Raw genomic sequence first — 72,089 nt, 5'->3', positions numbered from 1 at the left:
ACTAAATGTTTAAATTGTATGGAGAATCTATGAAGAGATATTATAGGTGTCCCTTGGTAAAGTTGTCGAAGACTAAGAGTTGTTCAAAATGATTTAGAGCAATTATTTCATGAAAAAATGGATTTTAATCACATTGTATTTGGTTCATTGGTGTTTGTAAGTTCCATGTCCTTTGCCCTTTGGTAAGCCCACATTTATTATAAATACTCCTACTATGACCGTTATGATATAAGAAGGTATTGTCGGTGGGTTTAAGTGACAATTTACTGAAACTTAAAGAGGGTTAAATTTGAAAAATCACAAATCAATAATGCAAGGAAAATTAGTATTAGAAGATAGGTAGTGTGATATAGAGAAGAAGTATAGGGACAATTGGTAAATTGTATTTCTTTTAGTGATTTTTACATAATATTTTTTAGCCATACATCACAATTTATGTTTTAGATGATTGTACTGTATATATGTATAATTATATATGGCTAAAAAATATTGTATACCATAACCACCTTTCTTTTAGAGGTTGCACTACTTAAAAAGAAAGTTTAAGATATAGAAAAAGAAACAAGAAGAGAGATTTGAAGTTCTTCATTCATTGTCACCATCCATTATGGGCTTTGAAATGCTTCTTCCAATGGCTCAAGGTCCATAAAGAAAGAAAAGTGAACTAATTCACCATCATATTCAACTTCACCATTATAATTTACCTAACAGTAGGGTGATGTTAGAATGATAAATATATTTTATACATGTGTCTCAAATTTAAATTCTTATTTCTCATAAAACACTTTAGAAAATGACTAAAATTTAGCAATGAAGAGCATAAAGGATATCTATCCATGGGTAATGGGTTTGATATTAGGCTTTGCAACTTGCAAGTCTAGTACATTTGGTATTGGGCTCAACACGCTTGTTCTATGTCTACCTGTCATTGTATGACTTTTATGGGCTTATGAAACTTAAATCAGGTCTTGTTATTTAATATTCTTTTACAATAAATAAAATTCTATAATATAGAGTAGATTGAATGGATAAGTGGGAATATTTAATTTTTCTACCCTCAACTCCTCAAGCACAAATTCCTTTATTTGGACTTCTATTTTTCAGCATTGCCGGGTTTTAATTTAATTTTTTTTGGTAAATTACATAAATATTCTGTTACCTACATGAGCCTTTTCTTGTGAGCTTTAACATAATAAGATAATATTAACAATTTGATGTCATGGCATGTCGTATACACACAAATGATGGGTGTTACTTCTATGACTTGATTCACATAGACCCGAAATGTCTGATATATAAAGTAAAAAAATTATAAATTACACTACAATCTATATAAGCTTTGGCAAGGCCAATGTCATGTTGACCCGATATATCCAATACATAGACCCGATATGTGCCAATGTCATGTTGACCCGATATGTCCAATACATAGACCCGATATGTCCAATATAAAGGCGGTGTCAATCACGGCCATGATTGGTCAAAGATTCTAGTTAAAGGGAAAAATGAGTTCTATTATAGAAAAAAATAGATTTTCAAAATACGGCTTAATAAGAAAAATAAAATAAAATAAGATACAATGTTATAATTGAGTGGATTTTATAACCAGGGGCAACTTAATCTTTTACTTTTTTTTTTTAAATTAGGGTTTAGGGTCCTCACTTCTAAAGGGCCCCATATTATCCAAAGTTAACCCAATATTAATATATCTCAAATCTCAATTAGTTCATTACTAATTTCCCAATAGGGCAAGTCACAGTGAGTGATCTTGATTCTTGAAGACGAAATGCATGCGGCACATCGGTGCGATCATGAAAACTGAAACGACACATTTATCTTCTGTTCTTTTATCTTGATTCTCAATTGTTCAAATCCTCAATGCCAAACAGCATGCATTTCACTTCTTTGCTAGTTTTCCATTATCCAAAGGGCCTTATATTTTTGGTTCGTTTAGTGCCCCCAAACTTATTGAGTCACCCATGTCTACAATGTCGTTCAAGGAAAAATGTGAGTAACACCTGCGAGTTTCGACAAACATGACTCATTTGATTGTTCTCCAATGTATGAATATGGAAAAATAAGATATGCCAAACCTAATTGTAATTATTTCTATACAAACAAAGACAAGAATACATTTCATTTGGACATAAAAGACAACACAAATAATAGAATGGCTAAACGCATGAAATAGCTTTATCTTTCTCAATGTATTTTCTTTCATAAGGAAAATTTGTAACAAATCTACTATTCATGAAATCAAAACAATCATTATTGATTCATTTCACAAATAGATAGAATGTGAATTGGAAGTAGCGGGGAAGCTACTCAGTCCAACGTTATTTACCATGAGCACGCACATAAGGAGACTTAGGAGGTGTTTGGCTTAGCTTTTTACAACCTAAAAGTCCTTTTTGGAAAAGTTACAAAAAATCAAGATTTCCTAACTTTTCCAAAAAGTTCATTTTCCTTGTATAAAAACTCAAAAAGTAGCTTTTAAAACTAATTTTGCCAAACATTTTTTTTGCTTTTTTACTTTTCCAAAAAGGACTTTTTGGCTGTGAAAAGCTAAGCTAAACACCCCTTTATTTCTCTAATCAAATATGCTTCCTATTTAAATATATAACAATTCCGTCAAGTTTATTGGTTTTGCTCTATCAAAAGAAAATTAATATTACAAGCCTAAAAGTATACATCGAAGCACTTGTGTTAATCACCAGAAACCTGAAATATGCATATTTTTTATTCATACTTGAACCGTCAAGAATATAAAATAGATACGTGTATATTGTAGCCTCTCCGAGAAAAAACTCATGTTACTATATTCAAAACTCCAATGTAGTTGTACGATCCCTTGTGAGTTTTTAAATATTGATCGACATAAAACAACATAGCTCAAGTGAAGGACAAATCAAATTACTAGAGGCATCAAACTACTAATGTGTTTTGTGAAAAAATAAAGGCATCTCAAAGTTGCTAAAAAGGATGAAAGAGAGAGGTGGTTGTTCATTGTAGAAAAAAGTAGTTTGAATTATCAAAAGAAAACCCAAGTCTCTCTAAAGGCTACATTATTTGGTCGATATGTCTATAAAAGCTTTATTATGAAGTGTTACTTTATTAACTGATGTTCTTATAGGCTCATGAACGAGTTACTAAAGAGAACACACGTCAGTTAATAAAGTAGCATATCATAATGACAAAATTTTGCCTATATTATCATGTTCTTGTGCACTTATAGGCTCATGATCGAGTTAAAGAGACTTCGTGTAAAAGACAATAAGTTTGGCTACAAGGGTTCGTTTTTGGCTCACGACAAGCCAAAAGGAAGATTGAAATGAGGAGCATGACCTCCTATGGTCCTTGAGGGCCATTACCTAAAAACGCTTTCTAAGTAGAGTTTAGACATTTTTATGATTTTCTATAATTTTGGGTTTGTATATGTAAAGTAGTCTTAAATGTTCCAAGACTAAAATATATCGGTATTGTTGTACTTTGTAGTAGTGTAGTATAGTTTTATATCTTTACAAAACCATTTGAATGCATGTTTCCAGCAATGTCAACTGTATTGTACTGTAATTGTATCTGTGTAAAACCTTTTGTAGGTTTCCTAAAATGTAACTTTATTGTAATGTAGTTTTAAATAAATAAAACATTTGAAGACGTGTATGTATTTGTAAACCAAACGTATTATTAATACCAAATTGTGAGTTATTATAATCATATTTAGCGATTGTTGGCCTGTTACGACGTTCTTTAGGTTTCAGAATGTTACGAAATTTGTTACTCCAGACCTGCCGCTCTAGCTGTTGCAAGCAACTTAGGTACGGGATTATCAGTCCCGTATAGATCTATAAACAATTGTCACGCTCTCCCTCCAGGAGACTCTAGTTATAATACAAGACTTTTGATGGTACTTAGGTAAGTACATGAAGACGTGTCTCACAAAGCTATATTAATTGTTTACGTATAGTGTAGTGAAAATCTCTTGTTCTTGTATTTGTATGTATTCCCCTTTTATAATGTATACATAATATGAATATAATTATTTAAAATAAACAATTATATATTTGTCCCCAACAGGGTAAAATGGTGTGAATGTTCCATAAACTATACATATTATAGTTTATATAAAATGTTTCGTTGCATAGTGAATCCTGTGTATAAACATTATCATTTTTACTATGATAATATAATGAAATGAAATAATAATTATATACTTTTATATAATTATACCATTTTGCTCAACCTGTTACAAAAGGGTAAAAGTTTTATTGAAATCAAATGTATATCCGTATGTATATTTATATTTTGTAAAAATATAAACGTAATGGTTTGTATATTAACACAATATATCTTGTGTTTTACTTGTATCCCCCCCCCCCCCCTCCCAAAAAATAAGCATAAAAAAATCGTGAAAACGTAGGGGTATGAGCTCACATCGGGTGTGTTTTTGACTGGGTAATGAGATGATAACAATGATCTTTGGGTTATAACATGTGTGTATAGTCGTAATTCCTAATAATATTTAACATGTAATATATATGTATATTAGATAAACTAACCATTTAAATGTTAAATATTACTAATTTGTGTAAGATTTACTTATAAGGTATGAAGGAGCTCTTGGGAAATGGTTTGAATGTGTTCTTGGGAAGTTTAAAGATACACTGGAATGGCACTTGAAGATATGAAGATTTAAAAGAGTTATTATGATATTTGAGAGTAAAATGTGAAGGATTTCGAAGTTGAATTTGAGAAATAAAGTAGTGATTTCGGTTGAATATATAAATATAGGATAAAATGCGATTTGAAATGTGCATAGGGGAGTGTATTTTTTTCCTCTTGAATTGTGTGCCACCGTTTAAAAGTGGTGTTTTCGGCCTATCCTAACTGAAATCACAAGATTTTGGTCCAATAGTTCCAACCGAGAACTATAGTGTTTTTGGTGCAAAGGAGATTTCGGTCCAAGAGTTCTCGTTCTTGCATGGTTCTCGGTCTAGGTGGAGTTTTCAGTAGGGGTTTGCGGTGCGAAGGTTTTCGGTGGGCAGATCTCGGTCGAGATGAGTTTTCGGCCAAGGAGATTCGGGTCCAATTTCTTTCACAAATGTGATTTCGATCTAAGTGGTTTTTGATACTAAAAACCGAAAACACAAAAAATGGGGTATAATTTATCATTAAATCCTAACCTTTTTGATTTTTGTTATGACAATTGACTTTTATTTACATGCTTTAACTTTTGTTTGACTTCCTTTGACTTTCTTTGACTTTTATTGACTTGAAATAACTAGTTGTTACATTATCCCCCCATTAGAGGGGATTTCGTCCCGAAATTATTTAAATTGGTACTCATGAACTAGGGAAAAGATGTGGGTACTTTTGTTTCATCTGATCTTCCTGTTCCCAAGTGAATTCAGGTCCCTGCTTGGCATTCCAGCGAACCTTCACTATTGGTATATGACTTCGTTTCGCTCTTTTGATCTCCCTGTCCATGATTTCCACACGTTCCTCTACGAAGTGTAGACTCTTGTTTATCTCGATTTCATCGAGTGGGATTACAAGAGTTTCATCGGACAAACACTTCCTTAGATTTGATACATGAAAAGTTGGATGTATGTTACTGAGTTCCTGCAGTAGTTTGAGTTTGTAAGCCACCAGACCGATTCTAGCAAGAATTTCGAATGGTTCGATGTACCTTGGATTTAGTTTTCCATGTTTTCCAAAACGTATCATTCTTTTCCAGGGTGATACCTTTAACAGGACGTGGTCACCAACCTGAAACTCCAAGGGCTTTCGTCGTTTGTCCGCATAACTCTTTTGTCTGTCCCTAGATGCTTTCAATCGTTCCTGAATTTGGACGATCTTCTCTGTAATTTCTCGTATGATCTCGGGACCGGTGAGAATGCTGTCAAGAACTTGTTTCTTTGCTAGTTGGATATCACCCACTTCAAACCAGTACAGAGGGAATCTGCACTTACAGCCATAGAGGGCTTCAAATGGAGCAACATTGATGCTAGCGTGATAGTTATTATTGTACATGAATTCAACGATTGACAAATGGGTATCCCAAGCTTTACCAAAATCTATCATACAAGCTATCAACATGTATTTCAACGTCTGAATGGTCCTCTCACGTTTTCCATCAGTCTGGGGATGGTACGCTGTACTCAAGTCGAGTTTAGTTCCCAAGGATTTTTGCAGTGATTGCCAAAACCACGAGGTAAATCTACTATCTCTATCGGAAATAATGGATATTGGTACACCATTCAATCGTACTATCTCTTTAATGTATGTCCTAGTTAACTTCTCCATCTTGTCGGTTTCTTTTATTGGCAGGAAATGTGCAGATTTGGTTAATCTGTCAACGATTACCCAAATGGTTTCATGACTACTCGTTGTCTTGGGTAACTTGGTTATGAAATCCATAGTTATCCGCTCCCACTTCCATTCGGGTATTTCTGGTTATTGTAATAAACCCGAAGGCTTCTGGTATTCTACCTTGACCTTGGTGCAAGTCAGGCACTTGCCCACATAGGTAGCGATTTCTGCTTTCATGCTTGGCCACCAATAAAGTCTCTTGAGGTCTAGATACATTTTGTCCGAACCGGGATGGACAGAGTACCTAGTTTTGTGAGCTTTTTTCATGACAACGTCTCTGAATCTGCCAAATCTCGGTATCCAAATTCTATTTATGAGATAGCGAGCTCCGTAATCCTTGACGTCAAGGTTTTTATCCATTCCCCTTAAGGCTTCACCTGCCACATTCTCGAGTTTCAAGGCTTCCAGCTGAGCCTATTTGATCTGCATGGACAAGTGTGATTGGATGGTCATAGTTAATGAATTTACTCGGCGGCCTGAGTATTCCTTTCGACTAAGTGTATCTTCTACTACATTGGCTTTGCCTGGATGATAGTGAATTTCTCATTCATAATCATCTAGTAGTTCTACCCATTGTCGCTGCCTCATGTTAAGTTCTTTTTGATCGAAGATGTGCTGGAGGCTTTTATGATCCGTGAAGATTGTCCACTTCATACCATATAGGTTGTGCCTCCAGATCTTTAAAGCAAATATTACTGCTCCTAGATCGAGTTCGTGTGAAATATAATTGACTTCTTGATTCTTGAGTTGTCTCGAGGCATAGGATATGACATTTCCTCATTGCATAAGTACACAGCCTAGCCCTTGCTTGGACGCATCGCAGTAGACTACAAAATCTTTTGTCCCTTCTGGGAGGGACAAGATCGGGGCCCTACATAAGGCTCGCTTTAGTGTCCGGAAAGCAGTCTCTTGCTTATCTTCCCAGTTGAAGGTTATACCCTTCTGGGTTAAGGTGGTGAGTATCTTTGTGATCTTTGAGAAATTTTGAATGAATCTCCTGTAGTATCCGGCGAGGCCTAAGAATTGATGAATTTCAGCCCAGTTTTCGATTGCCTTGATTTTGGAGGGGTCCCCATGAATCCCTTCCTTGCTAACCACATGGCCTAAAATTCCACCTTTCAAATCCAGAATTCGCATTTCAAGAATTTCGCATACAACTTCTCCGCCCTTAAAGTTTCTAAGATTTGTCGTAAGTGTTGGTTGTGTTCTTCCTTACTTTGGGAGTAGATTAGAATGTCATTGATGAAAACTATTACGAAATTGTCTAAGTAAGTTCGATACACATGGTTCATTAGGTCCATGAACACCGCGGGTGCATTTGTCAATCCGAAGGGCATTACTACAAATTCATAGTGACCGTAGCGAGTTCTGAATGCGGTCTTAGGAATATCTTCCCTTGGACTCATAGCTGAAGGTATCCTGATCTTAGGTCAAGCTTTGAGAAGAAACTTGCTCCTTGTAATTGGTCGAAGAGGTCATCGATTTGATGTAATGGGCATCGATTTTTGATGGTGAGTTTATTTAGTTCCCGATAATCTATGCATATGCGGAACGATCCATCCTTCTTCATGAATAGGACTGGTGCTCCCTAAGGAGAGAAGCTCGGTCTGATGAATCATTTACTTAGTAGTTCATTCAGTTGACTGGATAGTTCTTGCATTTCGGTCGGTGCTAAACGGTATGGGGGATTTAGTTACGGGGGTAGCTCCGGGAATCAAGTCGATTCTGAACTCGATTTGGCGTTCGGGAGGTACTCCTGGAAGATCTTCGGGAAATACGTCGGGGAAGTTACAGACTTCAGGAATATCCTTGATGTTTTTGCCTCTTGTTTCTTATCTACCACGTGAGCTAAGAAGGCGTAGTATTCTTTGCAAAGATACTTTTGAGCCTTGACGCAAGAAATGATTTGAAGGTTCGTGTGGGTTTATCACCATAAATAATGAGGGTTTCTCTACTTGACAGATTAAGGTGAATGGATTTTCGTAACATAGGATATCGGCATGGCGAGGACTTAACCAATCCATGCTAATGATGATCTCGAAACTTTTTATTGTGATGGGCATCAGGTCGAATTGGAAATAGTAGTTGTTTAGAGTGAGGATACATCCTATGTATATATCGTTAGTGCTCTCTGGCTTTCCGTTTGCCATTTCTACGGTGAAGGTGTCTTTTAGCGATTGGGGATTTTGTTTGAGTAAGTGGTTAAGTTTGTGGCTCACGAAACTTTTCTCTGCACCACTATCGAAAATTATGCATGCATATGAATGATCGAAGAGGAACGTACCGGTCACCACAATAGGGTCATTCACTGCCTCCTCCTGCCCCATCATTAAAACTCTTCTCATGCCTCCGCTATTCCTCGCTTTCGGGCAATCCCTTTTGACATGTCCAATTTTTCCGCATCCATAGCAAGCCTGATTCATTCTAGAATTTGTGGTTTGGGCGGTTGGTTGTGCCGGTGTCCTACAGAAATGGGCACTATGCTCCTTCTTTTTGCAATTTTTACAATACATTTCCCGACAGGCTCCGTTGTCATGAAAGTTACACTGATTACACTTCGGGAGGGTTCTAAACATATGGATTGGTGGGTGCTAGAGCGATAGGAACAGTAGCAGCATGTACTGCCACAATTTGTTGTTTCTTTATGAGCTCTTGTGTTGGCTACTCCTTTCTCTTCTTCCATAATTTCTTCTTGTTATCACTTCCTTTTGTTTGCTCGAGAGTAGCTGTCATAAAGCCTTGGCGGACTCCATGATCCACCAGTGTTTGTGCCAGAAGCTTGGCACTGTCAAAAGTAAGTGGGTTTGCAACTATCACGTTTCCTTGGATCTGGGGAGATAGTCCCCAGATGTACCGTTCCACTTTCTTACTTTTCGGGGTAACCATCCCGGGACATAGCACTGCTAGATCACCAAATCTGGCAGTGTAAGCTGTAATATCATAGTCCATCATCGTCATGTTCCAGAGCTCTTGCTCTAGCTTCTGCATCTCGCCCCTGATGCAGTATTCCGCTAGCATCAAGACCTTTAAGTCTTCCTAGCTCATGGCATTGGCTACTGGGAGACTCAACGATTTGACATAGCCATTCCACTAGGTAAGTCCCTGTCAGAGAAAGTGCAAGCTGCAAATTTGACTTTGCTTGCTTTGGGACATGCACAGATTTTGAACACTGATTATGTCTTTTCGAACCAGCGTGTTAGAGAAATGACACCTCTGGTGCCATCAAAAGACTTAGGTTTGCAATTTGTAAAGTCATTGTAGGAACATTCCCTCGGATTCCCTGACTAGCGTTATTGGTGCCACCTCCTGACCCATTGGCGCCATTTGTGCTGATTTGCGCCATCGTGGCTGCCACAACGGTTGTTACAGTAGCTTGGAAGATAGTAGTATCCATCTACTGAGGTGGTGGTGGTGGCGGAGTTGGTGATCTGTTGTTGACACGTCTGATAGATTTGCGTGATGGCATCTTTCTACCATAATGTTTAAGAGTGGAATAATGATAAGTCTTTGATAATGGCTATGAATCGAGTATTACCAAAACAGAGTGTCTTAACTATTTAGCTATATTGACTGCTCAAGAATAGCAGTAATAAGACACATGAAGGGTCTAGTTGTATAGTTCTATAGTGTCATAAAATACTCCTATATTATTTTTAACTTTATGTTCTATTTTAGTGTTTCTTGGTATGTAGTGTTGGTAAGTTTTAGACTCGTTATTCACCACGACTATTCCCAAACACATGTTGGTTGTATCTGAAATAAATATAGTTGATCAAGCTATATTTATCCCACACATGATTACATAACTGTCTAGGCTTAACCACAGTGTCCAACTTATCTAAATACTTTTATGTAGTTCTTACTATGATACTGTTTATGGTATGTATGCATGTATGTATACTTTTACAAAAATACTTGTATTTTTAAAAGTATACTTTTAGTCAGAGCGTTTCAGCCCCATTGTATTTATAGTTGTATATCCTATGTGGTTTGATATACTTAGTTCACTATAAACAATGCTTTGATACCAATCTGCCATACCCCAAACCGAGTAAACGGCGGAAATGTCCGGGGGCAGATGACGTCATGTACGGTATCACAACACTTGTATAATAGAGATCAAAGCAAACACAACCATTGTATTGATAATTTAATGTTTACATTGTATTTGAATCATTGTTTGACTCCAAAAGCATACAACAAAATATAAGACGTAACAAATACTTGTTGGATTAGGTGTCTAAACCCATAGCTATAGTTGGTATGTACTTGACCCGATAGTAGCATGGTCCTTTTGGGTTGCCTTCACCATAACAACTTGACTGGATGAATAATGGATAAAAAGGTTAATTGTGATTTATTAATATATTATAAGAATAATATATTAATTGAGAAATCATATTATTTGATTAGTATTGACCAGGAATTAATTTTGAATTAACTTGGTGGTCAAAAGAGACAAATTAATTTAAGGGGACTGATATTGTAATTATAAGATAATTGCAAAGTTGGGCTTATGGATCCCTAAGGAATGGATGGACGAATTCTAAGGGAGTCCACATAGATTTCATCCATAGGGCCCTTCTAGAAGGATCTTGTGGGCTGCTTGAGGATTAAGCAACTAGATTAGGGTTTTACCTGAAACCCTAGTAGCTTAGCTATATAAGGAACCCCTTGGATCCCTAAAATCGGCCACTAGAACCCTAGAAGGAATACCAACCAATTTTAAACCTCCTAAACCTCTCTCATATTCTTCCATCTTGCTACTTGGTATTAGTGATCCATTTGAGGTGTAACAATTGAGGCACTAAGCTCTTGAAGGATAAGATCTACAAACTACAAGCTAAAGGTATTCTTCTAACTTTGTTTTGTGTTACCAATTTCTAAAATTGTATCCTAGTTAGGGTTTATGCTTTAGATTACTTGATTTGCATGTATAACTTGAGAAAAACATAGATCTGAAGCATTAGGGTCGCATGTACACCATAGGAATGTTGTAGTGCTCAAAACCCATCAGTGGTATCAGAGCTTAGACTGTTTTTCTATTGTATTTGATGCTATGTTCAATTGTTCAAAGCTGAATAAAATCGATTTATGGCCCCTGAAAAGATGAACTCGACGAGTCCATATTGGGACTCGACGAGTCCAAAGCCCGACTCACGAGTTGACTCGTCTGACTGCAGGATTTTACCATAAATTAGATTTGGATAATTACCATAAACCATTTTTCTGTGAAAATCCGATTTTTACATTATGGTAATGGATATCCTAATCTAATTGGAAGATAATGATTAAAATTTAAGCTACTTACTAGATTATATGATAAACTAATTATTTGTAAATTTTGAATTGTGATTATCTTGCAAAATAAAATTGATTAGCTCAAATTTAGATAATGGTAAAATTATATAATTATTTTAATTATTTTAAATTTGATCTAGAAAGTTTTGAAAAGTTTTATAAATTGCCCTCAAGTTTTGGAATTTAAAATTTGATTAAAAAGTTTTAATTTTGAAATATTAAATTCTAAACCCTAGTGTTTTAAAAGTTTAAAATACAAACCTTATACTTATATAATATTAAAAGCTTAATACATATATATATATATATATATATATATATATATATATATATATATATATATATAAAGATTAGTCAGTCTTACCATTAGTAGGCCTCATTCACGAAACCAATCTATAAGGGGGTATTGTAACATCTGGATTCCTAGGTATTATATTTTATTCTCTTATTTTTGTAAGTTGTGAGGAGACTCAGCGAGTTGGTGTCTAAACTCGCCGAGTATGGTCGCGGATTCGTATGCGAGTTCACAGCTGGACTCGGCGAGTCCACATTGTTTAATGAAACCCTAATTTCCAGGGTTTGGGACCTATTTAAAGGCCCTTAGGGCCGTCATTTGCGGCCACCAACCCCCAGAGAGAAACCCTAAGAGATCTAGAGCGTTTGTGAGGAAGGAGAGGCTATTCTTGATCCTTTTGTGGATGTTTTCGCAAGAAGGAAGTGACCAAGGCAAGAGGAGGCTGAAGGAGGTGCGATTTTGGTGGTTTTTGAGTTCATAGAGATTGTATTGAGGTAATTCTCTCAGACCTTCTTCAGTTTTGGTGTTGATTCTTAGTGTTGGGGACATCAAGACCACTTTGATTGAGACTTTTGATGAGAGGTACGTAGCGCTGACTGAGGCTGTTGCTGCTGTTGCTGCTGCCAGACCTCAGGGAGGTGACTCGTTGTTGTTCCAGGAGTTCAGCAACACGAAGCCAGCAGAGTTCAACGGGACGCAGGACCCGATTGCCGCTATGAGATGGATCTCTGATATCGAGGGATGTTTCTATATGTGTTCTTGTCCAGAGAACTTGAGGGTTCGGTTCGCCTTGAACCAGCTCCGCCTGGGAGCGAAGGATTGGTGGAAGTTTGTGACGGCAAACTTCACTTTGGCTGAGATTTCCGAGGTGACCTGGGAGAGGGTCGCCGCTATGTTCAGAGAGGAGTATGTTCCCCCGGTGGAGAGGGAACGGTTGATTCAGGAGTTCTTGACCCTCAAGCAGGGTACTGATTCTGTGGCAGTGATCATCAGGAAGTTTCATGAGAGGGCGATGTTTTGCCCTGAGCAGATGTCTTCTGAGCAGGCTCGTATGAGCCGTTATCTGAGTGTTATGAGGAGAGATATTCGGGAGTTCTTGGCGAACTCGACTTACCGGAAATTTGCTGAGCTCCAGGAAAATGCCCGGAAGAGGTTGATTGAGTTGGAGACTCAGGCTAGGGAGAGAGGGCGGATCGACGACCGGCTCAGTCTCAGCCGGCAGCCAAGCGGGCTAGACCCGCTGATTCGAGATCTGGGGGCGCGAAGGGCCGCACTTGTGGGAAGTGCGGCAAGAGTCACGAGGGGTCGTGCAGGGCTGGGGTATGCTACAAGTGTGGGAAGGAGGGGCATATCGCGAGGGATTGCCCCAAGGGATTTTCGGTTTGCTTTCATTGCAACCAGACCGGACATCGGAAGGCCGAGTGCCCTTTGCTTCTTTAGGGGTCAGTGCAGGGATGTGTGCCTGCTGCTAGGGCTACCGAGGTTTAGTCAGTGAAGGCTGAGGCCCCGAAGGCTCATGGTAGAGCATTTCAGTTGACTGTGGAGGAGGTCCGCATGGCGCCCGATGTTGTGGCTGGTATGTATTCTCTTTTCATCTTTTATTTGAGTTGAGTTTTTATACTTATATGATGATATGCGTAGGTACTTTTCTTGTGAGTTCTGTGCCTGCTCTGGTTTTATTTGACACGGGTGCGAGTCGGTCGTTCGTTTCTGTAGCTTTTAGTCAGCACATTAGTATCTGTCGAGAGGCGTTGGATCGACCTCTGCGAGTTTCCATAGCTGATCAGCGAGCAGAGTATGCTTCAGATGTGATTCGAGGATGTGTCCTTGAGATCTTCTGTGTGGATTTTCCGATAGATCTGGTTCCGATCGCAATGGGGGACGTGTGTGTTATAGTGGGTATGGATTGGTTGAGCCGATATGGAGCTGTGATAGACTGCGAGCGTCAATTGGTGACGATTCGAGACCCTAGTGGGGGAGTTCTTACGGTGTACGGCAAGGGTACACGTATGGGGTCAGCATTTTGCTCGGCCACCAGAGCGAGACAAAGTCTACAGCAGGGCTGTAGGGGATTTGTGGCATATGTGATGGATGCGAAGGTTGATTCAGAGAGACCAAAGTCAGTTGATGAGGTCCCGATAGTGCGTGAGTTTCCGGATGTGTTTCCAGAGGAGTTTCCAGGTGTGCCTCCGGAGAGGCAGGTAGAGTTCGGTATTGAGTTAGTTCCGGGAGCTACGCCTATCGCCATGGCACCTTATCGCCTTGCGCCTCCGAAGATGCAGGAGTTATCCTCGCAGCTCCAGGAGCTGCTGGGGAAGGGGTTTATCAGGCCGAGCAGTTTGCCATGGGGGGCGCCTATTCTTTTTGTCAAGAAGAAGGATGGTTCGCACCGGATGTGCATTGATTATCGTCAGTTGAATAAGCTAACGGTGAGGAACCGTTACCCATTGCCGAGGATTGATGATTTGTTCGATCAGTTGCAGGGAGCATCTTGGTTCTCCAAGATCAATTTGAGGTATGGGTATCAGCAGGTGAGGGTGCGGGAGGAGGACGTCCAGAAGATAGCATTCCAGACTCGTTATGGGCATTATGTGTTCGTGGTGATGCCTTTCGGACTCACCAACGCACCGGCGGTGTTCATGGATCTCATGAACAGGGTGTGTAGACCGATGTTGGATCGCTCAGTGATCGTGTTTATCGACGACATATTGGTGTATTCGAGATCCAGAGAGCAGCATGAAGAGAATTTGAGGGAGATCCTCGGAGTTCTGAGATCGGAGAGGCTTTATGCCAAGTTCTCCAAATGTGAGTTCTGGTTACGAGAGGTTCAGTTTTTGGGGCATCTCGTTAACCAGAATGGGATATTGGTCTATCCGGCCAAGACTGAGGCGTTCATGAGGTGGGAGGTGCCGAGATCACCCACCGAGATCAGGAGTTTTCTGGGTTTGGCCGGATATTATCGGAGATTTATTAAGGATTTCTCCAAGATCGTTGTTCCACTCACCAAGTTGACCCGGAAGGGTGTTGCATTTTCTTGGGGTCCGGAGCAGCAAACCTCGTTTGAGACACTTCGCTAGAAATTATGCGAAGCCCCAGTGTTAGCCCTTCCGGAAGGGATGGAGGATTTTGTGGTATATCCGGATTTTGTGGTATATGAGGATTGTGATGCATCGATATCCGGATTGGGAGCGGTGCTTATGTAGAGGGGGCATGTGATAGCATATGCATCGAGGCAGCTTAAGCCTCATGAGTCAAGATATCCCACTCATGATTTGGAGCTGGGAGCGGTAGTGTTCGCTCTCAAGATCTGGCGACATTATCTGTATGGAGTTCGGTGTATGATATACACGGACCACAAGAGCTTGAAGCATTTGATGGATCAGCCCAACCTGAATATGTGCCAGAGGAGGTGGTTGGACGTGGTCAAGGATTATGATTGTGAGATCCTGTACCACCTGGGCAAGGCTAATGTTGTAGCCGATGCACTGAGCCATAGGGCGGAGGGCGCCCCAATACGAGGTGTTTGTTTGAGATTGACAGTGATGACCCCGATGTTGGATGCTATTCGTGGGGCCCAAGCTGAGGCTGTGAAGCCAGAAAGCTAGAAGAGAGAGCGAGTTGTCGGGCTGGTATCGAAATTAGTTACCGATAGCCGGGGGCTTATGACATTTCAGGGTCGGATATGGGTACAGTCTGTGGGCGGAACACGTACGATTTTGATGGAAGAAGCTCATCGATCGAAATTCTCGATCCATCTCGGGGCCACTAAGATGTATTTGGACCTGAAAAAGGAATATTGGTGGCCCTGTATGAAGAGGGATGTCGCATGGTTTGTAGAGAGATGCTTGACCTGTCGTTGGGTGAAGGCCGAGCACCAGCGTCCACATGGTAAGCTGCAGCCATTAGAGATTCCCGAGTGGAAATGGGAACAGATTACCATGGACTTCATCATCAAATTGCCAAGGACTGCGAGGGGTGTCGATGCGATCTGGGTGATTGTGGACAGGTTGACGAAGAGTGCTCACTTCCTGGCCATCAGCGAGAGCTCTTCCACGGAGAAGTTGGCAGAGATGTACGTGAGAGAGGTGGTATCGCGGCATGGAGTGCCGATCTCAATTGTCTCAGATCGAGATGTATGTTTCACTTCCAGATTCTGGAAGAAGTTTCATGAGGAATTGGGTATGAAACTGCATTTTAGTACCGCATACCACCCACAGACTGATGGGCAGAGTGAGCGGACGATTCAAACACTCGAGGACATGCTCCGAGCATGTGTGTTGGATTTCAGCGGGAGTTAGGACACGTATTTGCCCTTGGCGAAGTTTTCTTATAACAAAATCCATCATTGGAGCATTGGCATGCCGCCCTTTGATCTGTTGTATGGGAGGAGGTGTCGAACCCCTATTTGTTGGGGAAAAGTAGGGCAGCGTGTGATGGGTAGTACTGAGATTGTGCTTCAGACGACAGAGCAGATCCAGCATGTCAGACAGAGGTTGTTGACCGCTCAGAGTCATCAGAAGAGTTATGCGGACAGACGCCGGTCCGAGCTCGAGTTTCAGGTCGGCGACTGAAGGTCTCTCCTTGGAAAGGAGTGATCCGATTTAGGAAGAGGGGCAAGTTAGGACCCCGATATATTTTCCCTTTCAGGGTGATCGCCAGGGTAGGCAGAGTAGCCTATCGTTTGGAGTTGCCAGCAGAGTTGGGTCAGATTCATGACACTTTCCACGTGTCGCAACTGTGAAAGTGTATAGCCGACGACTCGGCAGTGGTGCCATTAGAAGATATACAGGTGGATGCGAGCCTGAATTATGTTGAGAGACGGGTGGCGATCAGGGATCAGAAGATCATGGTTTTGAGGAACAAGGAGGTGCCTCTGGTACAGGTCCAGTGGCAGCATCGGAAAGGGTCACAGTTGACTTGGGAACCGGAGCGTGAGATGCGGGAGCAGTATCCAGAGTTGTTTGCAGAGTGAGACTTCGATGGCGAAGTCTGATTCTAGTGGGGGAGAATTGTAACATCCGGATTCCCAGGTATTATATTTTATTCTCTTATTATTGTAAGTTGTGAGGAGACTCGGCGAGTTGGTCTCTAAACTCGCCGAGTATGGTCGTGGATTCGTATGCGAGTTCACAGCTGGATTCGGCAAGTTCACGAGTGGACTCGGCGAGTCCATGCTGTTTAATGAAACCCTAATTTCCAGGGTTTAGGACCTATTTAAAGGCCCTTAGGGCCGTCATTTGCGGCCACCAACCCCCAAAGAGAAACCCTAAGAGATCTAGAGCGTTTGTGAGGAAGGATAGGCCATTCTTGATCCTTTTGTGGGTGTTTTTGCAAGAAGGAAGTGACCAAGGCAAGAGGAGGCTGAAGGAGGTGCGATTTTGGTGGTTTTTGAGTTCATATAGATTGTATTCAGGTATTTCTCTCAGACCTTCTTCAGTTTTGGTGTTAATTCTTAGTGTTAGGGTTTTCTAACCGTTTTTGAGGTTGACTAAGTAGAGCATTTGGTCCCTTCTCGAGTTTGTGTCTTGGATCTGGACCCAAAGAGGTCCAGAGACCTTAATCCTTGGAGCTTTATGAGTCATTTTGGGAGCCATGAGCTTGGGATGTCATTTTTGGGGCTAAATCACCAAGTTAGACCATTTTGATGTTGTATGAGTGTCAAGGTCTGAACTTTACGTGATTATCATGCTTGGGAAGGCCAGATCTATGAATGTATGGAACAGATCTGACCTGAGTTGTATGGAGTTTGTGCATGGCTTGAACTTGCCGAGTCCGAAGAACAGACTCGGCGAGTAGTATGAAGGTTTCCCGTAAATCACTCAGTAAGTGGACTTACCGAGTTGGGGAATAGCTCAGTGAGTCAGGGAGAGTCAAGGGGGACTGAGTTCAAGTTGGAACTCACCGAGTTGTTCTTGAGACTCGGCGAGTTGAGTCGGGGTGGGCCCGTGATTCATGCCAGGTGGAACTCGTCGAGTCAGGGGAAGTACTCTACGTGCCAAGAGAGGGTCTAAGAGAGTCGGTGGACACGTGTAGACTCGCCGAGTCGCCCTAGTGCACTCGACGAGTCGGGTCAAAGTTTGACCGTTGACCTTGTTGACTTTTAGGGTTGAGTACAGTTGTATTTATCAGGGTATTTACTTTATGTGATTAGGCGGAGGCACTTACCGAGTCAGACACTTACTGAGACACCGAGGTGAGTCTTCTCACTATACGTTACCTAGAGTGGTATATTGTGTGGACCAGAGGGTCTTATGTGTTATGTATGAGATTATGTGCTATGTGTTATATGTATGTTGTATGATGTTATAGACCGGGCTGAAGGGTCCAACGATACAGACCGGGCCGGATGTCCCAACAAGCTATGATTGGACCAGAGGGTCCAATGAGCTACGGGACTGGAGGGTCCCGCTGAGAAACATCGACCGGAAGTTCGTATTATAGCCTCGAGTGGTGTATATGTTGTATGCGGTATTTTGGGGAACTCACTAAGCATTTATACTTACAGTTGTTGTGTTATGTGTTTCAGGTACTAGTGATGAGCGCGGGAAGGCGCCGACATGATTCGTACACACACACGCATTGGGGTTTATGGTTGAGATTCTGGGGAGATGTTTTGTGATGATAACATTTGATACAATATGTTTTGACATTATTTTATGAGAAAATGTATGTTTAAAAATGAAAAATTGTTTTGAAAATTTACGTTGTTACAGGTATAAGGAAACTGCCTATAAAATGGCGGTTGAATGAGTGTCAACTCTCACCCACCGCTTCTTTGATTGGTGGAGGGTCGTTAGAAAACGGGTAGGATAGGACAAGTAATTCCTCACTAATAAGTATAATGATTATTATAAAGTAACTAAATGTTTTTCATAAAATTCTGAATCTTAATTACTTTAGGCAAAACGTGAAAATGATGTTATTCCATAAAATTTCACTTTGCACCCTACCAAGACATTAGCGGAGCGTGTATGGTTAACCGGCGTACTAACTTGGACTAACAAGGGTGACAAAGGGTAGCTCGGTGTTTGTCATAGATCAATGGAGCATGTGTGGTTATCCGACACATTGATTAGGTGATACATGACATCGAGAGTACCAAACACATTTGCATGGTTATTCACACCTTGTTTGTAATCCTCGATATCCCAGTCACAAACTTGAAGGGAATAATAGAGATTTAAACATGACATTGAAAAGTTCAATGAATCTCAAAAGAATCTAGGAATTTCAGTTCATTTAAAACCTAATGTTCATTTTCGTTTTTCATGGTGGAAATTGGTAAATTTTGTTATGTGCATAATTAGTCATATATTTTGAGTTAAATCTTAATACTTTTTGGCTATTTTATTGCAAATTATGAATAAAAGGTACTTAAATATGTTTAAAATGTATTTGTAGCCTAAAAGATGAGGTCGGAAGCAAAAGGAAGTAGAAAAAGCGATAGGAAGCTCGGGAATTGAAGAAAGAAACAAAAGAAAGAAAAAAAAACCTGAAGAACTCGACGAGTTGGGTGCCTACTTGCCGAGTAGGTTCAAAGATTTGCGAACAAATAAGATTCCTTAACGCATACGGATTTTAAGTGGGGGAGACGCCGAGTCGGTCTATGGACTCGACAAGTAGCCCCTGTTTTCGGAAACTATATAAAGGGCCTTAATTCACGAATTTGGGACCTCTCTCTGGAACCCTTAAAGGTTAATTTGCGATTCAAATTGTTGCTGTAGCTCTGGAACTTGAATATCGAGTCTAAGCATTCGATTTTGGGGAGATCAAGGCAATTCAAGTGTACTCTTTACTGAATCTTTTGTTTAAACTATGTTTGCATCAATTGATTTCGTTTTTAGTTGTTTTCTGCTATAATTATGAGCTAAAAACTCATAAATTCTATTTAGGATTGATGACTTTATGAATATGGTTTGATTTTATGATTGGATTAATTTAATTTGGTAATTTTGTTTTGTTAAGCTTGTTAAAGAACCTTATGTGTTAATTAAAACTATTTTTTGTTAATTAACCAGCATACTAAGTTGCATGAACATCTCTTAATTGCTAATATCATATGATTTGTGTGAAAACATTGTTATATGCCTAGGAATAGCGAACATGAAACTAGGGTTAATTAGAAAATAGGTAAACTAATGTGTGTTCTTGTGTGACGAACCATCAACAAGAGGTTAGTTGAATTAGCAATTCGAATAGCTACTACAAGTTTTACTTAACCCGAATCAATAAACTAGAAAATCTACTAGTTTAATCACTTGATCACTGCTAAAACTGATTTGTTTTCTAAGAATTAGTAATAGAGAACATGAACCTAATCACACAAATCGGTAGCCAGTGCTAATTAATCTATCGCACTTGTCATAAAATCAACCATAGGAATAAATGAATCAAAACCTAAACATAAGTCTTTTCCATTATTGAATTTAGTGGATTTTCGTTTGCTTAGGTGTTAGTTGCTTAGTTGAGTATTAGTTAAGTATTTAAGTTTCTAGTCTTGCAAAACTAGAGAAAACCTTTCTATTACTTGTTTTATTTAGATAATATTAGCATTTATTTTAATTGTTTACCGTCACCTGTGTTCGATACCCTACTTGCTTGAACTATATTACTAATCAATAGGTACACTGCCTTTCATTTTTTTGTGTCTAAGTTAGTAGGATTAAAACTAGTGCATTTCACACACATCAATCGTGATTTATCTACCTTCAAATATTTTACAATTGGACTACGACATCCATCTTCCAAATTGTATAATATTGTGTTGCATCCTAGCCTTAATATTTCATTTGGGTGTTATATTAATGATTCTTATCTAATCTAAGCTTTGTCTCTTTTCGTTGTCAAATGTCAGGCTCGAACTCCTCCAACACCAACTCCTCGAACCCGCTTTCTCTCTTGGGTATTTGTGGAACGGTCACATTTGATGGATCCAACTTTAACGATTGGATTCGCAACATCCGCATGGCCCTAAGGTATAAGGACAAGGAAGACATTCTCGAAAAAGAACTCGTCGAGATCAATGAATCTACTGCTACTCCTGAAGAAATCACCGAGTATAGGGCACGATGCAAAGAAGCGACAAAGGTGTCATGCATCATGGTAGCCACTATGACTCCCGAGCTTCAAAAGTTCTATGAGGACTATTGGCTTTATGACATGCACCAAGATTCGATGAAAAAGTACCAACAAAGTGCACGTCAAGAGAGTTACGAGATAGTTTCCTCGTTAATCACGACCAAAATAAAGGATGGAGAGTCCATCATGACCCACTTGAAAGGAATGAAAAGATACGTGGATCGTTTGCTCAAACTAAATGTCAACTTCGATGAAGAGCTCGCCAATGATATTATCCTCCACTCTTTACCTCCTTGTTATGTGCAGTTCAAGATGACTTATAATATGAACAAGGAAGAGGTGACCATGAGCAAACTTCAAGGGTAGTTAAGAACTGCTAAAACTGGCTTGAAAGGCAAAGCTGTCGCATCAACTCCTACTGTTGCTACCCCTGTCTTGGCTATTGGGCAATGGAAAGGGAAGAAAAGGAAAGATCCTTCTAAGAGCCACAAAGTAAAGTATCATGATGTTTCTTCAAGTGGAACCAAAGGTGGTTCTGCTACTCCCCCGTCTAATCTAAAAGATGCAGAGTGCTTCCACTGTTATGAAAAGGGGCATTGGAAACGAAGCTGCGCGAAGTATCTGGAATACATCAAGTATGGGAAGATAAAGCCCACCTTCGTAGGTATTTACACTATTTAATCTAATAACTCATCACATGCTAGTTCTTGGGTCCTTGACACAGGATGTGGTTTTCACATTTGTTCTGATTTGCAAGGTCTAAGAAGTAGGGATGTGGAGCACGAGAAGATGAACTTGATCATGGGGAATAGGAAAACGTCGCATGTCACCAAGATTGAAGTTTATTCTTTATTGCTTAGTAGTGGGTTAGCTTTAGAGTTGAATAATTGTTGCTACTCGTCAGAAATGAAAATGAATATTATTTCATTTCATGGTTTGTATAAACAAGGTTTTAGATTTTCGTTTAATAATGAAATTGGTTGTATTAATGCTTTGTTTAATGGTACTTTCTATTTTGAAGCATTTCCTTGTAATGGTATATATGAAACTGTGATGGTTGTAGACAACTTAGGAAATAATGTATTGAATATTGATTCGTCCAATGGTTTGGACAAGGCATGCTTGTGACATTGTTGTCTTGGATATGTTAACAAGAAGCGCATAGCCCAACTCCAAAAGGATGGAGTGTTGGATTCATTTGACCGTAGGTCCGATGATACATGTGAGTCTTGTTTACTTGGAAAGATGACTAAGTCGTTCTTCACTAGCACTTGTGAAAGGGGTGAGGGATTATTGGATCTCATACACACCGATGTGTGTGGTACTTTTAGATCCACCACAAGGGATGCAAACCGCTTCTATGTGACTTTTATCAATGATTATAGCAGATATGGGTATATCTACTTAATCAAGCATAAGTCAGAAACTTTTGAAAAGTTCAAATATTTTAAGCAAGAAGTGGAGAATCAATTGGGCATGAAGATAAAGATGCTCTGATCCGATCGAGGTGGTGAGTATCTTAGTATCGATTTCCACGACTATCTTAAGGAATTTGGAATTGTTTCATAATTGATGCCGCCTAGGACACCACAGCTGAATTGTGTGGATGAGAGGCGCAATCGAACCTTGTTGGACATGGTTCGTTCCATGATGATTCGAGCTTTGTTACCTATATCATTATGGGGGTATGCCTTAGAGACTGCCACCCATATCCTTAACCTATTCCTAACTATGAAGGCTGGCAAAACACCTCACGAGATATGGACAGGGAAGGTTCCCTCATTGGCACATATCAAGGTTCGGGGTGGCAACGCTTTTGTAAGATGAGAGACTCACGAAAAAGCTTGAACCTTGTAGTGAGTGATGTATTTTCATCGGCTACCCGTAGAAGTCCTTTGGATATCTCTTCTATGGACCGAGTAACAATGTTGTCTTTGTTTCGAGGAAATGGGTTTTTCGAGAGAGATAGAACTCATATGCCAAAAAGGACAGTGGGCGGAAAATTGACTTTGAAGAGATTCAAGAATCAAGTGATGAAGGAACCTTAAACACTAACGCTCAACCTGAGGAGGAAACTCCTATTGAACCGATTGATAAGTCCATACCTCTTAGACGTTCTAGTAGAGTTAGTGTTCCGCCCATATGATATTGTTTCCATATAATTGTTGAGGGTGATACATTTATTAGTGATAGTACACTAATAAATATGGATGAACCTAACAACTACAAGGAAGCCATGGCGGGTCCGGAGTCTGCAAAGTGGAAAGAGGCAATGGTCATCGAGATTCAGTCCATGTATGATAATCAAGTTTGGAACTTGGTTAACAATGTACCGGGTCGTAAGATGGTCAGGTGCAAGTGGATCTTCAAGAAGAAGACCAACAAGGATGGGAAAGTGCATACATTCAAGGCACGATTGGTTGCGAAGGGATTTACTCAAACCCCTGGGGTTGACTATGATGAGAACTTCTCACCAGTGGCCAAGATCAAGTCTATACAGGTTATGCTAGCCATACCTACGTTTCATGATTATGAAATATAGCAAATGGACGTCAAAACCACTTTCCTTAATGGAAAGTTGGCTGAGGATGTTTACATGAATAAGCCAGAGGGTTTTGTGGATACAAAGTGGCCCTAATAGATTATTCAAGCTTGAGAAATCCACCTATGGATTGAAACAAGCATCTCGCAGATGGAATCTTTGTTTCGACGAGAAAGTCAAAGAGTTTGGTTTTCGAGAAGCGAGGATGAATCCTACATATATGTCAAAGCTAGTGGGAGTATAGTTAGATTCTTGGTATTGTATGTGGATGACATACTACTCATAGGAAACGACATCCCGACCTTTCAGGAGGTTAAGTCCTGGCTTAGGAAGTGTTTCACTATGAAGGACCTCGGAGAGGCTACCTATATTATATTGATAAGGATATTGAGAAATATGAGTAAGAGGCTAATAGGACTTAGTCAAAGTACTTGGATAAAGTGTTCAAACGTTTTAGCATGGAGAATTCCAAGAAAGGGGAGTTACCAACCCAAAGCAATACCAAATTGAGTAAGAATCAAAGTCCGAGTATCGATTATGAGATATAGGAAATGAGTCGAGTGCCATATGCTTCGGCCGTTGGCTTGATCATGTATGCTATGACATGTACTCGCCCTGATGTGGCTTTTGCTTTGAGCATGGTCAGCCGATATCAAGGGAACCCTATTAGAGCTCACTGGATAGCAGTAAATGAAGGGTCTAGTTAATGGTTTGGTCTAGGCTTTCATTTGTAATAGGTTCTTTTGTACAAATATGCATTTTTGGTAGCTTGTGTAATAGTTTACGGCCAAGCTAGAGTTTACGGCCGTAAGCCTGTTTACGGTCGTAAACCCAAGGCTGGCCCAGGTACACTATATATAGATGCTAGCTAGGTCGTTTTATGGTTGTTGATGCCTTAGAGTTTCGGCTGCTATTCCACAAGTTGTACTAGACGTTTTTGCTAACAAAAGCGTGTGCAAGCTTGTTCAGATTCTTGTTTCTACTCTATTCTTATTATTATCGATTGTATTTATTGTTTGATCACTGGTAAGATCCGTTTCAGGACCCTAAAATTGGTATCAGAGCAAAACCGGTGTCAAATAGGAATACAATCAAGGTTTTGACTGTTTACGATTGAAATAGGTTTCTACTGCGAAACAGTTTCAAGATTAATTCAGGAAATCATAGTTTTCTCGAACTTCTGGGAGTTCACGGCCCAAGCTTACGGCCGTAAACTGTGATTACGGCCACTTTGACTGTTCTTGAACCGTAAGCTTGGTTCTTAGACCGTAAATAGAGCATCTTCAACAACCAGAATCTTGAACTCATTGACCGTACTCATCAACCGTAAAACTTTTACGACCGTAAACTCCGACCGTAAACCAAGTTTACGGCCGTAAACCATTCCTTGACCGTGAACTGTTTATTGACGGGAAACTAAATTTATTTAATAAATAATCTAATTTCTATTTAATATTAAATGGATTCACAAAGTCAAACTCACCACCACGACCTGGATTCTGTAATGGGCACAACCACTCGAATTCCAAGACTGCTGTCCGTTGAAGGTTTCCCTAAATGGAAGTACAGGATTGAGAAATACATCAAAATGAAGGACTTCAAAATTTGGAGAAGCATCGTCAAAGATCCTGTCAGAATAACCACCACTATTGCAGGGCAAGTGGCTGACAAGAAAATTGAGAATTACACTGATAAATATTTCGAGAAGGTTGAAGAGCAAGAAAGGGCCTTGGTCACTCTAACCATGGCTCTGTCTCCGGATATAACTCAAGGTTTTAGGGAGTATACTTCTGCAAAGGCTTTGTGGGAAGCCCTAATTAAAGTATATGAAGGGAATGAAGATATGAAGGAGAGTTGCCATGACATGCTGCGTCAAAGGTTCAACATGTTCAATTACATTCCTGGTGAGACCGTGGAGGCCCAGCTTCAACGATTCACAACTCTCACCACTGAGATGAACATAGCTGGAAGACCAAAGACTTAAATCGCTGTACTCTCGCTGAAGTGATGGCAATCATCAAGGCATGTTACATTGATGACAAACAGCGGGAGATAAATCATGTGAATTCGTACTCAACTGCAAACCTTAGAATCTTATTTAACAATGCTCTTTTTTCTCTCACCTTTTCTTCTGTAGGTCAGCCCTTTGCTGCTCAGCAAGCTCAAATTCAGTCCTATTCCACTCCATCAGCTACTTCACTTCCTGCTGCATCAGCCATGCCATTCTCACAAAACCAGTCATTTGTTGCTACGCAAGCTACTTTTTCCTCTAATATGGATTCCTCATCAAACGAAAAGGAGGGTGATGAAAATCTTGCTATTTCTAAAGGGCTTGTTAACTGCTACCCACGCACTTGTAGCTGGAGATCTTCCGCCCCAATTATCTTTTGCTGATCTTGATCAAATTCATCCTGAAGACATAGAAGAAATGGATATCACATGGAAAATTGCCATGGCAGTTTTCAGGACAAAACAGTTTGCAAAGAAGACCGGGAAGAACAACTGGGGGATGAGTGCTGATAAGAAGGTAGGATTCAACAAGGGAAAGCTACGTTGTTTCAACTGCCACGAGCCAGGTCATTTTGCTCGTGAGTGCCCGAAGCCAGACAGAAGATTAAATAGTGATCGGACAATAGTTGGAGTAGGAAACAATCGGATCGGTGCACAAGTCAACCGCGAGAAGGCTATGGTTGTGCAATCATTTGACTGGGAGGATTAGATGCAGGCCCTGAACATATCAGGACCTGAAAATGATCATTTGGCTCAGGCTGGTGATGATGCTCCCGCGGAGATTGTTGCAGCTGCAGATCAAATGATGGAGCTGCAGTTTGCGTTGATGGTATCTTCTTCTCCTGAACCAAATAAAACCGAGGTAAGTCTACCCTCATGCTCTCAAGCTTGTATTGATTATGTTAAAATTCTCCATGAGGAAATTGAAACACTATGTAGAGAAGTAGAGGACCTTAGGTATGAGGGTTACCAACTTAGAAAAGGAAAAAAAAACCTCTGAAGGCCCAGTTAGAATCTAAAATAAAGGACTTTAAAAGGCTTCAGGTAGACTATAGTAATAAATGCAAAATTACGACTACATAAAGAGACAGAACGCTGAGTTATTGACTGAAATTGAAACATTAAAGGGCAAATTTGAAACTGCTGATTTTGATTTTCGAAAATTTGATGTATCAAGTGAGGTAGTTGCCAATATGATAGACCACTGCGTGCAATTTAAACATAATCAGTCAAAGGGTCAAGGGTATAATAAAGTGCGTCCTCCTTTCAATCATTCATATCGGTTTCAACCTTTGTCCAAGGAGGAGATTGCCAATGAACCATCCATGGTTTATGGCAAACCATATGGTTTTGTCTCGGGAGGATTTATTAATGTTGAAAGTACTAACATTTCTACTTCTCCTGCAGATAAATCCTTAAATCAGTCAAAGCACGAAGTTGAAGGATCTATTTCTGAAAATAAAACTGAGTCTGAACCTGAAGTTTTAGTTTTAAATAAAGACTTTAATTTTCTAATGTTGAAAGTGACAATATTTTTTGTGATGTTTCTGCACCTTCTGGTACTGATTTGAATGCTTATAAAGTGTTTGATGATGTGGTTGGAAATTCTAATGTTTTTGATGATACTAATGAAAAACCACCAGTTTCACAAGTTTCTCCATCTGATGCACCCTCACTTGTCTCACAACCTAAATCTAGTTCATGTTCATGTGAGAAAAGCAAGGGTGTTGGTATGGAAAACAAATCTGAAAAATGCAGTATAGGTTTTAACAATAACAAACAAATTTGTTTCAATTGTGGTATTGGTGTTCATATAGCTAGGAATTGTCCTAATAGAATGTTTGTACATTTTGAGTCACCAAGAGGAGAGAACGAATTCAGAGGAAGGTCTTTAACTAGAAAGTCCTCTAGAACTTGTTCTTGGAATGCTGATTGGAAGGACAATCGTGGTAGAAAACGGGCTGTTTTTCAAAAGCATAAAAAGGTCATTCATAACAAAGTCCCAAACAGTTTGCCAAAACCGAACATGGCTAAGCCAAGGTCAGTTTCGTCAAGAAGAAGCAATGGGTCTTCAACCAATTCAGGTAGAAAACCGAAGTGCTCAAGGCAAACTGATAAAAATCCTATTTCAAAACCACCCGGGACTATTAGAAAACCTAATTATTAAAGGTTGCCTAAAATAGCCTCCAATCCATCATCTGTATCATCTGAAAAATTATTAAATAATGATAAATCTGAAAAGGCATCAGGACAACCCAGGAATGTAATGACCTGGGTTCCCAAATCTAAATGAACCCGCACATTTTGCAGGGACAGTTGCGGGGGAATGTTGTCAGACCTTGGTTCGTTGATAGCGGCTGCTCCCGGCATATGACAGGAGATATAGCCCAACTTAACAACATTCAATCTTTTAATGGGGGATATATTTCCTTTACGGGTGGAGAAGGTGGAAAGATCACTCAATGAGGAACCATCACAAATGGGGTGTTAAGTTTCGAGAATGTCAACTTTGCTCCCGAATTGAAGCATAGTTTGTTGAGTGTGTCTCAAATATGCGACAAAGGATATTCTACACATTTCACTAATAACGAATGCATGATTCTCAAGCCAGGCTTTGTCATCCCATAAGAGTGGATTCTTGTAAAATCTAAAAGGGATGGGAATGCTTACATCATTAATATGAATAGCAATCTTCCAGAACAAGTTACATGCCTCTTTTCAAAGATCTTAGAACAAAGTGCAATGTTGTGGCACCGAAGACTCGGTCATGCTAACGAAAAGAACCTGAATCGTCTTGCAAAGAATGAGATGGTTCATGGTCTTCCTGTCAAAGACTTTACAACTTTTGAAAGGAGTGTGTCATGTGCCCAAGGTAAGCATCACAGAAAACCACACCTGCTAAAACAGGTTAACTCAATTAGTCAGGTGCTTCAATTGCTACATATGGATCTGTTTGGACCAGTCAATGTTCTCAATATAAACAGAAATTCATATTGTCTGGTTGTGATTGATGATTTCTCTTGTTTTACGTGGGTTTTCTTTCTATCCAACAAAGCTAGAGTTGCTGATCTAATTAAGAAATTCATTGTGTTAATTGAGAACCAAACTAACAACCGGGTGAAGGCGCTTCGTACCGACAACGGAAGAGAGTTCAAGAATTCTATTCTCGATCATTTTTGCGCATAAAAGGGTATTATGCGTCAATATAGTTCCGCTCACACTCCTCAAAAAAATGGTGTTGCTGAGAGGAGAAACAGAACTTTAAAAGATGCAGCAAGGACGATGTTGTGTGACTCCAAACTACCATTTTTCTTTTGGGCCGAGGCGATAAACACTGCTTGCTACGTTCAGAATCGTGTGTTGATCAACAAAGCTCAGATGAAGACCCCGGATAAGATTCTATATGGTCACAAGCCTTCAGTCAGTCATTTCCGTGTATTTGGCTGCCCTTGCACCCTTCTTCACCTAGAGACCAACCCGAAGTTTAATTCCAAAGCCGATGATTTTTTCTTCGTAGGGTATACTGCTCGCACTGCTTATAAGGTCTACAATAAGAAGACAAAGTAGATTGTGGAATCTTATGACGTGCGTTGGTTGGAAGAAAATGAGACAGATGCTCGAGTGGGTCCGGATTGGTTGTTTGATTACACATCGCTTTTCAAATCCATAAATGTGTCTTCAGGTAGCTCATCTGGATCTGTCTCCGGTTTGAAGAATGTTTCTGAACACGAAGACGAAGAAGTTGTCTACAGACCTCCAACGATATCCTCTTCACCGTCTGACGGGGAGCCCTCTGCTTCGCCTGAGGAGAGTTTTCAGCTATGCCTGAGGGGGAGTCATCTATACAAACTGATAGTCCAAAATCTCCAGCTTAGAATGATACTCCTGATGCTGAAACTACACCACTCACTCCTATAGAAAGAGAGTTCATGTCTAAAGATGCTTCCGCTGTCTCTTCAACCTTTATGGAACTACTCTTTCTTGAAAACATTTCAAATGAGTTTGTAGCAGAGCCGTCTGGAGCGGCTCAATCAGCAAATGAAAGGAGGTGTCAACATTCACAATCTTCTTGTCTCTCTTAATGATATCAGCCAAGAGATACCCTCAAGGATTCAACGTGATCATTAGATCGAAAACATCATTGGTCAGCTGGGCGACGATGTTAAAACCAGAAGTCAGAGTGGAGATGTCAATACTTGTCTTTACTCTTGCTTTATCTCTCAAATAGAGCCCAAGAATGTTGAAATGGCTCTGAATGAGCCCAGTTGGGTAGATGCAATGCATGAAGAACTACATCAATTTGAAAAACTTGGGGTTTGGAAGTTGGTTGAGTTGCCAAAGGGCAAAAAGTCTCTTGACACACGATGGGTCTATCGAAACAAGTAGGACGATTCAGGGGTTATTGTGCGAAATAAAGCTAGATTCATGGTTCGCGGGTTTCGACAAGTCAAGGGTCTTGATTACACTGAGGTTTATGCTCCAGTAGCTCGCTTGGAGGCCATTCGTGTCTTCCTTGCATATGCCTCTTACATGAACTTCACTGTTTACCAAATGGACGTCAAGACAGCCTTCTTGTATGGCAATGTGGAGGATGAAATCTACGTTGACTCGAAGTTTCCTAATCATGTCTACAAGTTGGACAAGGCACTGTATGGATTACATCAAGCTCCTCGAGCATGGTATGTGACTCTAACAAAGCACTTGCTCGAGCATGGATACTCTCGTGGCACTATCGATCAAACTTTGTTTATCAAGCATGTCGGTAATGATCAGATTCTGGTTCAAATCTATGTTGACGACATTATTTTTGGGTCGACCAGTCCACAGCTTTGCAAGGAATTCGAAGGTGTTATGAAAAAGAGGTTCGAGATGAGTTCGTTGGGGGAAATGACCACGTTTCTGGGGCTTTAGGTCAAACAAAATTCAACTGGAATCTGCTATATCAAGCCAAGTATGTGGAAGATATTCTTGAGAAGTTCGGGTTTCACGACGCGAAATGTGCATCGACGCCAATGGCTGAAAGACCTCTTCTGACTCCAGATACTGATGGCGATTCTGTAGATCAGACTCTCTACAGATCAATGATCGGATCGCTGATGTATCTTACTACAAGCCGTCCAGACATCATGTTTGCAGTTTGTCAATGTGCACGTTATCAGGCTAATCCTAAACTTTCACATCTTATTGTTGTCAAAAGCATTTTTCGATATATCAAAGGCAGCCCAAAATTGGGTCTTTGGTATCTGAAGAATTCTGAATTTGATTTATATGTTTTTGCTGACAGTAATTATGGAGGCTATGAGCTTGACATGAAATCTACTTTAGGAGGGTGTCAATATCTTGGTGATAGGCTAGTGTCATGGCAGTGCAAGAAGCAACACATTGTCTCAACCTTAACAGCGGAGGCGGAATACGTTGCTACATCTGCCTAGTTTTCTGGATCCAACATCAGCTGTTGGACTACGGTTTGAATTACATAGAAACCCCATCTACTGTGATAATGAGGCCGCAATTCAAATTGCCAAAAATCCTGTCCAACATTCTAAATCCAAGCACATCAATATTAAGATTCATTTCATCAGAGATTGTTATGAATGTTCACTTATCTGGCTGGAGCAGGTTCCCACTGCTAATAATGTGGCGGATCTGTTCACTAAACCTTTTAACAAAGGTCGCTTCGATGTGCTTGTGGGATTTCTAAAAATGATTCGTTTTGAGGATTAAGTTTTTCTATTTTATTTTTTTAAGTTTTCTTAATTCTCCTTAATTTTTAAATTTATTTTTGTTTTTGTAGGTAGGTTAGTTTAAATTTGCGCATCTTATTTCATTTTATTTTCTTTCTCACCATGCACAAATTTAGGGGGAGAAAAATCCAAAAACAATAAAACAATCCAAAAAACAATAAAAATCCAGAAAATAAAATTGCTGACAGCTTTGATTGTAGGTGTTGTGACGGAAAATGATATTAGCAAGTGATAACGGGCAACCTAAATCTGCGTAAAGTACCTAAATTGAATTCTCTACGCTCTGTGTTCGATGCGCTGGTAGGCACGAAAGATTTTAAATGGACTTGACTAGGAAGAGTTGGACTTATGGAATTGAAGGACTTGACAAACATTGACCTAGTTAGATCCGTTTAGCCTGACATTATGACCTTCGGATAGGTTGAGCAGGGAGATATACATGAGAATCTACCGGTCACATTAAAAGAACCCGTATCTAGAACTGTGGATTAACTTTTCCTCGATGTGCGGATTCTGTCCTTAATTCTGATTTTGATGGGGAGACTGGGGAATTCTGATAAACTAGGTCTGTAGAAGGTTATTTTCTTGCTTTCTGTCTGTTAGTCATATGTTGCCTCCTCTGCATGATCGAGAGATCTGACCTGGACTGTAACATATGCTACTCTATCTCTCCGCATCTTCTCTCTATGCAATTCTTCCTATCTGTTAGCCACATATTGTCTCCTTTGCGTGACTCATAATCCGACCTGGTACATAGTATATGCAACATTCTCTTCTCAATCCCTCTAAAAACTTCAGTTAGTCATATGTTTCATCCTTTGCGTGATTGGAAGAGATCCAACCTGGATGTACAACATATGCATTCTAAATCTATTTTCTCTCTTAATGATTGTCTGCTCACCCGGTGTAAGGAGTATTCTGGAAGTCCTTGATGGTTGGAGCATATCAGGAAGCGGGAAACACGTTCTAGTACAATTAAAAATGAACTCATACAGATTGTCTGTAGATCTCGCTGCTCAATTTAGATGGACAACAATATCCCTGGTTGTAGTTAGTTAAATGATCACAGGGAAAATTTATTTAAGATAAAGGGCTAAAAATGACATGTCATTGGTAAATTGTCCAAATTCTGTCATAAATGCTTCGTGCTTAAATGGACCACAATACTGGCGATCGATCAGACGAAGACGTGAAAATAAGGGTACCGACAAGTGGAATAGGACTGTCCAACAACTTTGATCCCAGTGTTAAAAATTTATTCTCAGTAATTAAATTTTTAAGTTGTATATTTTTAAAATTTTTAATTTTATTTTTATTTAATTAATTGTTAAAATTTAACGGTTATTTTTAATTTTAAATTTTGCAGATTATTTTATTTTATTTTTAATTTTAATCCTCAAAAAGTTTTGTTTTTTTAAATTTTTTTGAAAATATTGGACTCTATTGGACTGTGCCTTACACTGTGTGGTCAGCAGGTAAAAGGGTTATGGGTATTTAAGGAGTTTACAGCCGAAATCCTCCTCATTTCTCTGATTCCGACTGCAAACTCTTCTCCTCTCTCTCTCTCTCCACGAAAAAAATTCGTGTTTTTTTTGTGAAATTGTTCGGATAGCTTTGAAGGTATCACATTTTCGACCAAGGATATGAGTTTCTTTCAGCGATTAGATGACTTTTGAGCCTAAAATCGATGAAAAAGGGTTTGTCGGAGTTTACGGCCCAAGCTTATGGCCGTGAAGAGTTTACGGCCGTAAACTTCGTTTGCGGCCATAAGCTTACGGTTACGAGTTTACGGCCGTAAACCCACGTTGACCGCAAACTCCATTTTGACTTAAGATTTAATTTTAAAATTTTATTAATTCATATTTGGGCTCAAAGTTAAATCATTTAAAATATTACTTGCTCAATTTTCTCTCTTGTCTTACTTGGTATGTTTTAGTGCAGATAAAATGGCAGCTTTAAAATTTGCAGATATGCACAACCTGGCAATGGTTCTTGCTGATCCTCCAATGGCTCATGTGGACTTCAAAACAATGATTCATGGATTACGAGAATGCTGCTTGGCCTCTGCCATCACTATGAACACTGTTGTATATCAGAAAATCATACGTGAGTTCTAGCAGACTACCAAAATAACGAGAGATGACGATGGAGCTGTGACTATGGACGTAACTATTCAAGGATGCAAAATTGTGATCAATGAGCAGTTCATCAGAGAAACATTGATGATCAACGACCTTCCGAGCTTTTCCATGGAGATTGTTATTGAAGATGCTCATAAGATATTAAAGAAGATGGGGTATGAAGGTGATTCTCCTCCTACTATGAAGAAGCTTCTGCCGCCCTATTGGAGATTTCTACCCCACGTGTTCATGAGCTGCATCTTCGGCAGAAGGTCTGGTGCAGATGAAATATCCCTGCGAAACACTGGCGCTATTGTTTCTCTTGCTGCGGGGACTGGCTTCAACTTTTCTAGGTTTATCCTGGACGAGTTTGTGGTCAACATTAATGCCACCACTCGGGATACCTTCCTAATGTACCCTCGGTTCATTCAGCTCTTCTCAATAAACAATTTCCTGACTTGGTAAAGGACGGAGAAACGCTCGAGATGAAGTCATCGGGCCCGCACACTATTGGGCTCATTAAACAAAACCGTCAAGGGAAGGTGATCTTTCAAGGACTGTATCCTTTGGTTAAATTAGGATGATTCGCTGAGCCAAATGAAGCAACCAAGTCCCACGAATCTTCGGATAAGATATCATCAGAGCACGCTTCGTCAGAAAAGGTGATCTCGGAAGGAGATGTAATCACCGTATGAGATCAAGAAGGGGAAGAGTTTGTTGCTCCTACTATATTAGTAGCTGAGGAGCATGACCTACAAATAGTCCAAGTTGAAGGAGATTACAATGAAGGATCTTCCAAGAATACTGCTGAGCCTGATCAATATGAAGACCTTGATCTCACAGGTTTGGATAGAGATGAGATTCCAACTAATTTTGGAACTAATGATGACTTTCTGTCGAATGTCAACCTCAACTCGCTGCTTGATCATCTCAGTGATGTTGCTCACATGACAACGGAGAGAAGGGATATTGAAGACGTTCTTGACTCAACACCCATTTCTAAAGAGCAAGTGGTTGGTTCTACGACTTCTATGGTGACAGTGTCAACGATTCCTCCCCTTGACAGTGCTTCGCCTACTTCTGAAACACTTCAGGGTGATCACTCAACAGACCAGACCTTGTAGCCTCCACCCAAAAGAAGACGACGAGATCCTAGGTTCGGGCCTCTGGATTCTAGCTTGTCTCAGGGTGTGCCAATTACTACAACTACCACTCCTGCTATTGTAACTACAGAACCTTTTCATGAAGTCTCTAGCACCATTTTTGAAACCGGTGGCTCCTCTGTTCCACCAAGATTTTCTCCTCCAAGGACAGATCTCGATGAGGCCTCTGTGTGTTTGGCCTTGCATCTTGCTCAAGAACAAACCGCTGCACCTTCTTCTAAGGGAAAAGGAATTGCTTTTAGAGAAGTTCAATCAAGAGAAGATGATTCTGTGATTGATGAACTTCAGAAGAGAGTGAATGTGTTGGATCAGAAAAACATTGAGCTCAACATTCGAGTTGAAGATCTCTTGAGTGAGATTACAAATTTGAAGATTCAAGTTTCTAATCTCCAATAAGATAGGGCAACAAAGTCAAAGCAGATCTCTGATCTTCAAGACCATTTCAATCTCCTGACCTCCAGCTATTTTGAGTTTAAAAAGCTTGAAAGTGATCTTGGTGACAAATACCAAACATTTGCAGATGAGTATAGGATCAATCTACATGCTCAAGCTTTTCCTGTTACCATGCCAACCGCTCAGACTTCGCGGGTTGTTAATCGTTTCGAAGAAGAGCCCATTCAAGCTCCTCATGTTGAGGCAATCATGCGTGATAGACAAGCTGAAGCTGCTGAGAAAGGACAACTCTTATTCAAGAGGAGTTCTGACAAGAATGTACCTGCGGATCAAGCAAATATCGTTGTTACGGATCTTGGAGCTGTTCGCTTTAGAGATACGTATGGTGATAAATCTGGGATTATTTCTTAGGGATTTCATGATCCTCTTAATATGTGGATTGTTCGAAGAAAGATTGGCAATACCGAGCTCTACAAAGACAGTCATGATTTTAATTCATGGACTAGGGTGGATTTATCAGAGTTGTCACGATCTCCTTTTTCAAATCCCACTGATAATCCACAAGCAACTCAGTTCAAACACTTTCTAGAAGACCAGGTGAAAAAGGGTTTTCCTTCAATGAAGACTGTTGAGTCTATTATCAAGCATTACCCAGATGCCATCGATCCTAAGACTGGTCATCCTCTTCAAGTGGTGATGTGGCCTGCAACCAATCAGGTCAAACAAATTCCGGTGCTTCCAAGTTAACCAGATAGATCTCTAAGCTCCATGGAGTATTGGGTTTTCGACGAGACTATGGTGTCTGCTGTTATCAAGCTTAAAAATGGGTGCATTCATCTGTATGATCGAAGGGATTTGTTCCAGTTCGGGAGGTGGGACATTCATCACCTAAGAGCTTCTCAAATAGTAGTTGCCGAGAACTTTTTGAACAAGCAGCAAAAGATTACACGTCTATGGTTGCCGAGATTATCAATAAGCGCATGTGGAACGGGGCAATGGGACAGGCAGATGTGATGGTGGTCAACAAAGATTAACTTCAAGCTAGCACCAAACCAAGGGGGAGATTGAAGGGTCTAGTTAATGGTTTGGTCTAAGCTTTCATTTGTAATAGGTTCTTTTGTACGAATATGCATTTTTAGGAGCTTATGTAATAGTTTACGGCCGTAAGCCTGTTTACGGCCGTAAACCCAAGGCCGGCCCAGGTCCACTATATATAGATGCTAGCTAGGTCGTTTTATGGTTGTTGATGCCTTAGAGTTTTGGCTGCTATTCCACAAGTTGTACCAGATGTTTTTGCTAATAGAAGTGTGTGCATGCTTGTTCAGATTCTTGTTTCTACCCTATTCTTATTATTATAGATTGTATTTATTATTTGATCACTGGTAAGATACGTTTGTAGACCTTACAGTAAAGAACATTCTTAAGTATCTGCGAAGGACGAAGGACTGGGTCCTTGTACTTGGTGGATATAAAGACTTGAGAGTGATAGGGTATAGTGACGCCAATTTTCAGAACGACAGAGATAACTTCCGCTCTTATTCGGGCTGGGTATTTACCGTGAATGGAGGAGCAGTAACTTGGAAAAGTTCCAAGCAGGAAACAGTAGTTGATTCAACGTGTGAATCAGAGTACTTCATCGGAGACCTTGGAGTTCTACTAGCCATAAAAGAGCCTATGTAGATTTTATGCGATAACGAAGGAGCGGTTGCCTTGACCAAGGAACCGAGGGATCATGGGAGATCCAGGCACTTTGACAGAAAATACCACTTCATTAGACATCAAGTAGAAGAGGGACTCCTCGTAGTAAAGAGGGTATCGTCAGAGGAGAACCCAACATATCCCCTCACGAAGGGTCTAAGTAGGGTTAAGCACTTACAGCATGCGAGGAGCATTGGTCTGAAGAACGATATTAGTTTTAGTGATTAGAAACTTGTAATAGATAAAATGTAATTGACATTTGATGATTGATTAAAGGAGTTTTATTTATGAGTAAAGTTACTATCTTGTGTCAATTATTTACTATTTTTTCATTTTGCATGTTTTGACTTCTAAAATAATAGGATTATTCAAATTATCCACAGTTGATCATACTTTGGAAGTAGACTATGAGCTTAGACTGTCATGAATTGGTTTGTAGATTGCCTAAGCATTTAGACATAGCAAAAGTTTGCTGCAACGTTCATGAGTGCTCTCGAAATAAGATTTGAGTATTGGATTAAACCCATGCTCATATGAATCACTTCATGGAATTTGTCACGAGTGATTGTGAGACGATAATATCATATAGTTTTTAAACCGAGATATATGAGTTGTTGTTAACAAGTTGGTTATGCATTGATAATGCGTAAACGCATCGGTAACTTGATGTTATAAAACGTATTGTTGTGTACGATTTAATGAGTAAATAGTACAAGCATATGAGTCAAAGTTTATTTGTTCCTTTTATCCTAAGAGGATCAAAAGAAATATTTTGGGCCCCTCGATGATTTTGTGTTGACTTATGTGTCGGGCCCAGTCAGGACTGAATTGATGTGTTCAATTAACTTCTATGTCAGAAAAATTAGAAATCGGGAAACAAACTGTTGGACAATGAGTATGATATTATTCCATGTAGTTGTCCACACAATATCTTGATAACGGAGTACTACATGATCCCTTAAGTAAAGGACACGTAATTGACTAGGTCAAAGTTCGACAGCGACTTTTGAGAGCTACGATTTCTAATCGAATTTTGAAGTCGTACGTGCAAGTTATAGTTATTAGACTTTTCCAAGTGGGAGACTGTTGGATTAGGTGTCTAAGCCCATAAATATAATTGGTATGTACTTGACCTGATAGTAGCATGGTCCTTTTGGGTTGCCTTCACCATAGCAACTTGACTGGATAAATAATGGATAAAGAGGTTAATTATGATTTATTAACATATTATAAGAATAATATATTAATTGAGAAATCATATTATTCGATTAGTATTGACCAGGAGTTAATTTGAAGTTATTTTGGTGGTCAACAGAGACAAATTAAATTAAGGGGACTGATATTGTAATTATAAGATAATTGCAAAGTTGGGCTTATGCATCCCAAAGAAATGGATGGACGAATTCTATGAGGGAGTCCACATAGATTTCGTCCATAGGGCCCTTTTAGAAGGATCTTGTGGGCTGCTTGAGGATTAAGCAACTAGATTAGCGTTTTACCTGAAACCCTAATAGTTCAGCTATATAAGGAACCCCTTTTGGATCCCTAAAATCGGCCACTAGAACCCTAGAAGGAATACCAGCCGATTTTGAGCCTCCTAAACCTCTCTCATATTCTTCCATCTTGCTAATTGGTGTTTGTGATCCATTTGAATTCCAACAATTGAGGCACTAAGCTCTTGAAGGTCAAGATCTACAAACTACAAGCTAAAGGTATTCTTCTAACTTTGTTTTGTGTTACCAATTTCGGAAATTGTATGCTAGTTACGGTTTTTGATTTGGATAAGTTGATATGCATCTATAACTTGAGAAAAACATAGATCTGAAGCATTAGGGTTGCATGTACACCATAAAAATATTGTAGTGCTCAAAACTCATCAATACTAAGCTTCGTATTCATCAAAACTTGAGTAGGTACCTGTCTACTTATTCTATGAGAATACAAGTGGTTTTAAAAAGAGTGTCAACAATTAAGTTGGTGAGTTCACAAGTATTTTGTATGAGAAATATGTGTCTTTGTTCCTTGAAAATGATAGTAGGTTCTTCCAGATAATCCAATATTTTCTTTGTATATATAAAGTAGTCTTAAATGTTCCAAGACTAAAATGTATTGGTATTGTTGTATTTTGTAGTAGTGTATTATAGTTTTATATCTTTACAAAACCATTTGAATGCATGTTTCCAACAATTTCAACTGTATTGTATTGTAATTGTATATGTGTAAAACCCTTTGTAGGTTTCCAGAAATATAATTGTATTGTAATGTAGTTTTAAAATAAATAAAACCATTTGAAGACGTGTATGTATTTGTAAACCAAACGTATTATTAATACCAAATTGTGAGTTATTATAACCATACTTAGCGACTGTTGTCCTGTTACGACGTTTTTCAAGTGTCGGAATGTTATGACATTTGTCACCCCAGACCTGTCGGTCTAGCTGTTGCAAGCAGCTTAGGTGCGGGATTATCAGTTTCATATAGATCTATACACAATTCTCACGCTCTCCCTCTAGTAGACTCTAGTTATAATACATGACTTTTGATGCTACATAGGTAAGTACATGAACACGTGTCTCACAGAGCTATATTAACTGTTTACGTATAGTGTAGTGAAAATCTCTTTGTCACACCCCCAAACCAGAACGGCAGAAACGTTCGGGGGCGGAGGACGTCATATTCAGTATCATAACAGTAGAAAGGAAAGTACACACCACCATACATATATAAAGGTTTTAAAAATGTTTACATCATTGTATTCATTACATGCTCGAAAGATAAATGCATAAACATCTTTCAAAAGAAATAGTTAACGCCAGCGCGTTAATCCCCAAAAGTTGATTTCCAAACCTGCTTAACGGTTCCCTGAGAATACAAGTTATTTCAAAGAAAAAGTGTCAACAATTAAGTTGGTGAGTTCATAAGTGATTTAGAAGCATTTAATGCCATTCCAAAATGAGGGTATATTTTCCAAGAAAATCCCTTATTTTCTTATAAAAGTATGTAGTGCATGAGAGTATTTATGTTGAAAAAATGTAGATAGTTGAACCAAGAAAATCCCTTATTTTCCTAATAGTTGTTTGTTTAATGTCCAAGACTAAAAATTGGAAGCAATCCACATGCTTTAGAAGATTTTAAACATAGATTTATATAATAAACCTATCAGAAGATTTCAGTTTGTTAGATAAGGAATAACTTTAGTAGCTACTCATTCATCAATTAGAAGTACTATAATAGTTGTGTATCCGATGAGTTTTATAACCATACTAAACATAATATACCTGTAGCGACGTTCTTCAGGCGTCGTAGCGTTATGACAAATTGTCACCCCAAAGGAAGGACTGTAGCTAACAGTCAGGGCGCGGGATCATGACTTCTCGTATAGATCTATACACATTTGACACGTTCTCCGAACGGGAGACTCTGGTTATAGACAGGACTTGTAGCGATACCTTCTAATAAAAAGGTAGTATTTGAAGATGTACACATCTCATGGATTCTCAACTAAGTCTGTATTAAAGTAATAGTTTCGTGTGCAAAGTTTATCCTTTTTCACAATGTTTGACAAAGCATAAATCATAAGTTTTTAGAATGTATAAAACAGTTTAACAACGAAGGATACTTTGGAATTACTAAATACTTTGTATAAATCTAGTGCATGCAAAGTATGACAAGAGTTTTCACATAGTAGTACTAAATCACAAGTGATTCATTTTGATAAAAACGAGTAGAGTGAAATTTTATGAAATACACGATAATAACCGTATGTTTACTTGTAATCCTCCCCTAAAAGAGTATAAAAGCATTTAAAATGTATTTAAAGTGTGTTTGAAGGGGGTCATGAACCTACTTGAAAGTTTGAAGATAGCGAGATGAAAAACCGGGCAGAGTTTCGTCTCGAGAAACGGATTTTTCTCGGGATTCTCGGGAATCTCGGGAGTAAAATCGACCTTCGGGACTCGAGCAAAATGATCAAGGCTTCGGGGTAGTGAGGGCACGGAAATCGAGGCAATATCGTGAGAGAAATGGGGTGAAATTTCCGGAACCCTCGCATCTCTATTTATAGTGGTTTGGGAAGCCTCGGTACGCGGGGCGTACGCTCGTACGCGAGGCGTACGCGTGCGTCACCCGTGACCGAGTCCTCGACTGCTTCGCTTCGGATGGGAATGATCTCGTAGACTCGCATAGGGGCGACGTGGACGGACCGAGACCAAGGCCTTCGCGTACGCGGGGCGTACGAGGCTACGCAGCGAGTAACTCGGATGAGGACACTGACTCCTCCTTCGGATATTACCAGATTTTTGAATTAAATTTATACATAATTTATTTAATAAACTTCAAAAAATCATATCTTCTTCATACGAACTCCGTTTTCAATGGTCTTTATATCCACGCGAAGGTGAGACTATGCTCTACAACTTTCGTTTAGACTCCGTTTGCAAATTATGAAATTATTTTTATTATTTATTTATAAAATATCATGATTAAGGAATTTCTTTAAAAATTCATAACTTCTTTATCGGACGTCGGTTTTTGCCAGACTTTTTACTGCTGAAATACCATTGTCGAGACCTTCGATTCTCGTTTAGGTCATTCCGGCCAAAAGTCGCTCGATCTCCGATTCGAGTTTTTAGCTGTCTGCTGCTAAGCCGAACTTGGAAAAATCTTAACTTCAATATACGAAGCCGGATTTGGGCATTCTTTTTACATACGATCCCGGTTTAATGATATTAAACATAGTAGGAATTTAAATATATACTTTTTGGGCATTTTATTATCAAAGTTAATTTTATTAACTCCAAGGTGGTTACAATACTTGACTTTTTAGGTCATTACAAAGAGTTGAAATATCGGGTTGTTACATCATCCCCCCGTTAGAGGGAATTTCGTCCCGAAATTTTAATACAAAAGAGAAGTCTTAGGGATTGAGGAAGAGGTGCGGATACTTTTGTTGCATTTGGTCTTCCCGTTCCCATGTGAACTCGGGTCCTCTCTTAGCATTCCATCGAACCTTTACTATTGGGATGCGACTCTGTTTAGTTCGTTTAACTTCCCTATCCATGATCTCGACGGGTTCTTCCACAAAGTTAAGATTTTCATTTTGTTCGATTTCATCGAGTGGAATTACAAGTGTTTGGTCGGACAAACACTTTTTCAGGTTCGATACGTGGAATACTGGATGTACTTTGTTAAGCTCGATTGGAAGATGGAGCTTGTAGGCCACTGGACCAACTCTTGAAATGATTTCGAAGGGTCCAATGTACCTAGGATTTAGCTTCCCACGCTTTCCGAAGCGTATCATGCCCTTCCAGGGTGAGACCTTTAGTAGTACACGGTCGCCAATCTGGAATTCCAAGGGTTTACGTCGTTTGTCGGCATAGCTCTTTTACCTATCCCTAGAGGACCTCAGTCGTTCTCGTATTTGCACGATCTTTTCAGTCGTTTCTCTGATGATCTCCGGACCAGTGAGGGTGCTATTAGGGACTAGACCTTTTGCCAATTGCGTGTCGCCCACTTCCGTCCAGCACAGAGGTGATCTGCACTTACGGCCGTAAAGGGCTTCAAATGAAGCAGTCTTGATACTAGTATGATAACTATTGTTATAAGAGAACTCGACCAAAGGCAAGTGAACATCCCATGCCTTACCAAAGTCGATTACACATGCTCACAACATGTCTTCCAAGGTTTGGATCGTCCTCTCACTCTGTCCGTCAGTTTGTGCGTGGTATGCTGTACTCATATCCAACCTTGTTCCCATGGATTTTTGCAATGATTGCCAGAATCTGGAAGTGAATCTGCTGTCTCTATCTGAGATGATGGACATCGGTACTCCATGAAGTTGTACGATCTCCCGGATGTAGGTTCTTGATAGTTTTTCCATCCTATCAGTTTCCTTGATCGGTAAGAAATGAGCGGACTTGGTTAATCTGTCGACGATCACCCAAATAGTATCTTGGCCACCCTGAGTTTTGGGTAGTTTCGTTATAAAGTCCATAGAAATCTGCTCCCATTTCCACTCAGGTATTTCAGGTTGTTGGAGTAGACCTGAGGGTTTCTGGTGTTCTATTTTTATTTTGGCGCAAGTCAAACACTTGCTCACATAGGTAGCAATCTCCGCTTTCATGTTTGGCCACCAATAGAGTTGCTTGAGATCTAGATACATCTTGTCTGACCCTGGGTGTACAGAGTATGGAGTCCTGTGTGCCTCGCTCATAACTACCTCTCTGAATCCACCAAACTTGGGTGTCCAGATCCAGTTCATGAGGTAGCGTGCTCCGTCACTCTTGATTTCTAAGTTCTTGTCCATTCCCCTAAGGGCCTCACCTGTCACGTTTTCGGGTTTCAAGGCCTCTATTTGAGGTTCCTTGACTTGCGCTGACAGGTGCGAATGGATCGACATGGCTAATGACTTCACTCTTCGGCCAGAGTACTCCTTTCGACTAAGGGCATCGGCCACGACGTTTTCCTTTCCCGGATGATAGCGAATCTCACATTCGTAGTCGTTGAGAAATTCGACCCAACGTCGCTGTCTCATGTTTAACTCCTTCTGATCGAAGATGTGTTGGAGGCTCTTGTGGTCTGTAAAGATAGTGCACTTGGTACCGTATAGGTAGTGCCTCCATATTTTAAGAGCGAAGACCACCGCTCCAAGTTCTAAGTCATGAGTGGTGTAATTGACCTCATGCGTTTTCAGTTGTCGTGAGGCATATGCAATAACCTTTCCCCTCTGCATTAGCACATAGCCCAATCCTTGCTTCGAAGCATCGCAATACACCACAAAATCTTCGGTCCCCTTTGGAAGAGAAAGGATAGGTGCACTGCAAAGGGCCTGTTTCAAAGTCTGAAATGCAGCATCTTGCTTTTCTCCCCAGTTATAGGTCACACCTTTCTGGGTTAAAGCAGTAAGAGGCTTTTCGATGCTGGAGAAATTCTGGATGAACCTTCGATAATAACCAGCAAGACCTAGAAACTGGCGAATTTCGGTTGGTGTAGTTGGTGCGGACCAGTTTTCGATAGCCTTGATTTTTGCGGGGTCCACGTGGATTCCTTCCTTGCTGACCACGTGACCGAGGAAGTCCACCTTTCTAATCCAAAACTCACATTTTGAGAATTTTGCATAAAGTCTCTCAGTCCGTAACGTCTCTAAGACTTGTCTCAGGTGTTGACTATGTTCTTCTTTATTCTTTGAATAAATGAGTATGTCGTCTATGAATACTATCACAAATTTATCCAAGAATGGACGGCATACCCGATTCATTAGATCCATGAATACGGTCGGGGCATTGGTTAGTTCGAACGGCATCACTACGACCTCGTAATGTCCGTATCTCGTTCGGAAGGCCGTCTTGGGAACATCACTCTCCAGGACTCGCAGCTGGTGATATCCCGACCTCAGATCGATCTTGGAGAAGTAGTTGGCTCCTTGGAGTTAATCGAATGCACATCCTGAACGATCCATCCTTCTTTTTCACGAACAACACGGGTGCTCCCCATGGCGAGAAGCTCGGCCTGATGAATCCTTTTCCAAGTAGTTCATTCAGTTGGCTGGATAACTCCTGCATCTCTGCCGGGGCTAATCGATAGGGTGCTTTGGCTACTGGGGTAGCTCCAGGAACCAGATCGATTCTGAACTCGACTAGTCTCGCGGGTGGTATTCCCGGAAGATCCTCGGGAAAAATGTCGGGAAAATCGCATACGTCGGGCACATTCTTGACGTCCGGGACTTCGCGCTTCACATTTACAACATGTGCCAAAAACGCATGACACTCCTTGTGTAGGCACTTCTGAGCCTGGATACTTGAGATGATACGAAGAGTGGTACTAGGTTTGTCGCCCAAGACAAGGAAGGTTTCGCCGGTTGGCAGATTAAGGCGAACGGCCTTATCGTAACATAAAATGTCCGCATGATGTGAACTCAGCCAATCCATGCCAATGATGACATCGAAGCTCTTAATTGAGACTGGCATGAGGTTGATTGGAAAGGGATTATCGTTTAGAGTTAGGGTGCAGTTTAAGTATATCTCCTTAGTGCCTTCGGTTTTCCCGTTGGCCATTTCTACTATGAATGGTTCACCTAATGATTGTGGTATTGGTTTTAGCATGCCTTTAAAGTCGTGACTCACAAAACTCCTTTCCGCTCCACTATCAAACAAAATGCATGCATACGAGTTATCGAGAAGAAACGTACCCGTAACAACAGTAGGGTCCGCAACGGCTTCATCTTGTCCCATTGCGAAAACTCGGCCCCTTCCGCTGGTATTCCTGTTGTTTGCCTTCGGGCAGTCCCTGCGGTAGTGCCCCGTGTCTCCGCACTCAAAGCAGGCGCAGCTTACTCCGGTATTAGCAGTGGGGGTGGATTGTTGGGTTGGCTCTTTGCAATAGCGGGATGTATGTCCCTTCTTATTGCACCTGGTGCATTGAAGGTCACGGCAGAGACCGTGGTGGTGGAAGTTGCATTGGTTGCACTTTGGAAGTTTTCCATTGTATGAGCTTGTGGGGGCAGAGTTGGTAGGCACAGTAATCGCGTGGGTCGCTACTACTTGTTGTTTCTTGGGGTTCTCCTGGAGGGTTTGTCCCCTCCTCTTGTTCCAAGGCCTACTCTGGCCCTGAGCCTCCTTAGGTGGATTTGCGGTTGCTGCAATGGTACCCTGTTTTACTTCGTGGTCGATGAGTCGTTGAGCCAGGCGTTTAGCGCTGTTGTAGGTTATAGGGTTGGAAGCTAGGACATGCCCTTGAATTTGGGGTGACAACCCTCAAATGTACCTTTCGACCTTCTTTGATTCTGGGTTGACCATGGTAGGGCACAAAGCAGCGAGGTCGTTGAACCTAGCTGTGTAGGCGACTAGATCAGACCCAACCATTTTCAGATTCCAGAGCTCTTGCTCAAGCTTTTGCACTTTGCCCCTTGGGCAGTATTCTTCCAGTAGTAGAACCTTCAGCTCTTCCCAACTCATGGCGTTAGCGACAGTGAGCGTCACTGAATTCACATGGCTTTTCCACCAAGTGAGGGCTCGATCTATGAAGGTGAAAGCAGCGAACTTAACCTTGCTTGTTTCTTGGCACGAGCAGATCTCGAAGACTGTTTCGGTCTTTTCGAACCATTGCATTAGTGCAATGACTCCTCCAATGCCATTAAAAGTCTTTGGCTTTGAGTTGGAGAACTCCGGTGCCACGATTTGAATGATTAGTGCTGCTTCATGTACCTCCATTTGCATTGGAGTTTATTTGAGAGAGAGCTGCAGTTACTGCTGATGTGATAGCAGCCTAGACCATGGCCGGATCATATGTCAGTAGTGGAGTTGGTGGTGGGGTTGCGTTGGTACGTGCTGATCTACGAGGAGGCATCGCGCTGCCAAAAGAAAAAAAATGAGAGATTATAAGTTTTGGTGGTTGCGAGTTGAATGATATTGAGTTAACTTCCTTTAATAGTTTAAGAATTTGGTTTGGCCAACACAGGGCTTTGAGCTTGATTCATAAATAATGTTTGAATAGATGTACTTATGAATTTAACGGACTACACATAATTAAAACAAGAAAGAGATATGCCCTATATATATTAAACATATAGTTGTGTTACATCCGAGTTTAGACAAAACTTTTTGACCTTTCTAAAGGTCTCCGATTACAGAAAGTTTTAAAGAAAATTATATTCTTATCCGAAGTCCTAATTTATAACAAAATTTGAAATCCTGGCAAGTACTATTTGTGACGTAGGTTGCGCTTGGAGCTTGACTCCGCATCTGCTTGCTTCGATTCCATCAGATGCCTATCAAAAGCGGCTTGTTGCTCCCTTAACTCGGCTAGGGCTGCAATCATTTGTGCCTGAAATGCCTCAGTTTGGAGTTGGGCATGGTCCTGAATCCCATCCAGCCTACGGATGTCAGAAGTGTGAACCTGTACTTCTACTTTGATCTCGCGGATCTGGTTGGCTTGAACTCCGGATTGATAGCATTGGTTGGCTAGTTTGCCAACCATGACCGGAAGTGCTCGGTCTGCCGATCCCCCGCCTCTGACATCATAAAAGTCTCGGCACCTGCCGTAAGGAGGGCGTAAGCTTTGTTGTTGGCTCCAATGGTGGAGGTGACTTCCCCACACAGGAGTGGGTCCTTGGAAGTTCCTCACATGGACAGGAGGTTGTGGGGCCGGTGGATTGATAACCTATGGCTCTGAATCCGTACCAGAGTCATCTCCCTCATCCAATTCTATCAACTCTTCGTCTTCTTCGGGATCTTCTTCAACCCATCCTCCATTACCTTGGTTGGGGTAGTAGGGGTCATTGGGGTGGTGGAATGCAGCCATTGAGTCTGTACGAGAATAGGGTTAAGAATTGACTATAGGCTAGAGTACATGAAATTTATCCTTAAGTTTAATGGCTGATGACAACACAAAAACTCCCTTAGTATTATGTAATGATGTGCTTTTGGTAAGTTTTAAAATTGTTGTCAACTGCAGACACTCCTTGGCACATGTTAGTCGACTCTCGGACAAATATAGTTGATCAGGCTATATTCTTCCCAGTTCCGATTACATGTCCCAAGGCGTACCTGTACTGCACAACTTATTTATAATACTTCTAAAATTATCCGATATGAAACTGTTATTAGTATGAAATGAGTGCATGCCTACTTTAAAAACTAATTAAATTTAATTTCAAAAGTATGACTCTTCTCAGAGTGTTTTTGCCCAGTTGAGTTTATAGTTGTATACCAAAAAAAGAAATTGTTTTGATATACTTAATTCCCTATAAACAAAGCTCTGATACCAATCTGTCACACCCCCAAACCAGAACGGCGGAAACGTTCGGGGGCGGATGACGTCATATTCAGTATCATAACAGTTCATAGAAAGGAAAGTACACACCACCATACATATATAAAGGTTTTAAAAATGTTTACATCATTGTATTCATTACATGCTCAAAAGATAAATGCATAAACATCTTTCAAAAGAAATAATTAACGCCAGCGCGTTAATCCCCAAAAGTTGATTTCCAAACCTGCTTAACGGTTCCCTGAGAATACAAGTTATTTCAAAGAAAAAGTGTCAACAATTAAGTTGGTGAGTTCATAAGTGATTTAGAAACATTTAATGCCATTCCAAAATGAGGGTATATTTTCCAAGAAAATCCCTTATTTTCTTATAAAAGTATGTAGTGCATGAGAGTATTTATGTTGAAAAAATGTAGATAGTTGAACCAAGAAAAACCTTTATTTTCCTAATAGTTGTTTGTTTAATGTCCAAGACTAAAAATTGGAAGCAATCCACATGCTTTAGAAGATTTTAAACATAGATTTATATAATAAACCTATCAGAATATTTCAGTTTGTTAGATAAGGAATAACTTTAGTAGCTACTCATTCATCAATCAGAAGTACTTTAATAGTTGTGTATCTGATGAGTTTTATAACCATACTAAACATAATATGCCTGTAGCGACGTTCTTCAGGCGTCGTAGCGTTATGACAAACTGTCACCCCAAAGGAAGGACTGTAGCTAACAGTCAGGGTGCGGGATCATGACTTCCCGTATAGATCTATACACATTTGACACGTTCTCCGAACGGGAGACTCTGGTTATAGACAGGACTTGTAGCGATACCTTCTAATAAAAAGGCAGTATTTGAAGATGTACACGTCTCATGGATTCTCAACTAAGTCTGTATTAAAGTAATAGTTTCGTGTGCAAAGTTTATCCTTTTTCACAATGTTTGACAAAGCATAAATCATAAGTTTTTAGAATGTATAAAACAGTTTAACAACGAAGGATACTTTGGAATTACTAAATACTTTGTATAAATCTAGTGCATGCAAAGTATGACAAGAGTTTTCACATAGTAGTACTAAATCACAAGTGATTCATTTTGATAAAAACGAGTAGAGTGAAATTTTATGAAATACACGATAATAACCGTATGTTTACTTGTAATCCTCCCCTAAAAGAGTATAAAAGCATTTAAAATGTATTTAAAGTGTGTTTGAAGGGGGTTATGAACCTACTTGAAAGTTTGAAGATAGCGAGATGAAAAACCGGGCAGAGTTTCGTCTCGGGAAACGGATTTTTCTCGGGATTCTCGGGAATCTCGGGAGTAAAATCGACCTTCGGGACTCGAGCAAAATGATCAAGGCTTCGGGGTAGTGAGGGCACGGAAATCGAGGCAATATCGTGAGAGAAATGGGGTGAAATTTCCGGAACCCTCGCATCTCTATTTATAGTGGTTTGGGAAGCCTCGGTACGCGGGGCGTACGCTCGTACGCGGGGCGTACGTGTGCGTCACCCGTGACCGAGTCCTCGACTGCTTCGCTTCGGATGGGACTGATCTCGTAGACTCGCATAGGGACGACGTGGACGGACCGAGACCAAGGCCTTCGCGTACGTGGGGCGTACGAGGCTACGCAGCGCGTAACTCGGATGAGGACGCTGACTCCTCCTTCGGATATTACCAGATTTTTGAATTAAATTTATATATAATTTATTTAATAAACTTCAAAAAAATCATATCTTCTTCATACGAACTCCGTTTTTGATGGTCTTTATATCCACGCGAAGGTGAGACTATGCTCTACAAGTTTCGTTTAGACTACGTTGGCAAATTATGAAATTATTTTTATTATTTATTTATAAAATATCGTGATTAAGGAATTTCTTTAAAAATTCATAACTTCTTTATCGGACGTCGATTTTTGCCAGACTTTTTACCGCTGAAATACCATTGTCGAGACCTTCGATTCTCGTTTAGGTCATTCCGGCCAAAAGTCGCTCGATCTCCGATTCGAGTTTTTAGCTGTCTGCTGCTAAGCCGAACTTGGAAAAATCTTAACTTCAATATACGAAACCGGATTTGGGCATTATTTTTACGTACGATCCCGGTTTAATGATATGAAACATAGTAGGAATTTAAATAGATACTTTTTGGGCATTTTATTATCAAAGTTAATTTTATTAACTCCAAGGTGGTTACAATACTTGACTTTTTAGGTCATTACAAAGAGTTGAAATATCGGGTTGTTACACTCTTGTTCTTGTATTTGTATGTATTTCCCTTTTATAGTGTACGTAATATAAATGTAATTATTTAAAATAAATAATTATATATTTGTCCCTAACATGGTAAAATGGTGTGAATGTTCCATAAACTATACCTATTGTAGTTTATACAAAAATTTTCGTTTCATAGTGAATCCTTTGTATAAACATTATCATTTTCACTATGATAATATAATGAAATGAAATAATAATTATATATGTTTATATAATTTTACTCTTTTGCTCAACCTGTTACAAAAGGGTAAAAGTTTTATTGAAATCAAATGTAAATTCGTATACATATTTATATGTTATAAAAACATAAACGTAACGGTTTGTATAATAACACAATATATCTTGTGTTTTACTTGTATTCCCCCCCCCCCCCCCTAAAACATATAAGCATCATGAAAATGTAGGGGTATGAACTCACCTCGGGTGTGTTCTTGGTTGGGTAATGAAATGATAACAATGATCCTTGGGTTATAACACGTGTATATAGTCGTAATTAAATTAAAATAAAATAAAATTCAATTAAATTTCCTTAAATTTAGGATCAGTTACCAATAATGAAATAAATATTCGATTTTTTATTTTTCTTATTAATGAAAAATCAAAAAAACATTTTTACCAAAAATTATTTTAGAACTGAAAAAAAAATTCTTAAAAAAATCAATTTTTTCTCTTACTTCATGTTTTTTTAGTGTTTAAAAAAATGAATAGAAATCGAACCCCAATTTAATACATTTGTATTCATAAATGGATTTTGTTTTTCAAAAAACCTGATACTACTCCAATCACAAATGATTACACATCAAATTATAAGTAATCCAATTCATTTTTTCAATCAACTGAAAATAAAAAGAGTGTAAAAAATATCATTTCTTCATAAAAAGAATACATCTAATCATAAATAAATACACTGATTAACACATGATCACATTGTTATTCACAAATGAAAACACTTCTATTAACAAATTAGTACCCTGTTATTCAGAAATGAATGTATGAATGCCTCTAATCATAAATAAATATATTCATTCACACATGAATGCACTGATATTCACAAATGAATACACTTCTTTTCATAAATAAATACACATTCTAACATAAATGAATTCGTCAAAAATATAATATAACATACATCTAAAAAAATATAGAACATAATACAATTTTTCATTCTCCTCTAGCTCAAATTCTTCACCTTTCATCTTCTCAAAAAAATCCAAAGGACCTCCACAAAACCCATATGGAAGAACTCTCAAAACCTTCATAGTCAGTTCAAAACATTCTCTCTCATCTCTCTGATTAGCAATAAAGCATTGGGTATTGATAATATTGTTTACCTTTGTCGAGCATTCAAACGTAACAGGTTATTTGCAAGCATAGATTTAACGAAAACATGATCAACTGATAATCATAATTATAGAAAGGAGATTACAAATATTTGGACAACAGTACCCTTGTTGTCCAAATTTTGGACAATAATAATTAGATAGATAGATTTCAATTTAACATAAAAAACTTGCAAGTCAGATTACTTGAGCTAATAAGACATTAAACCATGTGCCTAAACAGATGTTAGTAAAAAAAGGAGTCAAAAGTAAAATTACCTTGTTTTGTCTCTGATTGAAGTGCCTCCCGGCCAAAAAAAACGTGTATCTTCTGGGATGGGAGCCCACCTGAGCCAACCTCTAGAATTAAATTGTTGCAATTCATCACAAGCTCTTCTTTTTCATTGCTCTATATGTACCTGTTAAAAAGATGATGAGAAAAATGACATCCAAAGGCTGAGTAGATCCAACAGTTAGGGATTTAAAGTGAAAGAGATGGAGATAAAAAAGAAATAGAATTTGAGACTGGTTAAAATGGAAGCAATGACATGAAGAGAAAATAAAAGGTATGGTGTCGTATCAAAGAAACGTGAGATATCAATGAATTGATTATGAATAAATGAAAGATAAAGGAAGCCCGAATCGTACCCATCATTATCATTATGCCGCAACCTTCACCCTTCATAACCAGGAAACCACCATCGACATAGCCTCCATCATCAGCCTTTATCTTCACATCTACATTCAAGCAAAATCGAGACCATACCTTCCAAATTGAAATCGTTTCACTGGTCTAGAATCCCCAATGAAAACTAATGAACTAAAATCGAGTTGTATCAGTTCTCTTTCGTTGATTTTATGGCCTCCTCCGACTCTATGGCCTTGGTCGACTTCTGATATATTCTATGAGATGAGGCGGTGAGATGATGATGTCGATTGAATGTTCTTTGAGATTAAGTCAACAAAATAGAATAACACATAGTAATTATAGGAGTTTACCAAATTAGGGTAATGTTTATTTACCTTAATAGCCTTTATAATTTTCTTTAATTTAAAATTTAAAATTTAAAGGTATTAATAATTAGAAATATAACAATTGATTATAGCCACACATCCTAAGAATTAGATAGTCCAGATCTGTTCTCACGTTCTCAACCTTTTAGGTGTTCTCATTTGATCCTACTCATATATATATATATATATATATATATATATATATATATATATATATATATATATTAGATAAACTAACCATTTAAATGTTAATTATTGCTAATTTGTGTAAGATTTACTTATAGGGTATGAAGGAGTTCGTCGGAAATGGTTTGAATGTGTTCTTGGGAAGTTTTAAGATACACTAGAATGGATCTTGAAGACATGAAGATTTGAAAGAGTTATTGTGATATTTGAGAGTAAAACGTGAAGGATTTCGAAGTTAAATTTGAGAAATGAAGTAGTGATTTCGGTTGAATATATAAATATGGAATAAAATATGATTTGACATGTGCATAGGGGAGTGTATTTTATCCTCTTGAATTGTGTGCCACCGTTTAGAAGTGGTGTTTTCAGCCTATCCTAACCGAAATCACAAGGTTTCAACCCAATAGTTCCAACCGAGAACTATTGTGTTTTCGGTGCAAAGGAGATTTCGGTCCAAGAGTTCTCGGTCTCGCATGGTTCTCAGTCTAGGTGCAATTTTCAGTGGGGGTTTGCGGTCCGAAGGTTTTCAGTGGGCACATCTCGGTGGAGATGAGTTTTTGTCCAAGGAGATTCCGGCCCTATTTCTTTCACAAATGTGATTTCGGTCTAAGTGGTTTTTGATTCTAAAAACCGAAAACACAAAAAATGGGGCATAATTTATTATTAAATCCTAACCTTTTTGATTTTTGTTATGACAACTGACTTTTATTTACCTGCTTTAACTTTTATTTCACTTCCTTTGACCTTAATTGACTTTCTTTGACTTGTATTGACTTGAAATAACTGGTTGTTACAGTGACGATTCTTCTTTCGATGAGAATCTGAAAGGGAAGCCAAGACATGATTATGAGGCTGAAAATAGGTGTTTGGAATCCATAAGGAGAATTGATATCCCATAAATTCATGGGGTTAGTTTCAATCTAGAGAGGTTCATCGAATGGTTAGCTATAATTGAGGAGGAGTTTGAGTTCAAAGGGATGTCTAAAAGCAAATTAGTATCATTGATTGCTACCAAGATACATGGAAAGGCATATACATGGTGGAAATAATAAAAACTAACATGAGATAAACTTAAGAAGTCGAAGATTGTCACTTGGAGGAAGATGGAGAAGTGTCGGTGGTCGAACTTTCTGCCCCTATAACATTCAATGGTTGATATTAAAGCTTATATAATATAAAAAAGGGTCTAAGCTGTTTAATGAGCATACAACTGAGTTCTACTTATTGATTTCGTGAAACAATATTTTGGGGACAGAGGAACAATTTTTACCTCGATATGTTATGGGTTTAAGGTAATATTACTCATTTACCCTTAATTAAGTTTTGAAATTATTGGTCTTCGTTTGTTTTTGTTGGGTTTTGAGCATTCTAACACTCATAAGTGTAAATGCAACCCTAAATACTTTGGATCTATCTTTTCTCTATTATACATGCAAATATGAATATTCTAAGGTATTACCCTATCTAGCATACAATCTATGATACTTGGGTAATAAAACAAGTTAGAATACATACCTTGTTGATGTAGCTAGTCTTAATGAATCTTGAGTGCCTAGTTCCCCAAGTGTGACACCTCAAATGCTTCACACAACACCATGAACACTTGGAATAACCTTGAGAATAAAGATACTTGGTTCTCTCTAGTGAAATGGGCTAGCCCTCTTAGTGTACCCACACTAGTGCCAATTTCACCAACCAAGGACATCTTTATATAGTGTGGAGACTAGGGTTAAACCCATGACCTTTCATTTCATATGATCCATGGGTTAAACATTCCATGGACTATCCATGAAGCTTAGCCCAACCTAAATGAACTTGGCCCACCACACATATATATCTAAGAGTCCATACTTAATTAGTTCCTTTTGATCACTTAATTAACTATAAATTAATTCTTGATCAATACTAATTAAATAATATGATTATATATTAATATATTAGAACTTATAATATATTAATATAAATCACTAGTATCCTTTTTCCTCATCTTGTCAATCCAATTGTCCCGATGCCATGCAACCCAAATGGACCATGTCGGGTCGGGTCAAGTCTTACCAATTATAGTTATGGACTTAGACATTAATCGAACAGTCTCCCACTTGGATAAGTCTAAAACTATTATTGCAAGTATGACTTCATAACCCGACTAGCAATCGTAGTTCACAAAAGCTTCTGTCGAACTCTGACCTTGCCAATGATCTCTAACCTTTTTCAATAACTTGTCCATTAGATAAGGGATCATATATTCCTCCATTCTAGATATCATATGGACTGAGACATGGATTATAAATCATTCTCTCTGTCCATTTGTTGTTTCCCGATTTCCGATTCATGATGACTGCCTGATTGAACAAATCAAATCAATCCTGGCTTGGCCAAGCACTCACATGTATCATCATTAAATCATCGAGGGCACAACAGATATCGCTTTTATCCTGAAGGTAAAAGGAATGGATAAACTTCGACTCATATGGCTTGTTCTACTACTTGTTGAATCATACACAAGGGCACATTTTATGACATCAAGTTACCAATGCGTTTTCGTGCAATCAATGTATAACCAACTCATATCTCTAGGTTTGAAGAATATAAGATATTATCGTCTCATGATCATTCGTGATAAAATCCATAAAGTGATTCCAATGAGCGTGGGTTGAATCCAATACTCAGAACTTATGAGCACTCATGAGTGTTGTAGCACCACTTTTTCCAACATCTTAGACCTCTACAACCCAACCCATGACAGTCTTGATTCATATCTACTTCCAATATATGACCGACTAGGGATGGTTTGAATAACTTCGTCATTCAGGAAGAATAACCTAGTTTATTCTGGAAGTCAAAACATGCAAAATGAAACACAAGAATAATTGAATCCAATATGGTCTCAGAACTTTTGAATATAAATAAAACACATTTTTATTTATCACCATATGATTACACATTATTCATTGCATATTGTTTCAGCTATCAACTTTATTCTTGAATTAAAACAATAGTTGTCCCATCCCACAAGCATGTACACTATGTTTTCTAAACACTAGTCATGCCATACACCATGTATGCACACTATGTTTGTCTATGATCTTTACATTTTGAAATAAACCAATTGAACCATGATTCTAATTTCACACTCCCAAATCCTTATTGTAAATGTAAGAATTCCAAATCCTTTTCATTTATTGAAATCTATTAGATTTTAAACTTATATGCATTGGTCCTCTTGTAACGATTATGCACAAAGTCACAAAGACTTGTCAACAAACATTACAGAGTATTCCAATGGAGATCAACCCCATTGAACCGAAGTCTCATTCTCATATTTAAAGTTCATTGCCTTTGAACATTCTTCTTGCATTAAGTTTCCTAATCTTACACAGATAACTTCCACCTTCCCATATTCTCATTTTGACTATCACTTCTGAACAAGAGTTGCCTCTTTTCAGAATATGTCAATATCGTCATTCCAAAAATTAAAAGTATACTTCCAACTGTCTCTGAGCAACCAATCTTTGGTAAACCTTAGATTGTCCTCGAGGATTGCTTAATCATTTTAGTCATATCCAATTCTAGACCTTTTCCCTCTTAATGCCCCAGGCATTTGGAAAATTTAGAAAGGACAAATATTATAGCACATGTAATCGATCTTGTACCCAAAACAAATGGGACACGATTCATGATGTCTCACATAAAAACATTATTCTAAACCAGTCTTCTGCTACAATATTTTTTTTATTTGCCATGTTCTCAAAATTTGACTATGAAGAGGGATGTCGTAATCATAATCAAATTTTAGAATGCAAATAATAGACCTATATATAGAATTTCCTTATGTTGAGCCATTCCAACACAAAATTCATATATATCCTTAACAAAAGACGATTAAAACCTCAATCAATCTTTTAGAATTGAAATGAAGTGTAATTCCCTCTCCCTTAATTATAGCAAAACAAAATTTTCCCAATTGAAACTTTTGTTTTCTATAATTAACATTGCTAACTTGCAGCCTTTATCATAATTATCATGCTCCTACTAACATGATGATTATTAGCATAACACATATGCTTTGACATGTACTCAGAAATCAGCTAGACTTCTAGAAGTCAATACTTTACTGACTTTCTTACCAAAGTTCAGATTTTTTAGACGAGATTGCTTTGATAAGACTTTATCAAAATCATACACCTTATCTCAGATAGCTCACAGGTGTGTCTAAACAATTTTATAACTATGAAAAGGGATGCCGTAATCATAGTCTCAATTATTTAGATCTTTGCTATCTTCTTCAAATCTACTTGGTGGAAGTGTTGCCTCACCATCATTTTCATGAATCGGAGAGAAACCGTATGACCCTTAGATTTTATGGTATATGTGTTCTTATACATGTGAATTGTCAAAACCATAGTCACAAGACAAGGATAATGACAAATCCAAACTCATATGGACTGAACTCAATCTTAATTTCTTGCCACCTGGCAGCTTAAGGGCCTGCCATTGCTTCCAAGTTGTTATGTAACCAATTTAGAACTCTAAGAACTCATATGCAAAGCCAACTTTAACTGGAATGGGCACAAAAAGAGAAATATGTCAACACAATAGGTTATACACCTCACGTCGTGTGCTAGTGTTAAACTACAGGTTTTTATTCTTGATTAGATCTTGAAATTCTTCTAGGATCCTAAAGACTCCCACTGTCCTCTTGACATATAAGACTATCTTGCCAAATATTCAAGAGATAGTTTGGATTCTTTATCAAGACAAACACTTCACACAATTGGCCTTTAGTTGGTCTTCGTTTTATCCAAAACATCACAACTTACCAATTTCAAATGTACAAGAGTAGAAAACCTTTTACTCTTACATTTGACTAGTGTTAATAAACCTTCTTTGAGATGTGTCACTCAAGTCACAATCTTGGAGTATAACTCTAAGAATTGTTTTTGGAACAAAGCATGACTCATCTTCTTGATTTAATCATTTCAACAATTCAAGATTCCTCTTCTTAGTCATAAGAATACACTAAGATGACTTTAGAGGACTAATTGTGACATGATTTTTAAATCATTAAGATGATCACAAAATGTGACAACCCAAAATTTCCATTCTGTACAAACCATTTGAAGCCAATAGAAGTAGAACAGTTATAGTGAAAATTCAGACCTCGAGTATAAGTTTGGCAGTTTTTCAGGATTTACATTTAAGGAGATATCAGGAGAGTGGATGCACTAGGTTTTCGTGCAACACTGTTATTCCAACACTCTGTTATATTAGAAATCATTTCGGGAATAAAAATATTTTCTTCCAAAAATATCTCAGGACTATAAATAGAATTCTGAACCAAATTATGTCATTAGTTACATTTCCAACTAGAGAAAAGCCATTTTCTCTCTCACGGATCTTCGGGTTTTTATCCCAAATCGTGAGTACACTTCTCTAGTTGTCTTATAATGCTTATAATGTGCTTAATAACTTAGATTACATAGCAAATCTGTGAGATTCGGGAGTTTACCACCCAAGAACGTTCTTGGAGAGTAAACTCCTATATGTGGCTTAAATGCTACCTAGTCTTTTCCCCATGTTAGGTAACTACCTTAGGCTTGTATGCTAGTGTGTATATGACTAGAAAACATCAAAATTGGATCAAGACCCCAAGATTTGGGAGTTTACCGCCCAAGAACACGCGGAGAGTAAACTCCATTTTAAGGGCCAAAAGTGTCCCAATGTCCCTCAAAGCCTTAGAACTCAACATAGGGAGTAGCATTACATGTTTTAGACCACAAAACAATTTAAATCAAGGATGAAAAGTGAGTTCACGGCCAAGGGTGTTCTAGGGTCGTGAACTCCATGTTTAGGTGTCAAAATGCCTTGAAAATCTTCCTTAAGCCAAGAGACAAATTAGGAGAAGTACCCTAGTGTGTTTGGGGCAAGAAAACACCATTAAAACACCAAGAAAAGGGTGTTCACAGCCCAAAATGTTCCAGGGTCGTGAACTCCAATATATAGTGCCAAATGGTGCCATAATTCATCCTAAAGCCTTGAACAATTGCCTAGAACATATCCTATGTGAGTATGGGACTTGAAAGCATCAAAAACATCATTCCAAGGGAGTTTACGGCCGTAAACTCCAAGGGAATATGGTCCCAGGGCCGTAAACTCATAAAAGGAGTTATATTATGTCCTAAACTCTTCCATAGACCAAGCCATTAAGTAGAAATGCTTATTAGGGCCTTATAGAGCATCAAACATCAAATGGACACATGGGTATGAGTTCACGGCCATAAACTCATGAGTTTACGACCATAAACTCATTTGGTAGTGTTATTAGGGCCGTGAACTTCAAGGTGGAGTTTTCCTTGAGCCCTACACACAATAGTTTCCCCTACAAACACTTAGATGCAATCCTAGAGGCTAATAACACTTGATAAAGGTGTTTAGCATGTCCTAGGGTGTCTTGACTTGTTTATTAGTTGTTTATAGACTAATTTGTTACATATATGTGAAATTATATGTTAACTACGATCATAAGTGTGTTCAAGACTTCACTTGACACCTAGCAGTCCTACCTCTTCAGTTCATCCGTATCACCCACAACAGGTGAGTTCATACCCTTTAATCAATGTTTTAAACTGTTTTTAAATGTTTTATGGGGGGATACAAGTAGAATTATGCTAATTATTATATCAATCACATGTGATTAATAAGCAGCATTCAAATGATTGGCTACTCATTAGCCGTTTTACCAAACAGTTTCCTTCAAATGTTTTTCATAAACACTTTATGTGTTTAAAAACTCCTTATTACACTGTACATTTTACTTTGTATATTACATTTCAAACTTATTTACAATTGTGTTTCAAACAAATGTTCTTTCTAAACTGCTTTATCAAACCAATGCCTTCAAAACCATTTTATAGATCGACATCAAGTCGGTCTTTTCTTAGAAAATATTTATGTTCAAAGGTTTTACAAATCTTATTTTATGCTTTTAAATTATAAATTGCATGCCTCTATATGTATAGTTATATAAGAAATGTTTAAAAGACTTAGGAAGGCTATCCACCCTATTTCCTTTTCGCGCTTGAGATGTGGTCTGGTGGGATATCGGGTACTCGTCTAAAGGTCGTTTAAATATTAGTTATATAACATATGTACATATATAGTCATAAAGGCCCTTCCAGTTCATCCCATGCCCTTGGGTAGCAAGGGTATACATCCATGTTCATACGTACCAGTTAGATTACTAGTAAACTACCATATGGGTAGTTTAGGAAGATACTAGAACTATTACTAGAACGCGATATCATACTATGAGTCAGTTCATTCATGAGTTAATACTTACTACTAGAAGAACATATACAACTATACTAGAGAAGAACATATACAACTATACTAGAGAAGAACATATATAACTATACTAGAGAAGAACATATACAACTATACTAGAGAAGAACATATACAACTATACTAGAAAGAGAACATATACAACGATACTAGAACGATTACATTACTATACTTGCTAGGTAGAGAATGCCTTAAATGTCATGAATACGTTAATAATTGTGATCCACTGTATCGGAGCATGCCTTAAATGTCATGGCCCGAGTTGTAGCCAGAATTCTCTTGGAGGGAGAGCGTGAGTTTGCGTATAGATCTATACTGGATTGACTATCCTACACCTTGCTGCTAGCTACAACCGGACCTGCAGGTCTGCGGGTGCCAAACGTCATTCCGTTTTACGACCATTCGTATGTCGTTGTTACCAGTCAATAGTATGGTTCAATTAATCACATGATGCCTTAATATAAATCCGGTTTAATGTAGTTAGTACATCAGTAGTTCCTATAATACAACACTACAGTACTACATTAATTTCCCCTTTTCATATATTTAGTGATCATTTCACTTAAACATTTAATGTAAAATCTATATTTTGATAATGATAGTTACACTTGGGAAAATTACACACTTTTACAAGAAACGAACATTTAGAACAGTTAAGTCTTAGTAGAAGACTACATTGACAACAGTTAAGTCTTGGTAGAAGACACATTTATATAAAGTAGGAATCATAGGGATTTCTAGGGTTTTTCAAACGTTTACAGTTGTTTTACAAACATTTTCATACTTACAGTTCATCTACATTTTCCATACTTACAGTTCATTTACAAAAAATTTCTTACATACAAATTAAGACACTAAAATACTTATGATCTCACCAGCTTCAAAGCTGATACTCGCTTTCAAAATTACTTGTATCCTTAGGTCATTTATAGACATGTACCGATGCAAGGATTCGGGAAGATGGAGCTTGTTCAGGACTCATCTTTCATTTTGATTTATGCTTTAGTGTTTATCAAAATTTGACAGAACACACTTGTATAATAATTATATTATTAATGCAATGGATGATGTTGTTGCTTGTTTACTACTTTTCATTGTTGTGATACTGTACATGACGTCCTCCGCCCCAGAATGTTTTCGCCGTTCTTGGTTTTGGGGTGTGACACAAAACATGATGCTAAAGTACTCTCCCATCTTTTCAGATTTGAGAAACTTTTATCTTTCTGCCTAAGTTGATTCTTCTTATTTGCTCTGCCATACATTGGAACCTTTTCCAATGTCTTAGAATTACACTTAAGCTTGAAAGTGTAATCATATTTACTGAGCTTTAGTAAATTATGATGAATAGTCTAGTCTTATCGATCTTTTGTGGTGGACTTGACCAGTGCACAAGAATGTGTACTCAATCTCTTAGTCCTTTACTTGACTCACACATCCATGTGAACAAGTAGTTAGTCTTAATTTTCCAATGCTTGAAATTTCTCATTCATCATGCTATAAAACTTGCATGATTCCAAGTTTAGGTTCAATTGAAACTTGGGTGAAGAGAAACTTTCCTTATTTGGTAAATTTAGACACTACCGCAAATGAAAAAATCAAATTCATATTTCCACTCTTGCTATTAATGGAATCATAAAAGCAACAATTTTTTTCCACAAATGTCATTGTAAGGATATTTAAAATCAATAAAATCAAAATGTTTTTCTTTTATTTTAAAAACTTTGCGGAAAAACTATCCTTACAGTGCAAAAGCACATGAAAACTTTGTTGTTATCTATTCCTAAGCAATATATCATAACTCCTAAGAAGTAGCTCAAGAATCCAATCCTCAAACTATGTGCTAGAAATCCATCTATGCGATCAGATTCAACATACTCTTTCTTTAAGTTTCTTCACTTTTCTTTGATTCATACAACATCAACATGTGACCCAGTCACATCATGTAACAAGAATCTCATAATAGAAACTTAACAGAGTTAGATAGTGGACTTTACCTGAAGTACAGTCAATCTTATTGACTTGATCAACCTTATGATCTTTCAGGTAAATATGGCAGCTTCGCAACCAATGCCCTTTCCTTTTGGCAATAGAACCATATAGACCCTTTGGGAATGGTACATGAGACAATCTCAGACTTAGCCTTTCTCTTTACCATTTGGTCAACCGAGTTGACTATGGCCAATCCCTTTCAATTGGGAAGAGAAAGCTTTTACTGGGTATCCAATGCAACCATTGTCAATGTCCATTGAAGGTTTGGGAAGTTGATCTACTAATCAAATTTGCTTTACCAAAGCTCCAAATCATTGCTGATTCAGCAATACCAAGCAAATAGATAAGATCATTAAGGGTCATGTCATAGTCTATTTCAAAGTAGTCCCAAATGTAACTCGCTATGTGACTTAGAAAGTAAGTGAACTTCCAACTTTCTTAAGACTTTGACACGCAACTCTCCCGACTTGTCAATATGTGACTTCATCTCCAAGATGTGAGCACACATAGAACTTACCTCCCATAAGGGATTGAGTGACCTTGAACTTGTGGGTTAGGGAGAATAATTGGAGGAGGTGGAGGAAGTGAAGTTCCAAGAGATTTGGGAAGATCATAGATGTCTGAACTAGACATATTTTGGGAGATATTCAAGATAGTTGATTTAAAGTCCTTAATATAATACCCAATATGAAATATTAAGGCTAGGACCCAACAAATTATTTTATAACTTGGAAGAGGGATACCGTAATCCAAGCTATAGAATATTTGAAGGTAGGTGAATGACAATTCACCAATTTCCACCATGAAAAAACGAAATAAATTTATTAAGTTTTTTAATTGGATTTGAAACTCCTAGATCTTTTGAGATTCATTGAACTGTTCAATGACATGTTTCAATCTCAAGTGTGCTCTTCAGGTTTTGTGACTGGGATGCTGAGGATCACAAAACAAGGTGTGAATAACCATGAAAATATACTTGGTACCCTTAATTTTTTACCCCTCAATCGATGTGTCGGTTAACCACACATGCTCCATCGATACTATGATAAAAATTAAGTTACCCTTTGCCTACCTTGTTAAATACGAGTTAGTGTGCCGGTTAACCACACAGCTCCACTAACCGACTTAAACAAAGTGCAAAGTGTAATTTCATGGATTAGCACCAAATTCACATTTTCCTAAGTAACTAAGATTGGGTATTACTAAGAGTTTAGTTACTTAGTATTTATCATTAATACTTTTAATGAAGGGAGAATTATAGTTCTTGTCCTACCCATTCAGCTAACGACCCTCCACCAGTCAAGGAAGCGGTGGGTGAGAGTGGACACCCATTAAACTGCCATTTTATAGGCAGTAACCTTATACCCCCTTATAGACCGGCTTCGTGAATGAGGACTACTAATGGTAAGACGACTTGCTCTTATACATATATATAAATATTATTAACTTATAATATTATAAAGTATAAGGGTTGAATTTTAACTTTTAAAATTCTAAGGGCTAACTTGGAATTAAAGTATTCGTAAGTGAAAACTTTTCAAATTCCAAAACTTGAGGGAAAGTTTTGAAACTATTCAAAACTAATTAATTTCATAACTTATGTGTTTAAAGTAGTTTTAACTAAAAAACTCTTCAAGTTCCATAACTTGAGGACAAGTTATGAAAGACTTTAAACCATTAAAGAATGTGACACTTCCTTATTAATAACTTATGGATTTAATTAAGGTTACACATTTTTTTATTTAATGAAGAGACTCTTGAACCGCCATAACTTGAGGACAAGTTATGGAGTCATAAAACCATTTAATTAGGACAAGACTCTTCATTTTGTAACCTATGACAACTTTTATGAGTTTTAAGAAACTTAAATGTGACTTTTCATGTAACTTGAGGACAAGTTACAAAAACACATTTTAGAATCAACTCTTAGATTAAAATGGATTGAAAACATATTATCACATAATTTTCTATTAATCTAAATCAACTCATAAGATCAAGATAATTCAAAAAAAAAAAAAACTTTTGGATTCCATAACTTATGGAGTTTAATGTTTGTTTAATGATGAAACTTTTCATGTTCCATAACTTAAGAACAAGTTATGGAATTCTTTAAAACATTAACACCAATTTTTGTAACCCCATAAAAAAAGTTTGAATTAATTTTTTTTAAACCTTTTCATATCCATAACTTATGGACGTTTCAAAAAACTCTTTAGATCAAACTTTTAAAACTAATAAAATAATCATATCATTTTATCTTTTACTAAATTTAACCTAATTTAACTCATATAGAAAATGATTCAGATTTTACAAATGATTAGTTTTTCACAAAAACAAGTAATTATCTTAAAATTTGACAAACATCATGTTTTTTTTTTCCAACTTTGAAAAAAAACATTTGCATCAATATAACAGAAAACAATCCATGGCCCTGATACCATTGTTGGGTTTTGAGCATTCTAACACTTCTAAGTGTACATGCAACCCCTAAATACCTTGGATCTATGTTTTCTCTATTATACATGCAAATATGAATATTCCAAGGTATTACCCTATCTAGCATACAATCTATGATACTTGGGTAATAAAACAAGTTAGAATACTTACTTTGTTGATGTAGCTTGTCTTAATGAAGCTTTAGTACCTAGTGCCCCAAGTGTGACACCTCAAATGGATCACACAACACCATGAACACTTGGAATAACCTTGAGAATAAAGATACTTGGTTCTCTTTAGTAAAATGGGCTAGCCCTCTTAGTGTACCCACACTAGTGCCAATTTCACCAACCAAGGACATATTTATATAGTGTGGAGACTAGGGTTAAACCCATGACCTTTCATTTCATATGATCCATGGGTTAAACACTCCATAGACTATCCATGAAGCTTAGCACAACCTAAATGAACTTGGCCAACCACACACACACATATATATATATATATATATATATATATATATATATATATATATATATATATATCTAAGAGTCCATACTTAATTAGTTCCTTTTGATCACTTAATTAATTATAAATTAATTCTTGATCAATACTAATTAAATAATATGATTATATATTAATATATTAGAACTTAAAATATATTAATATAAATCACTAGTACCCTTTTTCCTCATCTTTGTCAATCCAATTGTCCCGATGCCACGCAACCCAAATGGACCATGCCGGGTCGGGTCAAGTCTTACCAATTATAGTTATGGACTTAGACATTAATCCAACTGTTTGTACATGCATACAATATTTGTCCATCCACATGTAAACCTAAACACATTCTCTTTTCCCCTCTCTCCCTCTCTCTGTAACACTCATAGAACTCACAAGAAATTTACACTTTTTAAAACAACCCAAACTATAAATTTTTTACCATCATTGTTTTCAAAACATCTTCAAACATCAGTGTCTCCTAAAAAATCATAAGTCAAAAAACAAGAGGATGTGTACGGTCACGTCTTCGCCTTCCCGTGATCATCCGAAGTACCTGAAACATAACCCAAAACTGTAAGCGAATGCTTAGTGAGTTCCCGCATAGTACCAACATATAACATAAGCACAATAACAAACAACATCCATATAGAGCATTTAGCATGATTGGAACGTCGCACCGGCCTACAGACTATCTGGTACGCTCACAGAACCTTCATCATGACTTGTACGCCTCACCGAGCCTTAGGCCTATCTGGAACGTTCTCTGGGCCTTCGGCATGACTTGTACACCCCTCAGACCTGCATTCTATTCAGGACGCCTTGGGTCTCTTAGCCTTCAGTGTACATTGGTCGGCCTCAACCCAACCACACACATAAACCATGTCGACATATATATAACTGATAAATATACATATAACTAGTCAAAAGAAAATCAAACAGATCTTACAGATCACTAAGCATAACATCATCCTATATGCCAGGATATCGATCTAATAGATCACCACAACACAAAAAAATAATATCACAAAACCAAATATCTAATCCAATGGGTCATCCTTGGTGCCTTCGGCCCGCAAATATAGTGAGGAAACTCACTTCACAGACTGAATAGTAGCTGATGAGGTCCCAACACTGGATCTCAGCCCAAACTGTGACATACCCAAAATACCCTTAAGTCAAACTTGGTCAAAGTCAAAGGAAATTTGGTCAAACCCACTAAGTCATCTGAGTCAACCCAGCCGAGTCAACTCAGAATGAGTACGTAGAGCATAATCCGAAGGTACTTTGGGCATACTCGTATCCTCGCATGTTAACCACCATCAGGGTGGTTGACCTCGTACGTAGGGCGTACTCCAAGTATACAGGATGTACTCCCAGAAGCTCAAAAACTCAAGAAGTGCTTATTGGCTTAACCATTCACGTCTATATTTCAGATCCATGGCTAAAATACACTCAAGAGTCATAAAGTTTCAAACTTTATGACTTTACATACCCATTAAGTGCTTAACTCAACTTATTAATCCATTAAGACATTATACAAGATGCATGAAGCAAAACCAACCATTTGAAACCCATTTTTAAGACTCAAGACCCTCGCAAGGGTCTGAAAGGACAACTTAATGGGTCAAGAACATGGTTTGTTCATGAAACACCACATTTTCGGAAAAATAACCAAAAACTAAACCCAAAACAGGATCTATAAGAAACAACACCAAGTTCAGAACTTGATACCTCAAAATGGTGCCAAAAGGTGGTGTGATACTCGATCTAGAGAGCTTCGCTCCTTCAAGGTGGTTTCTTCTTCCTTCCTTCTTCTTCAAGAGCACAAAACACACACATGCAAGCTTAGAAATGCTTCACAATATGGAATAGGGTTGTAAAAACATATCAAGAGGGTGAAGGCTTATAAGGTGGGGGGAAATGAGGCTATAATGGGGTTTAAATATGAGGCAAACCCTAAAAATTAAGGTTTGCATGCCTGGCACGTACGACCTGCGTACTAAGGCACGCCTTAATACCCTAAGCATACAGATGTATGCATGTCATACTCCTAAACTTCTCAAATTACGAAAATGCCACTAGGACTTCCCATGCACACTTCTTTCTACTTAGGGATCCAAAATGCAACATAATAAAATTATAGGGTTTAAATTAAAAGTACCTTATCATCTGGATGTTACAATTCACCCCCACTTGAACTAGACTTCGTCCCCGAAGTCTTCCGTGGCAAATAAGTCAGGATAATGCTCCCAAATCTCAGCCCCCGACTCTCAAGTCCACTCGGAGCCTCTTTTATGCTGTCATTGTACCTTTACCCAAGGTATCTCCTTGTTGCGTAGAACCTTCATCCTCTTTTCTAGAATAGCCACCAATATCTCATCGTAGTTAAGGTGCCTATCGACCTGAATATCATCCAAGGAAACCACTACCTCATCATCCAATACGCACTTTCGCAACTGCGAAACAAGTAAAGTGTTGTTAATCTGACAGAGCTCCTTAAGTAGATCCAACGTGGAAGCCACCTTGCCAACCCTGGATATGACATCCCCAAAATTTCAGCCAGAAAAGACCGATTTCATTTATGCTTTTTAAACATTTTCAGAGTAAATCATTTTAATTTTAAAAGAGATGCGGAATTTGTTCCCAAAAACAAAACATGATAAAATAGATATTTATCAAAACATTTCATATAGAAATATGATTTCATTTCATAATCAAAAGTCGGGATGTCATGTTCCGATACAGATCATAAAGCATAAACGATAACATTACAAGTCAGTCAACAAATATATACATATACAGACTTGTAAACAAAACAACTTGATGATTCGCCCATCTTAAGCTCTTGCGCCACTTCCTGTAATACAAATAAACTGAGTGGGTCAGGCTTGGGAGCCTGTTAAGCATATAGGTTTTCAACCCACAATAATTATATTTAATTTCAACAATTCACAATAAACCCGATTACCCATTCCCGTTATCCTCACTTTACGTCCCTAAAATAACATCTATTATAAGGAACCCAATTCAGGATTTTCATCGGGACGGACATTACTGCAGAGGGGCTTCCTCAACAATAAGTGCCCTAAAGGCAACCATGTGGGGGATAGAGTACACCGGTGAACATGTCGTTCACAACACCTACAGGTAATGAGCCTGCTAGTGTTCCACAGCACAGTCTAGAATAGTCCGTGGTCGTCATCCATACTCTGCTAAATGACTAGAACAACACCAATAACACTGAGGCCTCTCATCTGTTTATTTCACACCAATTATCTACCCATGTTCTACCCAACATATTAATAGATAAAAATATACATTTTTATACATAGTTTAAAAACCTGTATAGCATGCTTTAATCAATACATACTCCACATAACAGATGAGGCATACACAAATAACACGTAATTCATAGAGAATATATCAGATCTATGAGATAGAAGAGAGTGAATATACATTCACACATATGACATCAAAATATATACACATAGCACGTATTTTATATAGAATACTTCATAATATTGCGTTGGAATGAAAATGACTACACACTCACATCCCGTATTCTTAAATACGTTTAACGATTACTTGTTTAATATTGCGTATTGAAAAGGGACTATACACTCACTTGATCGGAAGACGATCGGGCAGCACTACGGCTTGCAGAAGTAGTGTTTCTCCGTAGATCTGGAAGATCTTCACAAAAACCGGGCTCCTCGCGGGGAGAGCTTCGGCTCGGGAATCACACTTCTCGGGATCTTCGGGATCTTGGGACTTGCTTCGAGGCTCAAGAATATTACGGGGGCTTTGGGGTACAAACGGCACACAAAACGACGCAAAGGCTAGAGAGAGAAGGAAGAAATTTGCAAAAGAACTAAGGCTGCCTCGGATCCTATTTATAGAGGTTGGACCTCGGGGTTACGCGGGGCGTACGCTTCGGTTCGTAAGCGCTTGCGTCATCGGAGGTACTCGAGTGGTGACTTCGTCATCCTTCGTTGTACGCTGGGCGTACATCAGTGCGCGGGGCGTACTTCGGATAGGCCGGCTGACTCCTCTTCGGATAATATCGGAGGTTTATTTAGAAATAAATATTTAATATTTAATAAACTTCAAAAATTCATATCTCCTTCGTACGAACTCCGTTTTCGACGTTCTTTATATCCACGCGAAGGTGAGACTACGCTCTACAACTTTCGTTTAGACTCCGTCGGCTAATTTTGACTTTTATTTTTATCAATTATTTTTGGGAGGTCAGGACAGAAAATTTCGTTATAAATTCATAACTTCTTCGTCCGACGTCCGTTCTCGCCTAACTTTTCATCGTTTCGCTACTAACAACGAGATCTTCGATTCTCGTTTAGATTGTTTCGGCTAAAAACCGCTCGATCTCAAATCGAGTATTCGGGCTGCATACTGCCCAGTCGAAACTTCAGAAATTCGTAACTTCCTCATACGAAGTCAGATTTGGGCGTTCTATATATATTCGGAACCCTCGTTTCGGCCACTACAACTTTATGCAAAGATATCGGGCATATCTAATACTTTAATTTTGACGCTTATTTTATTCTTAATTCATTAAATTATAATAATTAAGAACACACACATAAATCACATAATTCACATAATTCACAAATAATACATTTTTATTATTTCAAATTGGGGTTACAAAGGTTAACCTAGACTATTATATTGCTAAAAATGGCAAGCCCAGAAACACGGGCGTTACAACTCTCTCCACCTTAGAATGATTCCGTCCACGGAATCACACACCAGCAAACAAATGCGGATAGCGACTCATCATGTCACTCTCCGTCTCCCAGGTGAGATTCGGCCCATTCGCGTGTTTCCATCGGACAAGCACTAACTCAACCATCTGACGTCGCAACTTCATAGTCTTTCGGTCAACGATTGCCTCTGGTTCCTCAATCAACCTCTTGTTCTCATCGATCCTCAACTCCGAAAGTGGAATTATGTCGGGAACTTCTCCCATGAACTTCCTCAAGTAACACACATGAAAAGTGTTATGAATTCCATTCAGTTCTTCTGGTAGTTCGAGCTTGTAAGCTTGGTTCCCAATTCTCTGAAGAACTTTAAACGGTCCAATAAACCTTGGACTTAACTTTCCCCTTTTACCAAATCTTATAAGTCCCTTCCACGACGAGACTTTAAGCAAAACCAAATCTCCAACTTCAAAAGTCATCGGTCTTCGCTTTTTGTCAGCATAGCTCTTTTGACGGTCCTGAGCTGCTAACATTCTTTCCCTAATTATTCTCAACTTTTCAGCAGTTTGATGGACTATCTCCGGCCCATAAACTGCTTTCCCCCAGCCTCAAGCCAACAAGACGACGTACGACACTTCTGTCCATACAATGCTTGATAATGTGCCATCTTTATGCTCGAGTGAAAACTATTATTATAGGAAAATTCTACCAAAGGTAAATGTTCATCCCAATTACCTAGGAATTCCAAGGTACACGCTCTCAACATATCTTCAAGTGTTTGTATCGTCCGTTCACTCTGACCATCAGTCTGCGGATGGTAAGTTGTACTTAAACACAACTTGGTACCCAATTCCTCTTGTAGACTTTTCCAAAACCTCGAGGTGAAACGGCTATCACGATCCGACACAATCGTTAACGGAACACCGTGAAGCCTCACAATTTCCTTCACGTAAGAATTCGCAAGCTTCTCCATAGACCATTTCTCATTGGCTGCTATGAAATGCGCACTCTTAGTGAATCGATCAACGACCACCCAAATCATGTCGTGACCACTTTTTGTTCTGGGTAGTTTAGTGACAAAATCCATAGCAATGTCTTCCCACTTATCCATAGGCACAGGTAATGGTTCTAAACTCCCGTATGGTTTCTGATGTTGTGCCTTGACTCTTGCACAAGTCACACACTCGGCCACATACTTCGCAATGTCGAGCTTCATCGTCGGCCACCAATAATAGGGTTTCAGGCCCCTATACATTTTTGTGCTACCGGGATGAATCGAGTACATGGTTTTGTGAGCTTCTTCCATCAGAAGATCTCTGAATCCTCCTGTCTTAGGTATCCAAATCCGATCTTGGAACACCTTTAGTCCGTGACTGTTTATACCGAACACCAACGTTTTGCCCAAACGTTCCTCCCTCTGGTCATTCTTCTCAGAAGCTTCGCTTTGAGCTTTCTTTATACTTTCCAAAATAGTCAAGACAACTTCAATTCTCAACGCTCTTGGCCTTCTCCTTTCAAGATTGACTTTCCGACTGAGAGCATCAACGACAACATTGGCTTTACCGGGGTGGTAAAGTATCTCACAGTCGTAGTCTTTAAGTAATTCCAGCCAGCGTCGTTGCCTCATATTCAATTCTTTCTAATTAAGAGATATTGGAGACTCTTATGATCAGTGAAAAGTTTGCACTTCGTGCCATAGAGGTAATGCCTCCATACTTTCAGTGCGAAAACTACCGCTGCCAACTCCAAATCATGAGTTGGGTAGTTCTTTTCATGCTCTTTTAGCTGTCGAGATGCATACGCGATCACCTTATCCCTTTGGGTCAAAACGCAACCCAATCCAATCCCAGATGCATCGCTATAAACAGCGAAGTCTTCAACTCCATCGGGTAGAGAAAGTATCGATGCCTCGCATAGTTTCTTCTTTAGCTTCTCGAATGCTTCTTTATGCTTATCACTCCAAGCATAAGTAGCTCCTTTGTGGGTTAAAGCTGTTAATGGACTAGCGATTAAAGAAAAACCTTGGATAAACCTTCGGTAATATCCGGATAATCCTAAAAAGCTTCGGATCTCCGTGGGACTTTTCGGTTGTTCCCACTTCATTACAGCTTCAATCTTTGCTGGATCAACCATTATCCCTTCTTGGTTGACCACGTGACCCAAGAATTGGACTTCACGAATCCAAAAATCACACTTAGAGAACTTTGCATACAACTTCTCCTTCTTCAAGACTTCTAACACTTCTCGCAAGTGTCTGCCATGCTCCTCTTGGCTTTTCGAATAAATCAGAATGTCATCTATGAACACTATCACAAATTTATCTAGGAACGGATTACAAACTCTGTTCATTGAATCCATGAATGCTGCTGGAGCATTGGTTAGTCCAAACGACATAACCAAAAACTCGTAGTGTCCATATCGCGTTCTGAATGCAGTCTTCTCTATATCCTGCTCTCTTACTTTCAGCTGATGATATCCTGACCTCAGGTCGATCTTTGAAAAATAACTTGAACCTTGTAGTTGATCGAATAGGTCATCAATCCTTGGCAACGGATATCTATTCTTTATTGTTGCCTTATTCAGCTCTCGATAATCAATGCACATCCTCATGCTTCCATCTTTCTTCTTTACGAATAACACCGGAGCTCCCCAGGGTGATGAACTAGGTCTTATGAAACCTTTGTCCAATAACTCCTGAAGTTGCATCATTAGCTCCTTCATCTCCGTCGGTGCTAATCGATAAGGTGCTTTTGCAATTGGCGTTGTTCTAGGCAACAAGTCGATACGAAATTCTACTTGTCGATCGGGTGGTAATCCAGGAAGATCTTCTG

The sequence above is a fragment of the Lactuca sativa genome, chromosome 4, assembly GCF_002870075.4.
Source record: "Lactuca sativa cultivar Salinas chromosome 4, Lsat_Salinas_v11, whole genome shotgun sequence".
Taxonomy (NCBI): Eukaryota; Viridiplantae; Streptophyta; class Magnoliopsida; order Asterales; family Asteraceae; genus Lactuca; species Lactuca sativa.
Note: the sequence above shows the minus strand (reverse complement) of the source record.